The 54688-nt window shown below is 44.2% G+C and overlaps 1 protein-coding gene and 1 long non-coding RNA gene across 3 annotated transcripts; one reads left to right on the plus strand and one right to left on the minus strand.

The window, feature by feature from the left end:
- Positions 1 to 443: 443 nt before the first annotated feature.
- Positions 444 to 32702, plus strand: LOC308576551 (craniofacial development protein 2-like; the record flags this gene model as incomplete). Its single annotated transcript, XM_081175957.1, has 3 exons — positions 444 to 556; positions 23058 to 24206; positions 32676 to 32702. The coding sequence occupies exons 2-3, from the start codon at positions 23238 to 23240 to the stop codon at positions 32700 to 32702; spliced, it is 996 nt and encodes a 331-aa protein (XP_081032083.1). The 5' UTR covers positions 444 to 556; positions 23058 to 23237.
- Positions 18715 to 35681, minus strand: LOC308577088. Of its 2 annotated transcripts, none has more exons than XR_014003426.1 (4): positions 35483 to 35681; positions 34846 to 34885; positions 34473 to 34563; positions 18715 to 19175 (listed from the first exon to the last, which is right to left on the minus strand). It is a non-coding gene; the product is annotated as an uncharacterized lncRNA (long non-coding RNA). The 2 variants fall into 2 exon arrangements; XR_014003427.1 differs by having other exon boundaries at positions 34459 to 34563.
- Between the last annotated feature and the right edge of the window lie 19007 nt (positions 35682 to 54688).

The raw sequence follows: 54688 nt of genomic DNA on the forward strand, positions 1-54688 counted from the left end.
AGAGTGGTTCAATAATTCATTTGTATGAGAAGCTGCTGTCCTGAAATATATCAGGGTAACTCAGTTGGATTAAACTGGGTTTGTTGTTGTTGTTTGGTCGTTTAGTCGTGTCCGCGTCTTCGTGACCCCCTGGACCAGAGCACGCCAGGCACTTCTGTCTTCCACCGCCTCCCGCAGTTTAGTCAAACTCATGCTGGTAGCTTCGAGAACACTGTCCCACCATCTCGTCCTCTGTCATCCCCTTCTCCTTGTGCCCTCCATCTTTCCCAACATCAGGGTCTTTTCCAGGGAGTCTTCTCTTCTTATGAGGTGGCCAAAGTCTTGGAGTCTCAGCTTCAGGATCTGTCCTTCCAATGAGCACTCAGGGCTGATTTCCTTCAAAATGGAGAGGTTGGATCTTCTTGCAGTCCATGGGACTCTCAAGAGTCTCCTCCAGCACCAGAATTCAAAAGCATCAATTCTTTGGCGATCAGCCTTCTTGATGGTCCAGCTCTTACTTCCATACATCACTACTGGGAAGACCATGGCTTTAACTATACGGACCTTTGTTGGCAAGGTGATGTCTCTGCTTTTTAAGATGCTGTCTAGGTTTGTCATTGCTTTTCTCCCAAGGAGCAGGCATCTGTTAATTTTGTGACTGCTGTCACCATCTGCAGTGATCATGGAGCCCAAGAAAGTAAAATCTCTCACTGGGTTACACTGATATATTTCAGGATGGCAGCTTCACATACAGTGGTACCTCTAGTTAAGAACTTAATTCATTCTGAAGGGCCATTCTTAACCTGAAACTGTTCTTAACCTGAGGTACCGCTTTAGCTAATGTGGCCTCCCGCTGCTGCCGCATGATTTCTGTTCTCGGCTTGAAGCAAAGTTCTTAACCTGAGGTACTATTTCTGGGTTAGCAGAGCCTGTAACCTGATGCGTCTGTAACCCGAGGTACCACTGTACAAGGAGGCATCTGCTGCAGGTCAAGGTACCGCAGGAATTCTCAATTCTTCCTTATTTACAAGTATTTACATGTAACTTCCTTAGTTACAAGTTGTTGCTTAATAGAATCTTTGTGAAGATAAGCGAAAGAGTCGCCGTTGACTCTGCCCAGGCTGCGCAGTATTCTTTTCATACAGCTGTTGCTTTGCTAGCTTGCTATGCAGTGTCAAAGCCACAGCAGCACAGCCTACCACATTATTGGCACCATGGCAACATTTCTGAACCACCTGCTGCTCAGTTGCTTCCCCATTCAGACTGCCAATGGACACCCAGTGGGGAATAATCTGCTGACTGGTTCTGCTCTGGAAATACAGTAATTATGAAGTTGCTAGTTATTAAGAGATCATGAGAAATGAATGCCAATTCTACATTAAAACATCACACACACACACACACACACACACACACACACACACACACACACATATATATATATATATATATATATATATATATATATATATCACAACTAACATGCTTGTTTATTCTTAAATGATTTAGGCTACAACCCTAGAAATACATACCTGGGAGTAAGTCCAAGGTGAGAACTGGGCTCTGAAATTTATGCTACGTATGTATTGTTGTATTTATTATGTATTAATACATATGTTGTATGTATTAAAAAGCAGAGACATCACCTTGCCAACAAAGGTCCATATAGTAAAAGCTCTGGTTTTCCCAGTAGTGATGTATGGAAGTGAGAGCTGGACCATCAAGAAGGCTGATCGCCAAAGAATTGATGCTTTTGAATTCTGGTGCTGGAGGAGACTCTTGAGAGTCCCATGGACTGCAAGAAGATCCAACCTCTCCATTCTGAAGGAAATCAGCCCTGAGTGCTCACTGGAAGGACAGATCCTGAAGCTGAGACTCAAGACTTTGGCCGCTTCATGAGAAGAGAAGACTCCCTGGAAAATACCCTGATGTTGGGAAAGATGGAGGGCACAAGGAGAAGGGGATGACAGAGGACGAGATGGTGGGACAGTGTTCTCATAGCTACCAGCATGAGTTTGACCCAACTGCGGGAGGCAGTGGAAGACAGGAGTGCCTGGCGTGCTCTGCTCCATGGGGTCACAAAGAGTTGGACACGATTAAATGACTAAACAACAACAAATGTATTGTTGTTGTCACCTGTCTATCTCGGGAGACAAGGGAGGAGTGCGTCTTTGAGGTTGGAATCAAATTGTTGGGAAGTTACAGTGCCTGCTGTGGCTGTAGAGACAGATAGAGGAGAGACAGCTGGGGCAGATGAAGGCATTTGTGCTGCTGCAGCTGCACCATGGCATTTCTTCTCTCTGCACTCTTCCCGGCGGTCATTCCTCTTCTTGGTCACTGCTAGGGATGCACAACCTGACTATCTGTCTCCAGGCACCGCGGTCATCTGCAAGGAATTCCTACACTGCAGGGTTGATGTTATCAACTTTCATGTTATGTTTGTAGGCATCTTTGTAACGCAGAGTTGGTCTGCTAAAGGAATCTGGTGCCTGAAGCCAGTTCTTTGCAGAGCACATCCCAAGGGGATCCAGCCATCTTCCATTCTGTGGACATGGATCAAGCCAGTGTAAACATTGCTCAGACAGGAGTGCAAACATGTTGGAATGTAGGCTTGAGAGATGCCCCAAAAGTCCGATTTGGCAAATCTCCCCTGGAAAGGCTAATGTTTGATGCAACCGGTCTGGGAAAATTAATGAGCAAATGCCTAGATTTGATTTCATCAGAACTGAGAGAAGATGGCGTCTGCCAGCAGCGAAATGACTTTTGGATTGACTCGGCATAAACACCAGTGTGTGAGGATATACTGCAACAATAGGCTTACAAGCTGTAACAATAGGAGAGTCAAGCATACAAAATTCACACAGAAGGACATCATTGCTTACTTCAACTCGCCTGTGGAAACAGCTCAGAGGCCATGAAAGAAGGAAGGTTAACAACAGGAAGATTTAAAGGAATTATTGGAAACTCAAGACAGTAGAGATATAAGATGATCAGAGCCCTACCCCCCCGAACTTGAAGTATGGGAAGTCCCAATAAAAATTTATAATTTGGCAGTATATTTGGACTATATGATATGTATTTGTATAATTTGGAATATTTAATGTGATTTGATTGGATTGTTAAAATGAAAAATTTAATAAAAATTAATATTTTTTTTTAAAAAGAGAGATGCCCAAAATTGTCCTGATACTCATGATTGCCATGCATATGTGGATATGAAGTATATAAACAGAACTGGAGGTGGTACTGAAAGGTACTTAGATAACTGGCAACATAAATACCATATTTTTCACTCCATAAGACACACCTGTCCATAAGACGCACCTAGTTTTTAAAGGAGGAAAACACGGAAAAAAATTATTCTGAATCAAATGCTGTACTAAACTATTTAAAGCAGCAAAGCAGGCGACTCCTGTCCGCTTTGCTGCTTTAAAGTGAGCCGCGGAGGAGGGACGGACGGGAGCCATGTCTCCCCTTCCTTCCCTCCTCTGTGGCTCACTTTAAAGCAGCAAAGTGGACAGGAGCCATTCACACGCCCCTCCTCCGTGCAGCATTCGCTTCATAAGACGCACAGACATTTCCCCTTACTTTTCAGGAGGAAAAAAGTGTGTCTTATGGAGTGAAAAATACGGTACTTCTACCAAAAGAGCAGCATGTTTTTTTGTGGGAGGGGAATTAATCTGAAGGCGTGAGGGATTCAGGAAAAGGCAAATGATAAAACAGTCTCTTGAGAACTGTCAGTCTGGGCATGGGAAATAGTTTGAGACCTTGTGGTCCCCATTGTTGGTTTTAGTCACATCGTCATAAGTTGTCCCATTAATGTCTTGTTTAACTTGGCCCTCAAATGGATGTTTCTTTTCTAATATGACTGTGTTACTCACACCTTTCTTCACCATGGTGACTGTTGCCGATGTCATATTTTTGTGTTTTGAAAAAGCAACACCGAAAGGAGGCAAAATTTCCTTTATTGCGAAGATCAGCAGGAAACATTGGGTTATAGAAAACTAAGCCATACTCAAAGCAGGGGAGTCCTAGCGAGGCCCCTCCAGATTGGGAGGGGGTGGGGCTCAGCCCCATCCCTGCATATATTTGGTGCGGGGGCTGGGAGAGTCCTGAGCTGTCCTCAGCCCCATAGAGTTGGCATCTACGCTCAGGAGTCTTGCTGAGGATCTTTCTCAAATGCTTTTTGAAAGTTCAAGTACAGTGGTACTTCGGGTTAAGTACTTAATTCGTTCCGGAGGTCTGTTCTTAACCTGAAACTGTTCTTAACCTGAAGCACCACTTTAGCTAATGGGGCCTCCCGCTGCTGCCGTGCCGCCGGAGCACGATTTCTGTTCTCATCCTGAAGCAAAATTCTTAACCCAAGGTACTATTTCTGGGTTAGCGGAGTCTGTAACCTGAAGCTATGTAACCTGAAGCGTATATAACCTGAGGTACCACTGTACTAACAAGTTTCTACTGGATCACCGTTATCCACATGCTTAATGATATTCTCAAAGAACTTTAAAAGGTTAATGAGAACCTTTCGAGAGTGCAAAATATATATATATATATAATTGTGCTAATAAATTTTGGATAGATCTTGGGCAAGCTGCAATTAACAAAAAGGAAAAATGTTTTGGGGACCTTGTAGGGCAGTAACCTTGGCAAATGAAACCGCTTATGGAGGGTCAAATTCCAATGATGAAATGTGTTTCACATTTTGAAAATATGTGCTGTTGTGATACATGAAGTAGTAAATAGGGCATTTGAGATGTTTCCAGATTGGCCACTTGTTAATGAGGCAGAAGTAAAATGCCTTCCTAAGAGACTTATCTCACAAAACCCCAGGGACAACCAGTGTGGTGTACTGGCCAGAAAGCTAGACTAGAACCTAGGAGACCAGGGTTCAAATCTCTACTTAGCCATGAAACTCAGCTGGTGACCTTGGGCCAGTCACCGTTCTCAGACCAAGGGCTTTTCCAGGCATGATCTGTACTTTAAACCTCATGTCTCTACAAAAAAACCGCTCTTTAAAACTGATTTGGAGCAAATGGCCATTTGAGTTTTCCACAAAAATTTGACTTATCCCCTTTAAAGGGGCAATTTGAGTTTTCTCCTTTAAAGAGTGGGTTTTCATGGAGAAAGCTCCAGAGTGCAAAAAAAAAAAAAAAAAAAAGGCACCAAGACATTGAGGGTTTTTTTTTGGGGGGGGAATACATTTTATTAGGGTTTATAGAGAAAAATGTAAAACTTAATATCAAATTTCTTTTTTTGCCATTTTCTATAAACAAGGATTATCTTCACTCCTCAAATCCAAATGTCACTATTTCTTTTTCCTGCAAAAAGTCCATGAAAGACTTCCAATGACTTTTCTCTGATTAAACATGTCAGCTTCGCCATCTCAGCTAAGTCCATTAGTTGTAACAGCCATTCTTCCATTGTTGGCAGTAATGGCTCCTTCCATCTTTGTGCATATAAAAGTCTTGCTGCCACAATCACATATCACAACAAAGTTCCATAGACCCGAGACACTGAGTTTTAAAGTGGAGACCATACCTGAATAGAGAGGAGGAAAGTTCAGTGTGGATGAGCCCTTTATTAGACTTCCTAGCTCAACAGGTACCCTAGAATCAGAAAACGTGTTGCTATAAATCAGTTGCCAACAAAGGTCCGTATAGTAAAAGCTATGGTTTCCCCAGTAGTGATGTATGGAAGTGAGAGCTGGACCATCAAGAAGGCTGATCGCCGAATAATTGATGCTTTTGAATTACGGTGCTGGAGGAGACTCTTGAGAGTCCCATGGACTGCAAGAAGATCAAACCTCTCCATTCTGAAGGAAATCAGCCCTGAGTGCTCACTGGAAGAACAGATCTTGAAGCTGAGGCTCCAAGACTTTGGCCACCTCATGAGAAGAGAAGACTCCCTGGAAAAGACCCTGATGTTGGGAAAGATGGAGGGCACAAGGAGAAGGGGACGACAGAGGATGAGACGGTGGGACAGTGTTCTCGAAGCTACCAGCATGAGTTTGACCAAACTGCGGGAGGCAGTGGAAGACAGGAGTGTCTGGCGTGCTCTGGTCCAGGGGGTCATGAAGAGTCGGACACAACTAAACGACTAAACAACAACAACAAACAGGAATGATGGGGCTATCAAAATACACAAGTGAAAATCTGGAGGAGAAATTGAGGGGGATGTGAAACTAGCTTCCTCTCTATTTCAAAACCAGCTGGTGGTAATATTTAGCTAAATATATACCATTTCCAAATATCCAAAGCACTCCACATGCATTTATTGAATGACTAAGTGCCTCACAGGGTTGTTGTCTGCCAGGTCTGCATCAGGACCCTCATGTTGTAGGAGGAGGGACTGAATCTGAGAGAGGGAGTTGTTTGCTTCAGAGAAGCTAAGTGAGTTCAGAGCCAAGGCAAGATTCAAAGCTCCAGCAATGTGCTGATTTATAGCCTCCACTGCACCAGTTGACGCTTCTTACAGTGGGCAGTTCAATAGGCCGTGTGTTGAGTTAGATGGAAGAGTGAACAGTCTGCCTGGGGATGGCTTTCTGCCATGAAATGGCTATCTGTATTTTACCTGAGGGTTCCCTCTGGCCATTATTAGGGATATATAAAGAGAAGCTGAGCATCTGGTTCTGACACTGACAGATTCACACGCTGTTTCAAGCTAAAATGCCCAAATGTTACAAAGATAAACCATATGGAAATCTCCAACGTTCGGGGCCATTAATGGGTTTTTTTAAGGCAACTGTGATTGATGGAGCAGCTCTCACAAGTCCAACATCAATGAAAATGCAACTTGATCTTTTGAACTTAAGAGATTTTTCTTGTTTTTTGCTTCTTTCTTTTTTTAAAGTCACATAAAAACGATTTTTGTTCAGACAAAAGCTGTCTGGAATGCACGGCCTTGTCATACACATTTTAGTCGAAATCTTTCCTTCCCTGCTTTCTTCCTAGGCAGACAATCAAGCTTCTTTTAAAGTTTTTGGATCTTTAATTCTCACCGGAACCCAAGTACCTGTGGTTTCTTATGGTATAGCGACATCCTACAGTCTGAATTGGGAATATATGTACTGCAGCTTCTGTGCCCTGGTTCACAAGGGATACAATTCTGGCTTTCTGTCTGGGGAAAATGGAGCACAGTTGCAGCTCAGTTCCACACCGGTTGACCCTCACAGAGGGAATCTTTGCCATGAGTATTCTGTTTAAAAAGAAGTTGCAGAAGAACCAGAAATAGTTGCATGCGAATGGGGTGCACTAGTAAAGTGCAGAGCATTTCAGACCCTTCAAGTACCCTATTTTCCAGTGAGAGTTCCAGATTTACAGAAGCCATCCGGGTTTCTGTAAATGACACCTGTCCATTTATTCCTAAATTTCCTGCAACAACCAATTCCTGATCCAGGAGAGGGCCTCTCCAGACCCTCCAACATTCTCTGATGGAAATAGGGATTTCCTATTCTAATTATTCTAATTATTCTGATTCTTATTCTTCTTATTATTTTTACCCCACCCATCTAACTAGGTTGCCATTATATAAAAACATACTAAAACACTAAACATTAAAAAAAACTTCTCTATACAGGGCTGCCTTCAGATGTCTTCTAAAGCTTGTAGTGTAACTTATCTCCTTGACTGGGGGGGGGGTCACATAACTCCATACCCTCCAACATTTCTCTTATGAAAATAGGTTTGTCCTAAGGAAAAGCACCAGTAGTGATGTATGGAAGTGAAAGCTGGACCATAAAGAAGGCTGATCGCCGAAGAATTGATGCTTTTGAATTGTGGTGCTGGAGGAGACTCTTGAGAGTTCCATGGACTGCAAGAAGATCCAACCTCTCCATTCTGAAGGAAATCAGCCCTGAGTGCTCACTGGAAGGACAGATCCTGAAGCTGAGGCTCCAAGACTTTGGCCGCCTCATGAGAAGAGAAGACTCCCTGGAAAAGACCCTGATGTTGGGGAAGATGGAGGGCACAAGGAGAAGGGGACGACAGAGGACGAGATGGTGGGACAGTGTTTTCGAAGCTACCAGCATGAGTTTGACCAAACTGCGGGAGGCAGTGGAAGACAGGAGTGCCTGGTGTGCTCTGGTCCATGGGGTCAGAAAGAGTCGGACACGACTAAATGGCTAAACAACAACAACAAGGAAAAGCAGGACATTCTGGGATCAAATCAGAAACCTGTAAATCCAGGACTGTCCCTGGAAAATAGGGACGCTTGGAGGGTCTGCCTCTCTTCTTATTCCTTGACTGGTAAACTTTCTGGGGAGCCTTTGGTACTTTGAAAGCCTTTTGAAAGTTCAAGCGCAGCATGTCAACCAGGTCACCTCTATCTATATGCTTGCTGACACTCTCAAAGAACTTGAATATGTTTGTGAGACACGACTTGCCCTTGCAGGAATGACTATGGCAAGGCGGCGGGGGGTGGAGGGCAGGGAATATGACAGAGAACTTCGACAGACTTGAGATGGATGCTGGCAGTTTCCTCTCTGGGAGCTGCCGTTCTGCTGCCCGCTCCAAGAGCTGCTCTTGCAAATGCACACATGGGTGAGTTGGCGAGGCCACCAGCCCTCTCTCGCCAGCTGCTTTCCCTAGCTGAGAAGTATGCATTCAATTAGAGGACTTTAATTAAAATTCTTTTTCTGGAGCATCCTGTTTCCAGTCCCTGCTGTAAATTCAAGATGACATTCTCGGGTCTAACAGGTGGATGAGATTATTCTGAAAGCCACCAGATGAGGGGAAATGGAAGCAGATCCGGAGGTACAGCTACAGGAACGTAGAGACAGGGTAATGGGCAGAAGGGATGGGTATGTGTGTGTGTGAGGAAGGGACGTTGTTCGTGCTTTCTAAATAGTCCCCAACAGCTATATAGCGTGCATTTTCCACAATTCTCCTTTCAGAGCAAAGAGAGTTTTGAGAATACCCCCCCCCCATGATTTTCTAGAACATAAGAAGATCTCTATTGGATTGGGCCGGGGATCCATCAGTTCAGCAGGGAGTGGCCAGAGACTCCTACTGAGATGGCAAACAGGGAATGAAGAAAGCAGTACAGTCATACTTTGGCTCCCAAACAACTTGGTACTCGGGACATTTTGGCTCCCAAACGCCACAAACCCAAAGTGAGTGTTCCGGTTTGTGAATGTTCTTTGGAACCCAAATGTCCGAAGGGGCTTCCGTGGCTTCCGATTGGCTGCAGGAGCTTCCTGCAGCCAATCAGAAGCCGTGCTTCGGTTTCCGAAACATTTTGGTAGTCAACTGTTATTTGTGGGGCATAGGAATTTGTTCGTTCCTCCCCCCTTCAAAGTATAGTCCGACCCCCACATGGTCTGAGGGACAGTGGACCGGCCCACGGCTGAAAAAGGTTGCTGACCCCTGGGTTGGAGGGAGGGGGGGGAGAAAAAGGGGGGGGAGTAATGATCTTTCATTCTTTGGCATAGTGTAGGATAGGTTCTTTATTTGTCTATTTTAGGGGTCAGCAAACTTTTTCAGCAGTCCATTGTCCCTCAGATGTTGTGGGGGGCCGGACTATATTTTGGGAAAAAGAAAGAAGAAAGAACAAATTCCTATGCCCCACAAATAACCCTGAGATGCATTTTAAATAAAAGCACACATTCTACTCATGTAAAAAGACGCTGATTCCTGGACTGTCCATGGGCCGGATTTAGATGGCGATTGGGCTGGATCCGGCCCCCGGGCCTTAGTTTGCCTACCCATGGACTCTATTTGCTCATTTTTGTTGGCAGTGTGGGAGGTTGAGAGCCCAGAGCATGGCTGGTTGCATTCAGTTCTCTGCATCGAGTTTTGTGGGAGAGGGTGGGGTGAGGGTTGTCGAATTAGCTATGCCGATTTGTATGCTGTCGGGGGGTTATGTTGTATGATTTAAGGCTTGTAGTTGTTTAGTCGTTTAGTTGTGTCCGACTCTTTGTGACCCCCTGGACCAGAGCACGCCAGGCACTCCTGTCTTCCACTGACTCCCGCAGTTTGGTCAGACTCATGTTTGTAGCTTTGAGAACACTGTCCCACCACCTCGTCCTCTGTCGTCCCCTTCTCCTTGTGCCCTCCATCTTTCCCAACATCAGGGTCTTTTCCAGGGAGTCTTCTCTTCTCATGAGGTGGCCAAAGTCTTGGAGCCTTAGCTTCACGGTGTGCTGAGGGCCGCAACAGCCCCATATCCTTTAAAAAGACCCTAATCCTTTAAAAAGCCACAGCGCCAGGGAACATCATCACCATACTGTGCGGCAGAAAATTACCCGTTCATTATGCCTTGGGTGAACAAGCAGTTCCTTTTGTCTGTTTTCATCTCACACGTATTTCATACATCTAAGGCACACCTGTGCGTAATCAGGCGCTCCAGCCAACCTTTGCTACCTAATGTGAGTGCCATAGGTAGTGGCAGAGTGAGCCCTGTGGTTACTTAAAGGAAGAGATTTTCCTGTATTATCCTCAGCCAGTGTAAACACAGTTTCCCAAGGGCTCACTCCTGGCTTTTGGAAGAAGAAGCACCCACTTCCCAGCACCCATTTCTGGCTCACATCACCCTTTCTTTCGTGGAAGACTTTGATCGTGGGGAGCACCCTCTAAACGCCCTTTAAACGCCCTCTCTGCTGCTCTCTCTCCAGCCGAGATAATAAATACTGTACCAAAACTATCCACAATTGGAATGGATGCTCTGTGGCCGGCTGGAGGATGCACCGGAAATTGGCTGCTCCTGCTAGGCTACCCCACACATCAGATGTAGTGATCAGGTGGGATTGCTATGAGGAATTATAACAAATATAGAGTAAGCCATCTGTGTCAGCAATGAAAGCATTGCGTTGACTGGGTTTAAACTATTTTGATATGATTCTTGATCAATCTATACATCTGCATCCCTGTTCCATTTCTCTTTCTTGACCAGTCACGTACACTGCCAGTTGCTTCGCCAGGCAGGCATCCTGGGTCATCAAAGACAGTGGGCATTTTCTTTGATGTAGCTTTTCTGATATGTTAATCTTAGGATGTTAATCTTAGGGCCAGGAAACAGGTCTCACATAAAGGTGATAATGATCGCTGTCCTCCTGGCCATCCTCCTTATCATGTGTATTGATTGTTTATGACCTCCGGGGTTGCTGAATGCACCCTTTTGTAGTTTTCAATCATTTACCCCAAAAGTATGGATGCTTAACTAGTGTTTGTAGTTTAACTTTCTCCCCACGTGGGTTTGTTGAAATGCTCAGAAGAAATCTGATTGGTTCTTACGAACACTCTGTAAAAAGCTCTTTTGTGAATAAAACGACCTGGGCCAGGGGCTGGAGGCAGAGATTATTATACGCACCCTTCCCAGAGTCTTGCTGGTTCAAGCCTCTGTGTGTATTCTTATTAATCAGAGTTCAATCCTTCCTTTACTTTGGGAACGCCTCAATCAGCTTTTAGGCAGGGAGACTGAACAGACTAAACAAAGCCCTGCTGCACCTCCAATCTCTTCTCCGCCCTCGCTGACGTCCTCTTCAGGCTCCAGGGAGGGGCTCCTCATGAGATCTCCCCAGCTCTCTTCTTCCATTTCCTGGTATGCATTAAATAATTTAATTATTTGCCAGTGATGCATGTATACATCATTGCTCACAAGTCGATTGTGCACAAGTGGGCGGGGGGAATGCCTGTCCTTTAAAAAAAAAAAAAAAATGAATATCATTAAGGTTTATAGAGAAAAATACAAAATTGAATATCTCTCCCAGTTTTTTAAACCAAAGCAAAACTTATCTAGATACAATAGAAACGCAAAAGGGGATGGAGGGAGAGAAAGAAGAAATAGAGAAATAAAAAGAACTATAAAAAGAGTTTAAAAAAAGAGGTTAAAAGAGAAAGATAGAAAAATACGATTCAGAAAGTAAAGAACTTCTGATTCTTCATCTGTCTGCTGTATAAAAACAATACTCACTTCATCAAACTTGACAAAGCCACTTTCTAAAAGCAAACATAATCTTCAGTCCTCAAATCCAAATATCATTATTTCTTTTTCTTTCTTTTTTACGCAAAATGTTTATGAGAGGCTTCCAACCTGTTATGTACTGAGTTGAATAGGATCCAAAATGCAGCAGTCTGATTGGTCCTAGAACAATGCAGCAGTATGATTGGTCCGCAGGAGCCACCCAATCCAGCTCCAGGTGGAAGTGAGTCCGCAACCTGATTGGCCTACAGGAGAATCCCGGAATTAGCCAATCACGTGCAGCCCATTGTGTAAATAATGTATATAAAGCAGATATTGTGGGGGAACTTCCATTCCTCCTCACCACTATGAGCTTAATATAAAAAGCATGAAATCCACTCTCGACTCCGAGTATATTTCACATCATGACTTTTCTCCGATTAAACATGTCAGTTTCACCTGTACAGTGGTGCCTCGCAAGACGAAATTAATTCATTCCGCGAGTTTTTTCGTCTAGCGAATTTTTCGTCTTGCGAAGCACGGTGTCGGAAACGTTTTGGAAAAGCTTCAAAAATCACCAAAAACCTCAAAAAAGGCTACCACACCGCGTTCTATGAGTTGCTCCTCGAAGTCATGTCGCAACTGTATTAACGGTGTTAAGAAAAAGGAAACAAACTTGCAAAAAACGCAAGACCTTTTCGTCTTGCGAAGCAGCTCAAAAACCGCAAAACCCTTTCGTCTAGCGAGTTTTTTGTCTTGCAAGGCATTCATCTTGCGGGGCACCACTGTACTTTTATAGATGTGAATTCATTGTCGATACCGCCGTGGTATTTTTCTTAATATTGGTGGCATGGAAATTTTAGCAAATAAAGATTTTGACTGAAGCGTGTAAGAAACTGAAAACTAAGGAGTCTGGTGGAATCTGAAATTTGGACGGATCCCCATGGGGATCTGCACCTCTGTTTCAGAGGACAGTGTGACTATAAATCCTCTGAAGGGGGTGCAAAGCCATTGACACTATTTATTTCCTGTCTCTGCGACAGATCATCAGTAGCCAGGGTGGCCGACTGCAGGAGAGCAAGCATGACAGTCTGGCTGGTCAGACGCGCCTCATGTCAGCAGCCCCGTTAAAAGATGAGAGGATAAGATGCTCAACTTTCATTCCAAGTCGAGCGGCCTATTTGCAAATATAATGGTGGAAGTCAAGTTAAGAGCCATTCCTTTTAAGGCTTAATCTTCTGAAATGGAAGAGCCTGAATTCCTCAGCTTGCAAAAAACAAAACACTGTTTTCATTGGGCTAGAGGTCATAAAAGACAGAGAGGCTACCTGAAATGACCGTTGCTTCAAGCACCCCCCCTTCCCCTGTAATCATTAATATTTCTGCTAAGACCTTTTCCATGACAATTTTCTCCTTGAGAAACTGCAAAGCCCTGCATCTCGTTTGTAGCGGTCTGGCAGGCAGCCTTGGCTAAAACCTGCAGAGGAAAACAACGACAGCTGTTGCCATGGTGAAACCGATAAGGATTCCAGACATGATAATACATTGCGTGCCGTTGGCAGAGCAATCCTACGGTCGAATTTCCATGGGTGGAAACTGTCGGGGGGAGGGGGGAAGGCAAGAGAATATGCTGTAGTTATGTCTGTGGAACACCTGCTGCATTCAAACCATGAAGGTGAGGGAACATGGAAAAAGCGTGGCAGGACAGAGAGGCAGCAATCTTAATTTTATCCTGTTTTGTCCCAGGAATGTTACTCCCACTAGGTTCTGTCCTAGTACAGTTCCTCTTCACATCTGTGGGCATGCTGGAGGTGAAGAAGAAGAAGAGGAGGAAGAAGAAGAAGAAGAGGAGGAGTAGTAGTAGTTTGGATTTGATATCCCGCTTTTTCACTACCCGAAAGTCTCAAAGCGGCTCACATTCTCCTTTCCCTTCCTCCCCCACAACAAACACTCTGTGAGGTGAGTGGGGCTGAGAGACTTCAGAGAAGTGTGACTGGCCCAAGGTCACCCAGCAGCTGCAGGTGGAGGAGCGGAGACGCAAACCCGGTTCCCCAGATTACAAGTCCACTGCTCTTAACCACTACACCACACTGGCTCTCTTAAGATTTGGCCTTGATCTACACTGAACTCTCTAACATTATTTCCCCCTATTAGAAGGATATTAGATCTGTCGTTCTAAAACGACAGTGCACACTTGTTAATTAAAACCTTTTTTATCTTGGTTTTTTTCGTCAAATGTAAGTAACACCCGGCCACACCGTTTTCTGAAACGCTGTTTGTTACGCTACTCCTGGTCACTGGTTGCTCTGCTCCACCCTTGGGTGCCACATTTTAATTTTCCCTCCCTCCCATCATGTCCTTTATTATCTGCCCCTTGAATATCATGGGTGTGTGTGTGTGTGTGAGAGAGAGAGAGAGAGAGAGAGAGAGAAAGAGTCTGAATGCAGTAAAAAAAGCCAAAACACTACATAGGGACATATGAGCAGTGTTTCACCAATATAGCAGCAGATAATGATTGGCCCTGTGGGTTAAACCACAGAGCCTAGAACTTGCCAATCAGAAGGTTGGTGGTTCGAATCCCCGCGATGGGGTGAGCTCCCGTTGCTCGGTCCCTGCTCCTGCCAACCTAGCAGTTCGAAAGCATGTCAAAGTGCAAGTAGATAAATAGGTACCACTCTGGCGGGAAGGAAAATGCCATTTCCGTGTGCTGCTCTGGTTCGCCAGAAGCGGCTTAGTCATGCTGGCCGCATGACCCGGAAGCTGTTCGCCGGCTCCCTTGGCCAGTAAAGCGAGATGAGCGCCGCAACCCCAGAGTCGGCCACAACTGGACCTAATGGTCAGGAGTCCCTTTACCCTTTAAGGATTAAAAATTAAGCGATAAAAAGACAAGGTAATAACACATTATGAATGTAAAAAGAAGGAAGTCGTGTGTCCATCGACTCTATCAAAACCATTCCTTAAGCCTTCGTTAATGTTAAAAACCATGAGTGTAGATCTGCCCCTGGAGTAGATTCTGTACCCACATCTCTACGCTGTTTGGGGGATCGAGTGGATTAGCTGGCAAGGGCTTTCCAATGTGCCCAGATGCTTTTCTGTGGGAGTCTTTGGCAAAAGTAAGAGTACCGCAGTTCTGACGGCATCAGGAGTTTTGTGCCTCATGCTGACGCCCTTCGGCAGACTAACCAGTGAGTACCAGATTGTACTTCAACGATATAAAAGAATTTGAAAATAGACAAGGCCATATACCCATTTAAACACGGAGGCATTTTGATTGCTTGTTTGTTTCATAAGATTTATACACTGCTTGATTCGTTGGCTTACGAAGAGATAAAAGATCGAGGAAAATCCACAGCCGTACTTTTTAAAACACACAAAAGTTAAAACACTAAAACAGATTAAAATTACCTCAACTTTCTAAGCATCCAGGTAGTCATGTCTAAGCAAGAATGTTTTTTGCAGGTGCTGAAAAGAGTACAGGGAAGGCGTCTGCTTGGTCTCAATAGGCAGGGAGTTCCAAGTTCAGGTGCTGCCACAGTAAAGCCTCAAATTCCTAAAAATGTGAAATGCGTATTATGCGGCCCCTGTAGTAGTGCCAATTCTGCCAATCAAAGTGGTTGAGTGGGTACATTTCCTCTAGAAATTGTGTTTCGCTCATACAGGGAGATCTCCTTGCTTCTTTTCTGTTTTCCAAATAAAGCCATGTATGAGAAATCCCTCCTTGCACAGGAATTACCGTATTTTTTGCTCTATAAGACTCACTTTTCCCCTCCTAAAAAGCAAGGGGAAATGTGTGTGCGTCTTATGGAGAGGATGCAGGCTGCGCAGCTATCCCAGAAGCCAGAACAGCAAGAGGGATTGCTGCTTTCACTGTGCAGCGATCCCTCTTGCTGTTCTGGCCTCTGAGATTCAGAATATTTTTTTTCTTGTTTTCCTCCTCGTCTTGTGGTCTGGTGCGTCTTATAGAGCGAAAAATACGGTATTCCTTTCTTCCTATTGAATCCTGCCAAAACAGTAACTTGAATTTGTGAGCTGAAATGGGCTGTGGTTGAAAACCCATTAACACATCTAAATATGAATGGAAGAAATGGCACGATCGATTTAATTGCAAATCGAGGTGCAATGTTTTACCTTCTTAGCTGCATCCAGGTGCTATAAAGGGATTAACTGGACTAAGGTTTCTTGAAACCAGTTCTGAAGCACCTGCCCTCTCCAGCTCTCAGCTCAGAACTCATCTCTTGATCCTGGTTCTTTTCAGAGCAAAAAAAAATAGGGGGGGGGGGAATAAAGTGATTTAGGAAGAGCAAAGACCCTGGAACAGATGCACCAGCGGGAGATGTGACAAAATGTCATGTGGAATGTGCCTGTAGGCTGGGAATTTGGCCCTGAACACGGTGGATCAGTCCCGAGGATGGCATGTTCCCCAAGGGCAGGGCATGCTTTGGTGACAGCTGTGATTTTTATGGTCCAGCTTCGATGACAGTTTGGGAGGGGCGGGGGTCAGTTCAGCTCTTTTCTGACAGGAATTAGGTTTGTCATCAGATGCTAAAACCCGTCTGATTTATGGCATCGGCCCGTTCTGTTTTATCACGTTAACTCCTAGGTATTCTCTCTCCCTGTTCCCCGTGGAAGGAAAGGTGTGAGGTTTAAGATGCTGACATGATAGACCACCAAGGCAAGGCAAGGGATAGGTCAGAGAGAACGTAACAACTGCGAATACAAAAACATCTACCAACCGCTTGCCCTCCATGTGGAGAGAAAATCTATCCCAGCAGCCATTCATCCTTGCTCATTCCTCGACAACTCTTTTGGAGGGAAGTCACAACGATAGAAATAAGGAAAATATATAGATACGTATAGGGGTGTGTGTGTGTGTGTGTGTGTGTGTGTGTGTGTTGAATTGTAAAGAATGATAAAATGTGTAACTGAATGTAATATTGCAAAATAAAACAATAAAATGTGAAAAAGGAAGAAAAACAACAACTCTTCTTTCTTTCTTTCTTTCTTTCTTTCTTTCTTTCTTTCTTTCTTTCTTTCTTTCTTTCTTGTTTTAGTTAGTTTTTATTAAAGATTTTGTGTGTGTGATACAAACCAAATAAATAAGCAAGGAAAAGGTACATATAGCATCTCCACTTCCAATTCAAGGATTCTTTTTCACAGTTCATTTACATTCGGTATGAGGAACTATTGAAATAATAATCCCCCCATAGCTAATTTACCCAGTGCTATTTTTCTAGGGGGGAAAGGTGCCGGAACTCACCATGAATGCCTCCCTTCAGGAGTGCCAACTTGAAAAAAATAATTGGAGTGGAGTTCAGGTAAGCCCAGCCCCACATAATCAGCCAGTGTGGTGTAGTGGTTAAGAGCGATAGTCACGTAATCTGGGAAACCGGGTTCGTGTCTCCGCTCCTCCACATGCAGCTGCTGGGTGACCTTGGGCCAGTCACACTTCTCTGAAGTCTCTCAGCCCCACTCACCTCACAGAGTGTTTGTTGTGGGGGAGGAAGGGAAAGGAGAATGTTAGCCGCTTTGAGACTCCTGAAGGGGAGTGAAAGGCGGGCTATCAAATCCAAACTCTTCTTCTTCTTCTTCTTCTTCTTCAATCACATGATGCAGTGACACCATTTGAATTGGAATGTCCATCAACTTTGTGGGGGGCCTGCCCCCTCAAATATTTTATTGTGGGGGCCGAAGCCCTGAAAACCCCTAGGAGTTGGTTCCTAGGTCTCCCTTGTTCTCTTATAAGGGTGATGGTACTCACCTGAGAGATGCCAGAACTGAGTTCCAGTGAGTTCCAGCTGAAAAAGCCCTAAATTTACATATTCCAAACTCTCCCAATCTGGATTCCCCCAACTCCACTCCATAAGTGGCAGAAAACATGACATTCATTTATTTTCTCACACAACAAGGCACGGATAAACTCCAAATTCTTGCCTCTCCCCTACTCAGAAGATGGGTAATTCGTAACATAGAACTACACTACATCGCCAACCAAGTGCACCATGTAATCCCATATATCCTAGAAGATGAAATGAAACAATGGGTGCACATGGAGATCGATAAAATCCCCACTACAGCCTAGCCATTCCTCCAAAACAAACTAAGGAAAATTCCCACAACCCTAAACAGGTTCACACAATGGAAGGAAAAATTAGGAAAACTGGCCCCAACCCCATCCTCCCTGATTCCCCTGTAACACTATGCATCCGAAACAACTCCTTTCGCACCTGAGCTTTTAGCATACAAGAAAGCAACTCAGGAACAACAGCCCAAGTGGAATAGTATGTTGACAAAGCCACAACATAGGAGTTGAATCCTTTTCTGTGAAGTAGGGTCAAATACTTTTTTAGTTCTGTGCCCCGTGGCCTTTGAGCTCTCCAAACAAGCTGCCATGAAAACAGGCCCAAACTTAAAAAATAAAATTAAATCCATGAGAGATCCGAAGAGTTAAACAGAAGCATTTTTACGCTCTTTTCTACTCCCTTTGAATCCTGCTGTAAACAGTAGAGAGGTGACAAAATAACAGTAATGCTGTTATGTTACATAGAAACCATTTATATTTAGAATTTCTGGAAAACTTAAAGCAAATAAGCAAGAGTTTGGTAGAGAATGGATAATGCTTAAGAAATATGTAAAACTTTATTGTACATATAACTCCATATTAGCAGAAATTGAGTGATATTTGTAAAGAAAAAGATGAATATATACAAAGCAGAAAGAAATGATATTATATATATATAAACCTGTGTAAAAAAGAATGTTATATCAAACAGTATAATGAGAAGGATGGGAAGGATTGCGCCAATGAGTACTTTTACTATGTAAATAACTTTGTTTTTTATTTCTTTGTTTCTTATCTTTTTTACTTCTTTATTTTTTATTTCTTAATAAATTTTCAATTTTATATAATTTTCTTTTTTTACATGTTAAGAGATAGTACAGAATGTTTGTATAGACATGCAAATTTTTTAATCAGTAAAGGATATTAAAAACAAACAAACCAAGAGTTTGGTATGCTGTGATCTATGGAAGAAGAGAGACCATCTCAAGCAATGAAAACTGGAAGGGGGGGGGGAAATGTAATTTTCTATTTAGTGGCTCCCTATAATGCAAGGCAGCAGTTAAGAAAAACCTGCTTTTTGCACACACAGACACACATTTGCAATAAGGATAAAATGAGCCAGAAGCGGCATTGAGCAGCTTCCAAAGGTCAGTTAAAAGGTGACATCACCAGTACAGACTGTGCTTGGGGAAGATTGGAATAGAAGTCCCTGGCTGCTGGAGATAATTCTTCAGAGGTCTGCCCTGAAAAACAGAAATGGTCAAAGGTTACTCAAATATTAGAAATTGTTGGGTGTGCTGCCACTGAGCTGAGTCTGTAAGATAACCTGAGGGCTTGAGTCCCTATAGCTGGCAGTCTGGGTCTGCCCTCTGCAAATGACGGATGGCTGCATTGCTTTCTTTGCATCAGCAGGGGGCAGTCATCCTGGGTGGAAAAACTAACTGAGCTCCATCTAGAGGAAGGGAGGGGTAACTACAGCCTGCCTCAAGAGATGCCAAGTTTTTAATATTGCCATGTAAACAGTACCATTTCTATATTTGCATGCGCCACAATATCTGCTTATTTGTCGGCGGTGCTAAATAAGATGCAAAACCACAAACATGGGACTCAGGCAGTCATCTCGCCCTCCGACTTTCCTCAGATGAAAATAGGGACATTCTGTTCTACACTGGTATCACTGCTCAAGCATTTCCCACTGGTCAAGTACAAAAGCTGTTAGAGGAAGCACACACAAAGATGCAGTATTTTAAGCACGGAAATATTTGAATTTATGGGTTGCATTTAGGCAGTGCCTTTGGGGGGGGGCGCAGAGGTACCTATACCTCTAAACATTTTCTGAATCTTTGTACTGTACTTTTGTCCATTTACTGTATTTATTTTTCCCAATCCGAAGTATAAAATGGTGATTTACTTGAGTCAAAATGAGAATACCCCTAAACATTGCATTGCATTTAGGGAATCCTGAGAGGAAAAGAAAACCACAAATACATACATACATACATACATACATACATACATACAGTGGTGCCTCGCAAGACGAAAAGAATCCGTTCTGTGATTCTTTTCGTCTAGAGGTTTTTTCGTCTTGACGGATTAGCGGATTAGCGCTATTAGCGGCTTTTAGCGGCTTATCTGGTGATCGGATCAGCTGATAAGCAGCTTAGTGGCTTAGAAAAAGGGGGGGAAGGAAAAAAACCCAGCAGGAACTCGCAATACATTGTCATCTTGCGAAGCAAGCCCATAGGAAATTCGTTTTGCGAAGCACCTCCAAAACGGAAAACTCTTTCGTCTAGCGAGTTTTCCGTCTTGCGAGGCATTCATCTTGCGGGGCACCACTGTACATACATACATACATACATACATACAACGAACTAGCACTGATACTAAGGGGGGGTGTTTATTGGGTTATTGTTTTTGGTTTGATTTTGTATGTTGTGGTTTTGTTTGTGAACCGCACTGAGAACTCCAGGTATAGGGCGGTGTATAAATTGAATGAATGAATGAATGAATGAATGAATGAATGAATACCGATGTAGAATAGAATGTGTCTGTGTGTGGTGTAGCCAGTGTGGTGTAGTGGTTAAGAGCGGTAGTCACGTAATCTGGTGAACCGGGTTGGATTCCCCGCTCCTCCACCTGCAGCTGCTGGGTGACCTTGGGCCAGTCACACTTCTCTGAAGTCTCTCAGCCCCACTCACCTCACAGAGTGTTTGTTGTGGGGGAGGAAGGGAGAGGAGAATGTCAGCCGCTTTGAGACTCCTTCAGGTAGTGATAAAGTGGGATATCAAATCCAAACTCCTCCTCCTCCTCCTCTTCTTCTTCTTCTTCTTCTTCTTCTTCTTCTTCTTCTTCATCTGAGTCATCAAACCTTTCACTCTCACACAAATGGAAATGGCTCCTGGTCAAACTGCAGTGTGATATCAGACTATAATAATAATAATAATAATAATAATAATAATAATAATAATAATAATAATAATAATAATAATTTATTATTTATACCCCGCCCATCTGGCTGGGCTTCCCCAGCCACTCTGGGCGGCTTCCAAAAGAATGTTAAAATACTATAATACATCAAACATTAAAAGCTTCCCTAAACAGGGCTGCCTTCAGATGTCTTCTAAAAGCCTGGTAGTTGTTGTTCTATTTGACATCTGGTGGGAGGGCATTCCACAGGGCGGGTGCCACTACCAAGAAGGCCCTCTGCCTGGTTCCCTGTAACTTGGCAGTGAGGGAACAGCCAGAAGGCCCTCGGAGCTGGACCTCAGTATCCGGGTAGAACGGTGGGGGTAGAGATGCTCCTTCAGATATACTGGATCTTGCCAAGGCTCTTGGTGCTTTTACATTCTTAAAAGGCTGAAAAGTATCAGTGAAGGGGATGGACCCCTCAAAGTTTCATGGCAGCTTTGCACGCACATCATGGGACGTGCTTGCGTCACGCGCCCATCCGCACGGTGCATCAGTATGCCCTGTGGCATGATTAAAAAGAATTAAAAAAAAACAAGTTTTATTACTCATAGCAAACAAAGCCATTCTTAATATATGCTTATGCTTGTCCAAGCTGGAATCAGGAGGTTAACACCAAGGCTTCCTAAGATAGACTAATGAAAGTTACTTTATTTGGAGAAGGAGGAAGGAAGCAAAGCCTGAGAACCCAATCTACATATAAAGAAGTAGTCACTTAAGGAAGAATAAGCAGGGTTGTGGGAATAGGATACCCACCCACCAACTGGTTTAGGTAACATTGCAAACTTTGTTGCTGTACTCCAGAAGGCTGATACTCTGAAAGATAAAGTCAAGCCCTGAGACCTGGCAACCATGTTGCTCCCTTCTTTTTGCCCACCCCCAATATTATTTGATGTACTGATGAAGGCTGTTCACTTCATCGGCGTTTGACACAAAAACACTCAGTTCCCACAAAAGCTATAATTAGCAGAATGACTGGATTCGGCTTCTCAGTGATACTCCGTGTAAAGTCTGATTTGCCCGAGTTTCCATCCATCCAGGGCACTTCTATTTGTTAATTCTAAATTTCCATCCTTTTTAGCCACCCATGTAACGTCCCAATCTGGAAGGTTTTGCAAGACCCACGTAGCTGCCTCAAGATGCGGATAATGATCACACAATCCGGCAGAGAAAATTGATTGGGTCAAAGGGAATAAATGGTTGTTTGACAGATCAGACTTTATACAGTCAGATTTTATGCTCAGATGGCTTAAACCTGAAGGCAAGTGTTAGGTATAATTTAGTACTGGGAGCCTAAAATGCTCAGAGAGAGCCTAACCATGTCAAATTAACAACCCAATAGCGAGCTCTCCCTGCTAAATGTTCACTGTTTGGCAGGCTGCCACGCCGCAAAGCTCCCTATACAAGCTTCTCAAAAATGAAAACGTGTTATTCTAAGGCAGCTCTGTGAATACACATTCTGTCAGAACTGGAAGGAAATATTTGGGGTAGGCAGGCTGAGAAAACAGTAAGGTGTTGGGTGTCAAATTTGATTTAAACGGGCTGCAGCTTAGCACACTGGCACTAGAACACAGCTGCACAGGCCAGTAGGCCTCAGATCTCAAGTGAAAGCAGGCAGGCGAAAGGGTACCATACAGTCTTTCAAAATATATATATATTGGAAGCGTCACTTCAGAGAAGCATCTCACGACCAAAGTCTCTCAGGGACGCAAACAGCAACTGACAAAGGCTCAAAAAGCAGCAGAAAGCATCTAAAAGTAAGGCATTGCACAGTTTCCCCCCCTTTCTTGTACGTATACTATTTCTTGTAGCCTTGACTTTACCATCCATCTAATTTAAAACCGCAAGCCCTTCATCTCCTTCTTCAAGGCCATCTTGTGAATCTCATGCAAAAAGTATGCATTATTATTCTTACTGTTTCTTATATTTGTATACTGCCCTTCACCTGTGGATGTCAGGATGGTTTACAGCATAGAAATACAAGAAAAAAACTCAAAATATGCAAGTTCTCCTTGATATGACTATGTACATACCCTACAACATTTCTCTGATGAAAATGGGGATGCCTAGTCAATAATTATAATCATATAATTATAATTATACCCTGCCTATCAGACTGGGTTGCCCTAGCCACTTTGGGCGGCTTCCAACATATATAGTCCCCTTCATGGATCACTGCCTTGCCGTGGCGAAGGGGCTTGAAGAACTCAGAGAAGCTATGAACTATGCCGAGCAGGGCACCCAAGATAAACAGGTCATAGTGGAGAGTTTTGACCAAACGTGATCCACCTGGAGTAGGAACCGGCAAGCCACTCCAGTATCCCTGCCAAGAAAACTCCATGGACAAAGACAACAGACATATAAAAGTTATGACGCTGGAAGATGAGCCCCTCAGGTCGGAAGGTGTTCAACATGCTACTGGGGAAGAGCAGAGGACAAGTACAAGTAGATCCAGAGCTGATGAAGCGGCTGGGCCAAAGCCGAAAGGACGCTCAGTTGTGGATATGCATGGAAGCGAAAGGAAAGTCCAATGCTGTAAAGAAAAATATTGCATAGGAACCTGGAATGTAAGAACCATGAACCTGGGTAAGTTGGATGTGGTCAAAAATGAGATGGCAAGAATAAATATTGACATCCTGGGCATCAGTGAGCTAAAATGGACGGGAATGGGCGAATTCAGTTCGGATGACTACCACATCTACTACTGTGGGCAAGAAACCCGTAAAAGAAATGGAGTGGCCCTCATAGTCAACAAAAGAGTGGCGAAAGCTGTACTGGGATGCAGTCTCAAAAATGATAGAATGATCTCGATACGAATCCAAGGCAGACCTTTTAACATCACAGTAATCCAAGTTTATGCACCAACTACTGGTGCTGAAGAAACTGAAATTGACCAATTCTATGAAGACTTACAAGACCTTATAGAAGTGACACCAAAGAAGGATGTTCTGCTCATTATAGGGGATTGGAATGCTAAAGTAGGGAATCAAGAGATAAAAGGAACAACTGGCAAGTTTGGCCTTGGAGATCAAAACGAAGCAGGGCAAAGGCTAATAGAGTTCTGTCAAGAGAACAAGCTGGTCATCACAAACACGCTTTTCCAACAACACAAGAGACGACTCTACACATGGACATCCCCAGATGGGCAACATCGAAATCAGATTGATTATATTCTCTGCAGTCAAAGATGGAGAAGCTCTATACAGTCAGCAAAAACAAGACCTGGAGCTGACTGTGGCTCAGATCATCAGCTTCTTATAGCAAAATTCAAGCTTAAACTGAAGAAAGTGGGAAAGGCCACTGGACAGGTAAGATACAATCTAAACCAAATCCCTTATGAATACACAGTGGAAGTGAGGAACAGGTTTAAGGATTTAGATTTGCTGGACAGAGTGCCTGAAGAACTATGGGTGGAGGCTCGCAACATTATACAGGAGGCAGCAACTAAAACCATCCCAATGAAAAAGAAATGCAAGAAAGCAAAGTGGCTGTCCAACGAGGCCTTACAAATAGCGGGGGAGAGAAGGCAAGCAAAATGCGAGGGAGATAGTGAAAGATACAGGAAATTGAATGCAGATTTCCAAAGAATAGCAAGGAGAGACAAGAAGGCCTTCTTAAACGAGCAATGCAAAGAAATAGAGGAAAGCAACAGAATGGGAAGAACCAGAGATCTGTTCAAGAAAATTGGAAATATGAAAGGAACATTTCGTACAAAGATTACCATAATAAAGGACAAAAGTGGTAAAGACCTAACTGAAGCAGAAGACATCAAGAAGAGGTGGCAAGAATACACAGAGGAATTATACCAGAAAGATATGGATGTCTCGTACACCCCAGGTAGTGTGGTTGCTGACCTTGAGCCAGACATCCTGGAGAGTGAAGTCAAATGGGCCTTAGAAAGCACTGCTAATAACAAGGCCAGTGGAAGTGATGGTATTCCAGCTGAACTGTTTAAAATTTTAAAAGATGATGCTGTTAAAGTGCTACACTCAATATGCCAGCAAGTTTGGAAAACTCAGCAGTGGCCAGAGAATTGGAGAAGATCAGTCTACATCCCAATCCCAAAGAAAGGCAGTGCCAAAGAATGCTCCAACTACCGCACAATTTCACTCATTTCACATGCTAGCAAGGTTATGCTTAAAATTCTACAAGGAAGGCTCAAGCAGTATGTGGACCGAGAACTCCCAGAAGTGCAAGCTGGATTTAGAAGAGGCAGAGGAACCAGAGACCAAATTGCAAACATGCGCTGGATTATGGAGAAAGCTAGAGAGTTCCAGAAAGACATCTACTTCTGCTTCATTGACTATGCAAAAGCCTTTGACTGTGTTGACCACAGCAAACTATGGCAAGTTCTTAAAGAAATGGGAGTGCCTGATCACCTCATCTGTCTCCTGAGAATTCTCTATGTGGGACAAGAAGCTACAGTTAGAACTGGATATGGAACAACTGATTGGTTCCAAATTGGGAAAGGAGTACGGCAAGGCTGTATATTGTCTCCCTGCTTATTTAACTTATATGCAGAATTCATCATGCGAAAGGCTGGGCTGGATGAATCCCAAGCCGGAATTAAGATTGCCGGAAGAAATATCAACAACCTCAGATATGCAGATGACACAACCTTGATGGCAGAAAGTGAAGAGGAATTAAAGAACCTTTAAATGAGGGTGAAAGAGGAGAGCGCAAAATATGGTCTGAAGCTCAACATCAAAAAAATGAAGATCATGGCCACTGGGCCCATCACCTCCTGGCAAATAGAAGGGGAAGAAATGGAGGCAGTGAGAGATTTTACTTTCTTGGGCTCCATGATCAGTGCAGATGGTGACAGCAGTCACGAAATTAAAAAACGCCTGCTCCTTGGGAGAAAGGCGATGGCAAACGTAGACAACATCTTAAAAAGCAGAGACATCACCTTGCCAACAAAGGTCCGTATAGTAAAAGCCATGGTTTTCCCAGTAGTGATGTATGGAAGTGAGAGCTGGACCATAAAGAAGGCTGATCGCCGAAGAATTGATGCTTTTGAATTATGGTGCTGGAGGAGACTCTTGAGAGTCCCACGGACTGCAAGAAGATCAAACCTCTCCATTCTGAAGGAAATCAGCCCTGAGCGCTCACTGGAAGGACAGATCGTGAAGCTGAGGCTCCAAGACTTTGGCCACCTCATGAGAAGAGAAGACTCCCTGGAAAAGACCCTGATGTTGGGAAAGATGGAGGGCACAAGGAGAAGGGGACGACAGAGAATGAGATGGTTGGATGGTGTTCTTGAAGCTACCAGCATGAGTTTGATCAAACTGCGGGAGGCAGTGGAGGACAGAAGTGCCTGGCGTGCTCTGGTCCATGGGGTCACGAAGAGTCGGACACGACTAAACGACTGAACAACAACAACAACAACAACAACATATATAGTAAAGGTAAAGGTAAAGGGACCCCTGACCATTAGGTCCAGCCATGACCGACTCTGGGGTTGCGGCGCTCATCTCACTTTGTTGGCCGAGGGAGCCAGCATACAGCTTCCGGGTCATGTGGCCAGCATGACTAAGCCACTTCTGGCAAACCAGAGCAGCGCACAGAAATGCCGTTTACCTTCCCGCTGGAGTGGTACCTATTTATCTACGTGCACTTTGATGTGCTTTCGAACTGCTAGGTTGGCAGGAGCAGGGACCGAGCAAGGGGAGCTCACCCCGTTGTGGGGATTCGAACTGCCGACCTTCTGATCGGCAAGTCCTAGGCTCTGTGGTTTAACCCACAGGGCCACCTGCGTCCCTTATTCCAACATATATAAAAAAACAATAAAACATTAAACATTTAAAAACATCCCTATACAGGGCTGCCTTTGGATGTCTTCTAATGACTGTAGAGTTACTTAAGCAGAGGCTTGACAACCATATGTCAGGAGTGCTCTGATGGTGTTTCCTGCTTGGCAGGGGGTTGGACTTGATGGCCCTTGTGGTCTCTTCCAACTCTATGATTCTATGATTCTATACTTCTCTCCTTGCGTTGGTGGCTACGTAACTCCATACCCTCAAACATTTCTCCAGTGAATATAGGGATGACCTAAGGAAAAGCAGGACATTCTGGGATCAAATCAGAAACTGGGATGGCTTCTGTAAACCCAGGACTATCCCTGGAAAATAAGGACACTTGGACGGTCTGCATGCTCCCCGCCTCCCCAAGCAGTGAGAAGTTACAAGGGCAGTCCTGCCTGGGTCTGGCTTTGGAGGAGAAACCACTGAAGGCATGGCATTTTTGACTTGCTTTCTTTACATTAACAGGCAGGCAGAGCATAAGTGAAGGCAAGCAGTGTGTGAACACCAACCAGGGAGCAGATCAGGGCAGACAGATTTGGGTAACAAAATGGGAAGGGACATGATCCAGGTAGCTCAGCAGAACCACATCTGCTAATATGCCATGAAACTGCTCAAAACAGCACAGTGATGATATGGTACCTCAACTAAGCCAGTCTTTCTCAAAGTGGGCAATACTGTCCCCTGGGGATGCTGGAACCATCCAGGGGAATGGTATTGCCTCGGGTGCAATTGGGGGGCGTTGAATAAAAATAAGGGAGCAGAGTAATGATGCTTACCACCAGGGTTGGGACAGCAACAGTGCCTCCCAGGGGATCCAGTGGATGTGCTGAAGGCAAGGGGCTTTCCTGAGCCAATGGGAGGCAGGCTGCAGTGGCGCCCCCGCCCTGGGGCGGATTGGATTGAACCAGGGGGGCACGGAGTAATTTTTTTGTGTGAAAAGGTGGAGGTGGGTCACATAAGTTTGGGAACCTCTGAACTAAGCTATAACATACACCTCTCCATGGTGCTGGTGGGATTGTAGTAAAATGGGATTGTTCTTGCACATGTGGTGGACTTGTCCCCAGGTGAGCACTTTCTGGTCAGTTACATTTAAAATCAGTGACGCCTGATACTACACTGGCTCTTTCATCCACTTCTCCAGATATGTAGGGCAATCTCTGTCATAAACAGATACAGTGGTACCTTGGGTTACATACGCTTCAGGTTACAGACTCCACTAACCCAGAAATAGGTTAAGAACTTTGCTTCAGGATGACAACAGAAATCATGTGGTGTCGGCACGTTGGCAGTGGGAGGCCCCATTAGCTAAAGTGGTACCTCAGGTTATGAACAGACCTCCGGAACGAATTAAGTTCTTTACCCGAGGTACCACTGTACAGTCGTATCTTGGAAGCTGAACAGCCTAGTTCTCGAATGTTTTGGCTCCTGAACGATCGAAACCCGGAAGTGACTGTTTTCGAACCTTCTTTTGGAAGCCGAACGTCCGACGGGGCCTCCGCATCTTCCAATTGGCTGCAGGAATTTCCAATCAGAAGCCATGCTTTGGTTTTCGAACATTTTGGAAGTCAAACGGACTTCTGGAAGGGATTCCATTTGACTTCCAAGGTATGATTGTACTAGTAGAGTTGCTGCTGGCTGCAGCCTGTCCACAAACTGCCCATCAGTGTAGGTCTCACCCCACATCGCAGAGTTCTTCATGCAGTGGCTCAGACTGGACATTTTGTAAACACCTACTTCTCCTTTGTAGCACGTATGTGTTACATAACGTAGGAGACGGCTTGAGTTTTATACAGCTTTGGGGGAAATCATTTTCTGTGTTTATACCACGGCAACCATTAGTAGGGAGTAGAAAATTCTATAGTCCACATTCTTGCTCTGATTTACTTGAGTTGTTTGGAAATAATCCACATATATAATAATATTAATAATAATTTATTGAATTTATATAATGCCCCTTGTTCCAAAGTTTACTTGAGTTGTTTGGAAACAATCCACATATATAATAATATTAATAATAATTTATTGAATTTATATAATGTCCCTTGTCTGGTTATATCTTTGTATTTTTGATGATGATGATAACTGTACTAAAAAGGAAATAAATAAATTTTCTAACAATTTGTTCTTTTTTTAAAAAAAGACACTTATTGGCAATCCTGTCCCATTTATAAACACGAACTTTTAAAAAGCAAAACCATACTGAAGGGGGGGCTCAGTAATCAGACAGAGAGCTCCCAACAACATGCAGAAATATGGACCAGGAAAGTTCCCCCCAAAAGAATAAATTATGTGTGCAAAAATTCGTACTGCAGCCTCTCATAAAGAAAAGGCTGTATCGGGGAATTTTCAAAATGTTTTGCGACGCTGAGCTCCATTTTGAATGTTTATATAAGGCCCTTCTCTGGCAGTTCCTCAACCACTGGGTCAGCACTGGCATATTTAGTAGTGAAAAATTTTGTCTTGAATTTCACAGAGCACAGGAATATGCGATGCTGGCATACTGGCCAATTTTCAGCAGAGCTGACTGGGTTCTCATCTAACATTTCCTTGCCATTCCTAATTTCTATGCCATCTGCTCTGGTATGTGGTGTATAGCAAACAAGGCTCTCCATCATCACCCCAATTTTTACTTTATAGGATTCTGAAACGCATTTCTTTGCTTTCACACCATATTAACCTTTATATGCAGAAACCCAGAGCTGCAATAATGTAGAACCTGAGTTCTATGTCCAGCACTGGGATGTTAGCATAAGACACTAGTATACAAAAAATCATAATATTTTTTCCCTAATGAAGGTTCTGCAGATATTCTAAGATCAACACACCTTCTTTTCTGTTTTTGTCCTCTTCTGAAGTAGGAAAAGAGAAAAATCCATGACTGTTGCATATGGATTGTGAACCATCTGGCGGAGGAAGAGGGGTGTGGGGGGAGCACAACGTCCCTGGCAGCGCGATCCTGTGGGGTGCCATCGCGGCTGCCCCCCTGCCCACACTGGGCGCCACGCCCCCAGGATGCGTGCCACGCCCCCGGGATGCGAGCTAGCCCTGCCTGCCTGCTCTCCACCCCCCCAGTGCCGGAGCATGAAGCTCCGCCACTGTGTGAACCTGGGTGCAAAATCAGCATTAGGGGTCATGCCAATTGGCTCTCACTCTCCCAGCGATGAACCACCTTTACTACTGTTATGTACTGAGTTGAGTAGGATCCAGAATGCAGCAGTCTGATTGGTCCTAGAACAATAGGATTCAGAATGCAGCAGTCTGATTGGTCCACAGGAGCCACCCAATCCAGCTCCAGGTGGAAGTGAATCCGCAACCTGATTGGCCTGCACGAGAATCTCGGAATTAGCCAATCACGTGGGGCCCATTGTGTAAATAATGTATATAAAGCAGACATTCTGGGGGAACTTCCATTCCTCCTCACCACTATGAGCTGAATAAAGAGTATGAAATCCACTCTCCACTCCGAGTATATTTCAACTACTCCATGCAAGCTCCATTGAAATACATAAGTAAACATTTCAGCACCAAAAGTGCTTCTTTCTCCCTTCACCTCCTACCTCTGCACAGAACCACGATTTACACATTTCCTTGTTCATAACAGGGCATTTGTGCCTTCAGATTATTTGCTATGTCTATGGATGTGCCTGAAGAATCTCCTTGTCCTATTGTGATGTGGATATGTCAGTTGGTTCATGTGGTGGAAATAATTAGTTCTTTGAATGTCACGGGGAGTGAGGTGGGAATTGTTTGCATTGAGAGATTGAATTGTTTTTTGGGGGGGAAATGAACCCACATAAAATCAGGTTCAAGTATTCAATGATGCTTTAAAAACTTTGTTGTATTTATTGTTTGGGGTTTGGGCAATGGGTGTGTATATCTATTCCCTGTAGAAGCGCATGGAACCGAAAACCTGTCACCTCTTATAAGGCATAATTTCCATATGAGAGGCGCTGGAGCATAACTTTATCTAGAAATAATGCTCATTCTCTCGCACATGGAAGTTCTTCCCCCCGCCAACCATAAGTGGACCAAACAGTTTCTCAGTGGGGAGAACATGGCGTCTTCACAATGTGTAACATCCCTTCAGAATAAAGGACTGTAAAGAAGGACACATGATTTTCAAACACTGGAATTTCATAAGCAGGTTTAATAAGGCCCTAAACTACTGAAGTGAGGGACGCGGGTGGCGCTGTGGGTAAAAGCCTCAGCGCCTAGGGCTTGCCGATCGAAAGGTCGGCGGTTCGAATCCCTGTGGCGGGTTGCGCTCCCGTTGTTCGGTCCCAGCGCCTGCCAACCTAGCAGTTCGAAAGCACGTCAAAGTGCAAGTAGATAAATAGGTACCGTTTTATAGCAGGAAGGTAAACGGCGTTTCCGTGTGCGGCTCTGGCTCGCCAGAGCAGCTTCGTCACGCTGGCCACGTGACCCGGAAGTGTCTGCAGACAGCGTTGGCTCCCGGCCTCTTGAGTGAGATGGGCGCACAACCCTAGAGTCTGTCAAGACTGGCCCGTACGGGCAGGGTTACCTTTACCTTTAAGCTACTGAAGGTAATGGGGTCCTTTATATGTCCAGCTGTCCTTTGTCAACAACAAATTGTAGCTGTCTTGTTGTGTTGAATATATACTATATGGTAATTTAATAAACACAAAACACTGTTGCTATATGTAGGTTTTATTTTACAGTGGTACCTCGGGTTACATACGCTTCAGGTTACAGACTCTGCTAACCCAGAAATATTGCTTCAGGTTAAGAACTTTGCTTCAGGATGAGAACAGAAATCGTGCTCTGGTGGCGCAGCAGTGCCTCCCTGAAGCTAAAGTGGTGCTTCAGGTTAAGAACAGTTTCAGGTTAAGAATGGACCTCCAGAACAAGGTACCACTGTATTTGTTTTTCATCTTATATTTTGGAAATGTACATCCAGTTCCCCCCCTTTACATTTTGGGGGGCCCCCAACAGAGTGGGGTCCTAAGCTATCGCCTGTTTAGCTTATACATAAAACTGGCACTGTTCATAAGCTCTGGTCTCATTTTTAAAACAGGTAAAATAATGCCTAAACGCATTAGAGAAGCAGCCCTACAGGGTGGAGGTTGTGGGAGGTGGGGTGCTTATGGTATACAGATCTCAAACTTTGCAGTGACGACTGACTGAAATATGGTGCAGACAGAGGGTTTGTTTGCTTGCATATTCAGCCAAGTGCTTTATTAACATTTCTCTGCTGAGGAATTATTAGCACGCTCTGCATGAGTTTTCCTCTAGAGAAGGAGCCTGTGATAACTACCAAGGAGAGACTCGGGCCAAGCCATAATTTCTTTGCATCTTGCAATATTACAGCTCTTTGAGTGTGACAGCCACACCATCTGCAGCTGCAATCTTTTGCCACAAATAGCACAAAACATTTTCCCCTGCCTTGGTGCCTGCTATGTCATTCATCCTACCTATGTCCCGCTGTGGTCCTAGCAACCCCCTCCCTCCGTCATATTCTGCCTCCTCCTTCACCGCCGCCTATCTCTATTCCTGCGAGGCTTATTTTGAGTTCATTTCTGTGAGCTATTAATCACCGGCAGGGACAGCCATTTAAAAATAAAACAAATTACGAGCCTGCGGACGTGACAAGTCATTTCCAGAAACCGAACCGCAGGGCCAAATATTTTCACTATGGCTGAAAAGATTTCTTGTACATGGGGAGAGAGTTCTGTGTCAGTCTTTGCATAGAGTTTCCACGTAAACTGTGTCATTGGCTAAACGGGGAGAGGGATGCATGGAAGGTTGACAGGGACACAGCCAGCTCTTGAGCGGTTGCTAAAAGATGACACTTCGTGAGCTATGTTGATAACCCTCTTTGGGAGGAACTGCAAAAACGCAATTAGTGGTGCTAAAATCTATATCAAGAGAAGTGTATTTTTATCGCTCAGAAGGAACCTCTAAGAAGACCAGTCTCACATTTCTCTACAGGGGAACAATATCTTTGTTCCACAGGGAGTAAAAAGGCCCACCTGCAATTAGAGGTATCCTTACAACATATGATGGGGCGCGGGTGGTGCTGTGGTCTAAACCACTGAGCCTAGGACTTGCCAATCAGAAGGTCGGCGGTTCGAATCCCTGCGACAGGGTGAGCTCCTGTTGTTCGGTCCCAATCCTGCCAACCTAGCAGTTCGAAAGCACTGCAAAGTGCAAGTAGATAAATAGGTACAGCTCCGGTGCGAAGGTAAATGGTGTTTCTGTGCGCTGCTCTGGTTTCACCAGAAGCGGCTCAGTCATGCTGGCCACATGACCCGGAAGCTGTCTGTGGACAAACGCCGGCTCCCTTGGTCTATAGAGTGAGATGAGCGCTGCAACCCCAGAGTCGCCCGCGACTGGACCTAACGGTCAGGGGTCCCTTTACCACTACAACATATGATGATTCAACCCAGACAGGGAAAAACACCAGTGCTGGCTCTCGGTTTTTGGAGGGCTGTGGGACAATGTGTCCTCGGTGGGGCACCTCTCTCCTCTTTCCAAGGTACTGCTTCCCACTCATATGCCTGCCTCTCTCTCTATGCCAACCTCCTGGAGTGACGGGCACAAGGGAACTGGTGGAAGATGCAGCTGCTGCCCAGGCTTGGGATGGACACCTCAGCAGGTCCTCAGTGGTGTTAGCCCCTAACATTGTCAAATTTAAAAAGGTAAAAGGGAAAGGACCCCTGGAAGGTTAAGTCCAGTCAAAACCGACTAATGTGTTGCGGCTCTCATCTCGCTTTCAGGCCGAGGGAGCTGGTGTTTGTCCACAGACAGCTTTCTGGGTCATGTGGCCAGCATGACTGAACTGCTTCTGGCGCAACGGGACACCGTGACAGAAACCATAGTGCATGGAAACACAATTTACCTTCCCGCTGCAGTGGTACCTATTTATCTACTTGCACTGGTGTGCTTTCGAACTCTTAGGTTGGCAAGAGCTGGGACCAGAGCAACGGGAGCTCACTCCGTCGTGGGGATTTGAACCGCTGACGTTCTGATCGGCAAGCCCAAGAGGCTTAGTGGCTTAGACCACAGTGCCAAAGAAAAGATAGGTGATTGTCCAGTGCACTGAGCCTGCAGGGGGTGCTAGGCTAAGGGCAGACATTTGTCATGAGCCAACTGAACTGTTGACTCAACAGCTGAAACAAAAAGTACACACTGTTCATCTTTTACTTGTAAAATTTACAGGACTGACCTATGTAGTTGTCAGCACTGCATTCACGTTCGGTTTTTATTCACGGCGAGTTTGCCCATTCAACAAATGGTGTGTGTGTGTATGTTAGCGATTATGTGTGACCGTGGTCAGACCCCTGGAAATGCATCCTCTGATATGTAACAGGGATAAAATAAGCATTCAGTTTGTGCATGCAAACTAAAGTTGGGAAACGGTTGACAAATGCAATTTTTTTAAAAAAACCAATTAAGGTACAGTGGTATCTCGGGTTAAGTACTTAATTCATTCCGGAGGTCTGTTCTTAACCTGAAACTGTTCTTAACCTGAAGCATCACTTTAGCTAATAGGGCCTCCTGCTGCCGCTGTGCCGCCGGAGCATGATTTCTGTTCTCATCCTGAAGCAAAGTTCTTAACCTGAAGCACTATTTCTGGGTTAGCGGAGTGTGTAACCTGAAGTGTATGTAACCTGAAGCGTATGTAACCCGAGGTACCACTGTATTCACATGTTGAACAGATCGAAGGGATGCTGAAGATGATTATTTCTGGAAAGCCAGTTTTGGAAAATTCAGTGTTCCAATATGACAGACTGACCTTGGGCATTTTACTTCATTGCTGCAGAATTGAAATACTGGAACTTCCTTGTTTCTACTGATTTTGGGGTGGTGGTGGTTCTTATAAGATGTTATTATAAGATACCTGGGGAGAAGATAAGAAAATATAAAAGGGGGAGAATGTCAGGGGTGGGTTTTTAGAAGAAACTGAATGGGATAACTGGAAAAGCAATCTTAATAAATTGCTTCAAGCATTCCTAGTATTGGCCCAAGACTGTTACACAGGAATTTAACAGGCATGTAGGATTTATTCAAGTTTTGCAAGGTGAAAGAAACCTGGACAGGCATATACATATAAATTTTGTAAATATCAGAGTGAGATGCTACTGTAAAAGGATTAACGACAGGGAAACTTTTAAAGACTTACGGACATGAAGATTGAAGCCCTTGCTGTACCCTCCGAAAACCTGAAGGAAAAATAAGTGATTTAATATATTCTTGTGTCTAAGGAAGAGAGATATTATTTCTTGATGGAATGGAAGAATAGGAATAAGAGATTGTACTGAGCAGGAAATCATGTTCAGAAACAAATGTTAAGTTTGGAGAATCTTTATAGCTGTAAAATACAGCTGGAATTACTAGATACATATAAAGCACTTATAAAAAGATACAAATTTCTGAAATAAACAAAAACTTCCAATGGGGAAATAAGCCAGGCAGATGACTTGCATATAAATATTTTTTCAAAACAAGAAACAAATCCCTCAATAAAAAGAAAGAAGAAGAAATATTTCACGAATATAGAAAAGTTAAAGCAGTTCCTGAAATGAAACTCTCATATTTAACCTCTGTAGATCAACAAGGATTAGATGATCTGGTTTTGAAATGTTAGAGGCTACTGAAATTGTTTAAAATAAAATAAAAACAAAGCAAAACTCCTAGAAATGAACTGATGGATGTTCCTCAGCTTATTATAAAACCTTTGCTGATAAATTGATAAAACTTTAAGGAAGACAATTAACAGCATACTGAAGAGTTTTATGGCTTGGCAAGAGTAGTAATACCTAAAGAAGGAAAGGATCCATCACATGTTACATTTTGAAAGACCTCTCTTCTTTCTTAGCACTGATTATATATATATTTAAAAATGGTAGTATTTTAGCAAGGAGACTGAATAAAATCATGCATAATCATATAGATCAGGCTCAAACTGGCTTCATTCCTTATAGTCACATGAGGGATAATATTTTAGGGTTGCAATATTCCCCAAAGTGAAAATCCAGACAAAATTGTTGAGCTTTTTTTGTGGAAGACGAAATGATAATCTTACTTTTAGATGCTGAATGTGTTTTTGATTATATTGCGTATCAGATTTTAAGGTTTTAATTTGGCCTAATCTTTAGGAAATTGATTCAGTCCTAAAAACAAAGCAAGGATTACTGTCAGTGGGATTATTTAGTTGCCCTTCAGTTTGACAAAAGGTACATGATAAAAGTGTCCTTTTATTTGTAGTTTTATTTGCTCTAGCTCTGGAGCTGTTAGCAGTAAAAGTTACAGAAAAACGACACTAAAATTTGTGCAAGACTCAATAAGAATCTGGAAAATCACAGAAGAAGTAGCTTTGAGAATTAAAACAACAACAACACAATCATTAGATCAGTTAAAGAAGCTGGCAGTTAGATTATTAAAAAGGTATAAATGAAATACAGGGAAAACAGTAAAACACTGGCATTAATATGGAGACAAACCAGCGTACAGTTTGGATATAATGGCGGAGGAACCAGTATGAAACTTCAGAACAAAAATAACAAAAATATTAAGGATTTCTCTATTAACAACTACAAAGTGTCGTACAGGCTGTTATCATTCTCAGTAGACTATGAGAAAAATAATATCTTTTTCAGATAGGATTGCTTATGTAAAAATTATGATAAAGCTGAAAGTTCTCCTTAATTTCTTACTAATTACAACTGTGATCCAACAGATCAAGCAATTCCTGCAACTCATTTCAAAATACATTGGGGGGGGGGAGAGACCTAGAATTGATGTCAAGTCAAAATACTTGGGGGGGGATATTGGTCCATAATGTAAAACTATATTACCATAAATAACAACTGCACAGACCAGATATTCGAGTATAATGCTCTATTACGTTCAATCTTGTGAAGTAACAACAGTTGCAGAGCTACGCACAAAGTACCGTATTTTTCGCTCTATAACACGCACCCGACCATAACACGCACGTAGTTTTTAGAGGAGGAAAATCCGTAGGCATGCCACCCGTAGGCATTTCCTCCATAACACGCACAGACATTTCCCCTTATTTTCTAGGAGGAAAAAAGTGAGTGTTATGGTGCAAAAAATACGGTAATTTTTAAATATAAAATTGATTGAAAATAAGGGACCAGCGCAGCAAAATCCTGAAGCCTGGTCAGTCACCACTGAAATCAGTTTGCAATGATCTAGAAATAAATACGGGGATTTTTTTAAAAAAATATGTAAAAAATCATTGCATTTATAATAAAAGGATTTAAAGTATCAGGACAGGATGAGAACCTGCTCTGAGATTTAAAAAGTTTAAACAGAATTAATCTTCCATGGCTTGAATTCTTTCAAATCAATTCTTTAATAAAACAAAATATAATAACTAATCAAGATATACAAGATGATGATGATGATTAGTGGTGGGGGAGCAATCTAACATAACCTCATATATTTCTACATCTATTTTATATGCAAATAAAAAGAGACAACAAATGGAGTAGTTAGAAGAATGTGGAAGTTCATTTGCCTTAATGGCTAAAATAGTGTCTTTCATAAGTTAATAGGCAATAATCTATTTCTATTAGCCAGAAGAACCTAAGTAATTTAAAGTTCTATTCATACTCTCAAAGACTTACGATGCGTATTATATATTAGTATTGTGTTTCTTCCCTGATAAGATGCATATTTGCTTGTGTTCATGATTATTTGTGTTTATTTTATTTAAAAAATTATCAAAAAGGTTGTTTCAGCTATACTTAACTATTATTTAAAAAATGAAGTTTTCAACTCTACCTTAGTGCATAAGCATTTCTCATTCCATTATATGTTTGTGACAATTAGCCCCTTAAAGCCAAAAGGCAGTTTTGATAACTACATAATCTTTATACATGTCCTTAGAGCCAGGAACCATTCTATATATCTATATCTATATCTATATCTATATCTATATCTATATCTATATCTATATCTATATCTATATCTATATCTATATCTATATCTATATCTATATCTATATCTATATCTATATCTATATCTATATCTATATCTATATCTATATCTATATCTATATCTATACAGTGGTGCCTCGCAAGATGAAAAGAATCCGTTCTGTGATTCTCTTCGTCTAGCGGTTTTTTCGTCTTGCGAAGCAAGCCCATTGACGGATTAGCGGATTAGCGCTATTAGCGGCTTTTAGCGGCTTTTAGCGGCTTATCTGCTGATCGGATCAGCTGATAAGCGGCTTAGCGGCTTAGAAAAAGGGGGGGAAAGGAAAAAAAACCAGCAGGAACTCGCAAGACATTTTCGTCTTGCGAAGCAAGCCCATAGGAAATTCGTTTTGCGAAGCACCTCCAAAACGGAAAACTCTTTTGTCTAGCGAGTTTTCCGTCTTGCGAGGCATTCGTCTTGCGGGGCACCACTGTATTGTATGGACAAATTTACCTCAAGCTTCCCATCAAAATGCCCCAGCACTTCACATCACTGAGGTCTTTCTTCACTAGTTAATTTATCTGCCACCATGGCCGTTTACCGCCTTCTCTTGTGGCCCGCCATGGCACCACCTCTTTACCCAGCCAAGCCCACCATCTTGGCTGTTCCCACATAATCCTTAGCCACCGTGCAAGCTCACAGGTTCCCACCAAACCTGCACATTCAAATGGGCCAATCCGTGGTATTGTATCTATATTTTCCATTTTGCCTTTATATGCAGATACGGTTCAAGCCTCAAAATAAAATTATTTGTCAGCATAACTTTTGTGAAAATTATATACTTACTTATTTATAAGACTTCAGGGTAAAATAAAGGGGGGGCACATTATCTACCTGGCCAGGGCCTCAGCCTGGCTCTGCAAGGCCCTGGGGGTCATCCACATAAACCTGCGTTTTGCGATGGATCCACCCCCCAACAGACTCTGTCATGCCTCAGTCCCCCAGTGGTGGGGCTGAGAGCGCTGCATAAAAAGGTAAAGGTAAAGGTAAAGGGACCCCTGACCATTAGGTCCAGTTGTGACCGACTCTGGGCTTGCGGTTTTCATCCTGCCGGAGCCGGAGTACAGCTTCCGGGTCATGGGTCCCGCAGGACTAAGCCGCTTCTGGCGAACCAGAGCAGCGCACGGAAACACTGTTTACCTTCCCGCCGGAGCGGTACCTATTTATCTGCTTGCACCGGTGTGCTTTTGAACTGCTAGGTTGGCAGGAGCAGGGACTGAGCTACGGGAGCTCACCCCGTCGCAGGGATTCGAACCGCTGACCTTCTGATCGGCAAGCCCAAGAGGCTTAGTGGCTTAGACCACAGCGCCACCCGCGTCCCTGCCGACTGCTCTGCATACCCAGTGCCTATGCCAAGGCTCCCCACATCTGAAATTAATAAAGTTGTGGCCATTTTAAATCCCAGGCAGTTGTCGTGTTTGTTCATTTGCCACTTTGCAGTTAAGCGCGGCAGGTGGGGGGGGCGACGACTGCGGCTGGGCACGCAACAACCTTTCCTTCACATCCCTGGGGTTTGTCCCAAGAATGCCGCAAGAAATTCAAAACTTCGAAAATAAAACAATTGATATATGAGTTTGCTAACTCGCTTTTGAAGGGGCTGAACTTTGAAAATTGACAGCAAGCAAATATATGCATGGCGCGCTGCAGAGGCAGGTCTCAGGTCCCAGGGGACTTTCTCGTTTCACAAAATCTTTACGGTGTAGCCAAAGATCCTCACCAATCGTACAATGGTGCAATAAAAAATGGTGTGTCGCTTGAAATGTGCTTTTAAAAAAAGCTAATAGCGCAACCCATTGCAATATCTGATACCTTTTTAAAATAATCAGAGTAATAAAGACGATCATACTCAATGCAAAAAAGGACCTTACTCATTTACAATTTAACTTGACACTGCAACAACAGTCCCTTACTATGTGACATTCTTCATCCACCTTCATTATTCCAAATCATGCTGGCAATCAATCATTTGAGATTTGGTCCATTCCTTTTTTAATAGGCACAACTGCAACTAGAAAGCTAGCTAAGCCAAATATGATCCTATGGGTGTCGTTTGCTGGCAAGTAGACCTACCTAATCCCCTCCAACCTAATCCTTTTGGTCCCTCAACCACTGTGCTATAAATTTCGGTCTAGCGCAATTATACAGACCACACTTATTCAGATTTTATTTATTTTTTATTTCGTACAGTTTATATACGGTACTTCATGATATTTAAAAACCCTTCCAAACTGCCCTAGCGTAACTGCCAAAGGGAAACAGTGGGACTGTCTCCCTCTGGCAGTGGCGTAGCGTGGGTTGTCAGCACCCGGGGCAAGGCAAGTAATTTGCGCCCCCTAACCCGTGGATTTGCGCCCCCTAACCCTAACCCCCAGATGTTGCGCCCGGTGTGGCCGGCCCCCCCTGCACCCCCCACGCTACGCGACTGCCCTCTGGAGGTTGTGGACTCTTCTTCCTTGGAGGTTTCCCCCCCTCCTTAAACAATATTTTCAACAATACAATAACATACACATTTACTTTCAGCTCTGCCAATTCTGTGGTTTCCCTCCCTCCCTTCAGGAGGTCTTCCACTTTCAAGTCCTATCTCCCACTTTAGCTCTTTAATCTATTGTTCACGTTGTAGGATTTATTTCAGTCCTGCTAGTGTCTTCAAATTTTTGCAATTATTATTCAAGTATGCAATAAATTTACTCCAGCCCCTTTGGAATTTTTTGATTGTCCTGGTCTTGAATCCTGCAGGTCAGTTTGGCCAATTCTGCAAAGTCCATCATCTTTGCCTGCCATTCCGCAATTGTTGGTAATTCCTCCTTCCTTGGAGATTTTAAAGCAGAGATTAGATGGCCATCTGTCATGGATGCTTTAGCTGAGATTCCTGCATTTCAGGGGGTTGGACTTGATAACTCTCGGGGTCCCTTCCAACTCTTAAGATTCTATGATTTTATACCAGGGGTCAGCAAACTTTTTCAGCAGGGGACCAGTCCCCTGTCCCTCAGACCTTGTGGGGGGCTGGACTATATTTTGAAAAGAAAAGAAAAAATGAACGGATTCCTATGCCCCACAAATAACCCAGAGATGCATTTTTATAAAAAGGACACATTCTAACCATGTAAAAACACCAGGCAGGCCCCACAAATAACCCAGAGATGCATTTTAAATAAAAGCACACATTCTACTCATGTAAAAACACGCTGATTCCTGGAACTGTCCAGGGGCCAGATTTAGAAGGTGATTAGGCCTGATCCAGTCCCTGGGCCTTAGTTTGCCTACCGATGTTCTATATGTCTACCTGCCTACTTGTCCCCAAGAGACAAATAACAGCGTCATGAGACAATTAAGTGCGAAAATTGCGCTGGGAAAAGAGTTACACCCCTTCCTCCTCCACAGTCCCTATTTGATTCCTAGTCCCTTCCCAGAACTGCTATTAAAAACAGTGGAGATCATGGTATGGGATCTCTTATGTTGTGTAGTTGTGCCCCAACTACTACAGTTGCAATCCTAAGGGCTGGGTTCTGCAGTACACTGCATTTGCCATTGAAAATGACCAGGGGATTCAGCTGGTGGAGAATTCCACTGCGCATTTCACAAAGCGTGTTCTCCTTCATGGAGAGCACGTGTTGCGGTGGGGGCTGCCAGGACACTCCAAAGTTGGGGGCGGGCTAATTGTTCGTTGGCCACTGATGCGATTGGGGCTTCCCTTGTTGTTGGGAAGAAGTTAATGTTGCCATTTGTTGATTGACAGCCAGAAATAGTAAAACTCCTTGCACGAGGCTGGGGCTTCCTCTTTTCGCCCGTGCATCAGATTGCCCGTCCCCCCCCCCTCCCTAGAATAGGGTTGTTCGCTTTGACCTTGCTATGCCTGTCATGGGGTCGTCTGCTTTGGAGCGGGGGCCTGGTAGGAATTTTGTCCATCTGGCTGATTGGCTGGGGCCCTTTGGTTTTTGCCTACTGCATAGCAAATCATCGCAACTTGTAAGGTTGCGGTTAGGCATTGGTTTATGGTTTGGTTGGTTGAGGGGCATGGATTGGCTGTGCCTGCCCCTCTAATGCTGCTGCTGCAAGGGATTCCGTTAAAGGAATCGGGGGCTAACTATTGCTTGTCCACTCTGTCAAAGGGGCTCGGGCCATAGCAATGAGCTCCTGGTTGCATTTGGGGTGAGGGCAGGTTCCCTGCTCCGCGTAACCCCCAAGTGTATTCCCCCATTCTGACTTTCGCATCGTGCGGAATGTCAGTCTGTCCCCCATGGTGGGGGCAGATAGTCGCAACCAATGCCTACGCAACCACTCACAAATTTGTATTTTAATAAAGTTGTGGCCAAAATTATGCCAAAAATCTTAAACAAAAACTTCTGTGTGATGTGTGAGTTAATGGGGTGGACCTGGGGACCTCGACACGCAACTATCAGTCATTCACCACAGTAGGGGCCTATCAAGGAGAACTTCCTCATGGATCATGCCAGCGAACTAAATATCTGCTGATATGCGGCATCTTTTAACAGATACACACCACACCACATGGATGCTGTGAGTGCCTGGATTATTCATGTTCATGTGAAAACGTGGACAGAAACATTGGACTGTATGCACACAACTCTGAAGATGAGAATGGGAAGGAGCTGGTTGGAGCGAGAAAGAAGAAAAGACAAGATAAGCATTTATGTCTCCCAGCTGGAAAGTTCAGCTGTTGAAAGGAGTCTGTGGCTTCAAGAAAACTCCTTGAATGAAAGCTGACAAGGCAATAAAATCCAAAATTATGATTTTTCGCTTTGTGCTCTACGTCTAACAGCTGCCCCCCATGTTATTCCCAATGTGGTTCTGATTTAGGGATCTGCTTCAATCTGCTTACATAAAGGTGACAATTTTATTGCACTAGATAGCACTGAGCTGTAGGCACACAGGCCTGTCTCTCACACAGTTTTGTCTCTCACCAGTTTTCAGTGGGAAACTTTAACACATGCTTAGCACTTAGCCCTGTGTTATTTGTCACTTCCTTTGTCCTTTGTTTTAGCTTTCCACCTTAAATTTATTTAGGATATGTTCACAAGTTGGCAATCCTCTCAGCAGTTAAGCACTTGTTTCAATAAATAATAATAATAATAATAATAATAATAATAATAATAATAATAATTATTATTATTTATTTATTTATTTATACCCTGCCCATCCTGGCTGGGTTTCCCCATTTAGCAGTACCTCCCAAGTAACAATAGTTTAACCTGCAAAATAAAAACCAGAAACAATTGGCAAGAGATGGGGGATGGAATGTAGTCAGAAATGTGTAAAACAGAAAGGTGGAGCTGGAAAAACTGACCAAGAAAACTAAGGAGACATCTAGGCTAAGCATTAAGCTTCATGCGCTGGGGGGCAGAGAGCAGGCGGGGGCAGGGCTGGTGCGTGTCCTGGGGGCATGGCGCATGTCCCAGCTCCCCCCGCACTCCTCTTCCTCCACCAGTGGGAACAGGAGCAGGTTGGAGCCTTAGTAAAAAGGCAACACAATTTGCGACTATTTCATGACATGTGCCCCTGCCTAATGATAGGGCTGTCCCTGCCCCCTACAGCTGCTTTGTAATGGAACCCAAAATTAATTACTGGCATCCCCCCCACTTATGTGCAATTGACTTGTGCATGACCACCTATACGCGTGAGGCCAGGATATGATTCAGTAACTCAATTCAAACCTAGAAATGGAGAGAGTTGGAGAGTCTTTGTGGGTCGTGAGGAGACCTTCCCTGGAGCCCAAAGAGTACGTCTGTAAGGGCAGAGGAAGCCCCGAAGAGACCGGAGGTGCAGTGGGGCTTTGTTTCTGCTGCTCAGCCTCCCCACCCACAAAAATGCAAACACAACCACTGTTAGTGAATATGTTATGATGTCATTCAAAACGTACGAATAAGCCACTTCACAATGATGTGAGAACTGATCCACTAGCATGATCCCCACTAGTATGAATATTTCATTGATAATTATTTGCTAGTGAAGACTTTATTCCGAAACAGTTGAACTATTCCGAATATACTGTCCTTTTGAGACTTCGGAGAGACGTTTTCCTTTGAGACTTTTGTGAGACGTCTTCCTTGGAGAGACAGCTTGGCGTTCCTCGCTATTCATCGTTTTGTTTGACTCTGATACATATAACAACTTGTAAAGGTAAAGGTAAAGGTAAAGGGACCCCTGACCATTAGGTCCAGTTGTGGCTGACTCTGGGGTTGCGGTGCTTATCTCGCTTTAAAGGCCGAGGGAGCCGGCATACAGCTTCCGGGTCATGTGGCCAGCATGAATAAGCCGCTTCTGGTGAACCAGAGCAGTGCACGGAAAAGCCGTTTACCTTCCCGCCGGAGCGGTACCTATTTATCTACTTGCACTTTGACGTGCTTTCGAACTGCTAGGTGGGCAGGAGCAGGGACCGAGCAACGGGAGCTCACCCCGTCGCGGGGATTCGAACCGCCGACCTTCTGATCGGGAAGTCCTAGGCTCTGTGGTTTAACCCACAGCGCCACCCGCGTCCCGACTTGTAGTTGCTTGTATATTTTGTGAGATGTGTTGTATGATATATACATCATTTTGACGTGGCTTATTCGTACATTCTGAATGACATCATAATCGACTATATATTCACCAACAGTTATTAGCCAGCGTGTTGCGTTTGCATTTTTGTAGATCGTTACATTTTGCAACACAGGGGTTTGTGTTTGTTCAGCCTTGTATATAAACTTTGTATACATGCTGAAAATTATATTATAATAAGCCTTGTGATGTAATATGATAATGTTTACCGATGTAACATAAGAACGTTAATAAATAAAACTCAAAAAAGGAAACGTGTGATTCTTCTATGACATCACAGCAGTTCCGCCAATTGGCTGGAAGGCAGGCTGGGAAGCATCCAGTACAATAATTACATTCCAGAATTTACAATACTCATAAAAGAAACTAAAGTCTCATATGGAGTTTAATTAGTTTAGCTGAATTAACTGTCCTTTCTGTAATTAAAATGATTTTACCAAAACAAAATGGTTGTCTAGGTTGGGCTTATGCCTTTCTTTAGAAACCTCAGCAAATGTCAGTTAATTATTTGTCACCCGAATCTAATACTTTCCACCCTGTGCCAAGAGGTTTTCATGCAATCCACATGGTGAATGTGGCTACGAAATGCCTTTGCCAGCCGTCACTGCTGAAAATCACTAGAGCTGGATCCATCTGCCTTTGTTTACCTAGCAACCAGAGTCGTGTTGCTAATGTGAAGGTCGCCCCATATGAACCTATCAATCATCAGGCATACCATTTCAGCCCCACATTCATATCACCATTTAATTCAAGAGAGGTGATTTAACTCTCTCCTGCATGCTAGTGGCTGTACATATCTATATTTCATAATGAAGAATTCTGAAGCTGAACTCAACAGAAGGGAGGGAAACCCCACAAAACGATCCAAAAAAGGGGGAGGCATGAAGAAAGCCAGATGTAATTCTGGGATATGGCTTCCCTGTTTTATTCCTTTTGAAACAATGTTTTTTTCTGCATATGCCATGCTGAACTGCAAGAGTGGTAGTGGGTGATGCTGTGGTCTGAACCACGGAGCCTCTTGGGCTTGCCAATCAGAAGGTTGCCAGTTCGAATCCGCACAATGGGGTGAGCTCCTGTTGCTCTGTCCCAACTCCTGCCTACTTAGCAGTTCGAAAGCACACCAGTGCAAGTAGATAAATAGGTACCACTCTGGTGGGAAGGTAAATGGCGTTTCCGTGCGCTCTGGCTTCCGTCACGCTGTCCCGTTGCGCCAGAAGCGTTTTTGTCATGCTGGCCACATGACCCGGAAAGCTGTCTGTGGACAAATTCCGGCTCTCTCGGCCCGAAAGCGAGATGAGCGCTGCATCCCACAGTCACCTTTGACTGGACTTAACCGTCCAGGGGTCCTTTACCTTTTTTACCTCACCCCCATCTCCCCAGGAATACCAAGGTCGCCTTCAGAAGGGCTTCACATTTTCAATGAATACTTGCAGGGGACGGATCAGCTGTGATGCCACCGCCCCACACCCCATGTGAAGACCCAACTGCACTTCTGAATGGGTCCACCAACCTGCAGCACAATCCACTGCAGGTTTATGCACATATAAGATGTTCAAGACTTATTCTCCACTAAGTGTGGACTGGAAGTTTTCTTCTGTGTGACAGACGTCAAAAACTCCTGGGTAATTTAGCATATCCAATATGCGTTAGATGGATATGCCAGATGGGCAGGGTATGCATAATAACTTATTATAATAATAATAATTATAGGAACTTTAGTTTTCTGCTATTAAGTTATGGTAATCACCAGATCTCCATTCTCAGCCATGGTATAACCAGTGCTGTTTTTCTAGAAAAAGAGTTGCCAGAACTCCTCCCTTGTTCTCTTAGAATGGCATTGGTGCCCACCTGAAAGCTGCCAGAACCGAGTTCTGGTGAGGTCCAGCTGGGAAAAAAAAGCCCTGGGTATAACTTTAACCTAGTGTTTACCAGCACAGTTTATTTTTGGATTTGCAGGCATGCCGCACTTTTATTTGCAGCTTATTGTCAGAACCTGGCTGCAGATTATGGCCACATCTAAGCCTTTCTGTGTAGAATTCTGAAGACTCCTCTAGAGGCAGGCAAAGAATGTTGGAGAGAATCATGGAACCCTTCTTTATCCATTATTGAGCTGTGCTTATTTAAATCTCTCCTTTAGCAGATAATTGTCCTTGCTCCCCTCCCTTGAACTTTCCCCTTTCCTTGATATCACCCTCAAATGACCACCACTCCAGTGCCTAGAGTGCTGATGTCTAGAGCAGAGTTTTTCAACCTTTTTTGTTCCAGGGCTCCCTTGACCAACTACAGTATTTCTGTGGCACCCCTGTGGGGCTCAGGAGCCCAGTTATGTCACCCCTTGCCTGCAGAGCTGGCAGCCTCTCACCCTTTTCTGTACAGGTGTTCCCTCAGCCTCCTCTCATCTTCCCTCTCCTTGGGAGTCAGTCCTCTGGGCAGGTGCTGCTGCTGCCTCCCCTGGTTTCTGAGCAGCCCCCCTGCCCCAAAGAAAGGTGCGTCCCAGAGGCACCATTCACCTGCGGGGCTCATAGCCAGGGCTGCTGCAATAAATAGCTGTGCAAGCCTTTGGGAGGCAGAGATGCAAGAGGGCATCAGAGGAAGGGAGGGAAGGAAAGGGGGACAGAGGCCAGTGCTGCCCGCAGCACCCTTGGGCATCATTCAAGGCACCCCAGGGTGCCATGGCACACTGGTTGAAAACCACCAGTCTAGAACACCAAGTAACTTGGCCACTCTGGCTGACTGCAACACCAAATGCTGCTTCTCCGAGCAGGAGAAAGGGGAGACAACACAATTGGGGCAGAGAGGATGTGGGGAATATGAAAATAACAGCATGGAGACATCCAGCTTGAGGGCGTTAATGCTGTGAGCCCATCCATCGTAGGCTCAGGTTGTTGTTGTTTAGTCATTTAGTTGTGTCTGACTCTTCGTGACCCCCTGGACCAGAGCAGGCCAGGCACTCCTGTCTTCCACTGCCTCCCGCAGTTTGGTCAAACTCATGCTGGTAGCTTCGAGGACACTATCCAACCATCTGGTCCTCTGTCGTCCCCTTCTCCTTGTGCCCTGCATCTTTCCCAACATCAGGGTCTTTTCCAGGGAGTCTTCTCTTCTCATGAGGTGGTCAGAATATTGGAGCCTCAGCTTCAGGATCTGTCCTTCCAGTGAGCACTCAGGGCTGATTTCCTTCAGAATGGAGAGGTTTGATCTTCTCGCAGTCCATGGGACTCTCAAGAGACTCCTCCAGCACCAGAATTCAAAAGCATCCATTCTTTGGCGATCAGCCTTCTTTATGGTCCAGCTTTCACTTCCATACATCACTACTGGGAATGTACATATGCGTAAATATATGATACAGCACCACAGTCTCCCCTGTTCCTCATTTTGAAGGAAACACAAACCCTGGGTAAGCTCCTGAAACCCCTGGAATCTTGCACCACTCAGAGATTGGGGTGGTATGAAACAATATTCTTAATGTTTTCAAATACTTTTATTTGCAGTATTTATTTTTAGTTACATAGCTGCTTTGATATTTGCCACCCTTGGGTTCCTTTGGGAGGAAGGGCAGGATAGAAGGTTTTTTTAAAAAATTATTATTATTATTATTATTATTATTATTATTATTATTATTATTCATATTATTTTTATTATATGATTCAAAAAATGAATGGTTCAGACACGTAAGCCTTCAATGCAAGAGGAGGTCTGATGCAGGCAAGGCTCAATCAAGTCGGTATTGCCAAATTCCACAAATAAATCCATTTACGACAGACCCCTCCTCCATCCTTCGTATTTGATTTTGGCTGACATCCTACCAGAGTTCAGAGAACTTCAGTCTTGCTTCTCCGGGGTATCCACCGGGGTAGTGTAGCATGTAAAATTAAAAGTGAATCCATTTCAGTTGACATCTCCCACAGCTGCAGAAGAGATCCTTTGGATTATGCAGCCAACCAACTGGGCGTGCAACTTTGAATAAGGGACTCTGTTCAAAGCTAGGGGGGAATCAAGTTAAGATATGTCCAACTGCAATCATTGAAATTCTCGTCACCAAATTTCCTCCCAATATTTCCCCATTCCCATTAAACGAATCTGCTTAGCAGTTGGAACTTCTTCCTATGGTCTTGCCTTGCTCCCATTCTACTGGGTTTTCTTTTTTGCACTGCCTCCCCCCCCCCAACCCACCTCCGTGGTGCCAACTTAACCCTCTCTCACTCTTTCCTGTCAGTTCTCTCCCTCCTCACCCACCCTACATTTGCTTGCTTCTCATACTTTTCGCCAGATCTCTGGATTCAGAATTCATTTTTATCCCTCCCCGGGGAAATTACTTAATGTTTTGGCTCTCACAAGCAGCTTGCGAGAACTTCAAGGCTTCAGTGTTGAATATATGTGAGCTGTGTGCACCAGTAACTCAGAACACAATCCCTCCTTTACTTTCCCCTCCTCTTGCCTTCTTGAAACTAATGTGGGTGGGGAAAGCGTTGAACGATTTCAATTTTGATTTTTGAACACTTTTCTCCGAGTTCGCTTTTCAGACTGAGAGTTGGTGTCTGGGCTGTGGGAGAATTCAGACCTGCGAGGCTTTGCATTAGGTTTCCCCGCAGTGGGAATGTTTTCCCACTCGTTTTATAACTGAATTAAGAAGTTTACGGATAGCATATGTTTGGCAACGTGCAGGCTGTGTGCATAAAGCACAATCTGATGAATGGCAATGAGCGGTTGGAGCAGGGGGATGCCTGCGTTGTGGCCCGGAGATGGAGACTCCATAATCAAAAAGCAGCTGTGGCAAACGCAGGAAATTGGCATTAGCTGGGGAGGAAATGGGAAGTTGGCAATGAAGGCAGCATTTAAGGGCTAGAAACAGCCACTCTAGGGGAAATCCTGCTGGAGTGTATCTGGTTCCCAGGAAACTGAGCAGGGGAGAAAAAGGAAATACAGTGGTACCTTGGTTTAAGAACGATTTGGCTTACAAACTCCGCGAAACTGGAAATAGTGTCTTGGTTTGAGAACTTTACCTCGGAATCCGAAAGGTGCAAGGGCACCGGCAGCGGGAGGCCTCATTAGGGAAAGCGCACCTTGGTTTAAGAACGGACTTCCAGAATGGATTAAGTTCGTAAACCGTGGTACCACTGTATGGGTTCTGTTTAACCCCCTTTACCCTCTGCTTAGAGGGACGCGGGTGGCACTGTGGGTTAAACCACAGAGCCTAGGACTTGCCAATGAGAAGGTTGGCGGTTCGAATCCTCACGACGGGGTGAGCTCCTGTTGCTCGATCCCAGCTCCTGCCAACCTAGCAGTTCGAAAGCACATCAAAGTGCAAGTAGATAAATAGGTACCGCTGTGGCGGAAAGGTAAATGGCATTTCTGTGTGCTCTGGTTTCCGTCACAGTGTTCCATTGCACCAGATGTGGTTTAGTCATGCTGGCCACATGACCCGGAAAGCTGTCTGTGGACAAACGTCGGCTCCCTCAGCCTGAAAGCAAGATGAGCGCCACAACCACATAGTTGCCTTTGACTGGACTTAACCATCCAGGGGTCCTTTACCGTTACCTTTACCTTATGTATCCTGCCAACCTAGCAGTTCGAAAGCACGACAAAGTGCAAGTAGATAAATAGGTACAGCTCCGGTGGGAAGGTAAACGGCGTTTCCGTGCGTTGCTCTGGTTCGCCAGAAGCGGCTTAGTCATTGCTGGCCACATGACCCGGAAGCTGTACACCAGCTCCCTTGGCCAATAAAGCGAGATGAGCGCCGCAACCCCAGAGTCGGTCACGACTGGACCTAACGGTCAGGGGTCCCTTTACCTCTAAGGTCAGAGAGAGCCCCAGACGAAGAACTCAGCAATCTCTAAGAAGTCCTACCTCAATCCCCTCCCTGCCTCGCCAGACGGACCTTACTTTATTGGAAACCCATCTTTGAGACTATTAATATGTGGACATGTCAGCTCTGACCAATTCCCTTCTGTGTTATTAACATAGTATTTAAAAGCCTTAAGGAGCACTCAGCTGATTTACTCTGTTCAAAGTAAACAGGCATTTTATGGAAATGTTAGAGGCAGCGAGGGACCCTTTTCCGAAGCAAATCTCCCCCACCTCCTTTTTGCTAAAGTAATCTTTCTCAGATTTAAATCTTTAGCTCTTATTTTTTTTAACTGTAGCTCTTTCACCATCCCCTTAAGGTCCCAATGCCAAGTAATTGAAGCACGGCATAATAATGACATTTCACATTTACATTGTTGTTTGAAGGTGTTGAAAGTGCTTCTTGCGCATTATCCTGCAATCCTTATGACAAGCATTTATGGTAGATCAAGAATTATTAACCCCATATAGCAGACTGGAGCAGGGTGCTGAGGCTGAGAGAGAAGGACGAGGCCAAGGCTGCTGACAGCGTTTGTGACAGAGGTGAAATTGAACCGCCTCTTCAAGCCCAATCCAGAGAAATGCAGGGGGTTAGCAAAGACACTCAAAAGCTGAAAGGAGCTGCTGAGAAATTATTTTATTTATATCTCACTTTTCTATTAAAATAATAATCAAAGTGGTTTACAATAGGAAATGTGCTGGTTGTGCTCACACATATACTAAACCAGGGGTAGGCAAACTAAGGCCCGGGGGCCGGATCCAGCCCATTCACCTTCTGAACCTTGCCCGAGGACGGTCTGGGAATCAGTGTGTTTTTACATGAGTAGAATGTGCCCTTTTATTTAAAATGCATCTCTGTGTTGTTTGTGGGGTATAGGAATTCGTTCATCTCCCCCCCCCCCATATAGTCCAGCCCACCACATGGTCTGAGGGACAGTGGCTGAAAAAGGTTGCTGACCCCTGTACTAAACTATGGTTTGTTTTAATCATGGTCTGTTTGTTTGTTTGTTTTATTCATTCATTCATTCATTCATTCATTCATTCATTCATCGTGATCTGTTGAGCCACCCACAAGAAGAAAAAAGACCCCACAGCTTGTTTCACTAAAGTTTGTTTTGTTCTTCTGACAACTATACAATAGTATTCCTGATATTCTGGAATACCTTCGTGATGATCCCGTAATGGCACGGCCTCACTGCATCACCAGCATCCATACCATTGGTTGGCTGCAAAAAAGAGAGCAGGGAATTCTCGTTGGAGAATGCAGCCTGCCCCCTTAGATAGCCCAGCTTCCCTGCTCCCCGCCCCCACCAGAGTTGCATCCAACTCTCTCTCACTGCCAGAAATTCTTAACCCATCAAAGTAAAAGGATTTTTCTCTGCAGGACTCTTACCTGTGCCTCCTGTTGTTGATATTCGCATGCATTTCCTGACTGAAAAGATGAATTTGTAGAGCTGAAAGGATTTGATTCCAGATCTCCTAAGGACACTCAGCACATCCCACCAAGTGTAGCAAGGGAAACTGTGCACAATCCACAGCCTTGTAAGCAATTCACACCGCTGGGCCTCCTTCAAAGCCTTGTGTGGGATATCTTTTTTCTAAGAAATAATCAAAGACCATCTGTGAAATATACTCGGAGTCAAGAGTGGATTTCATGCTCTTTATTCAGCTCATAGTGGGAGGAGGAATGAAAGTTCCTCCAAAATATCTGCTTTATATATATATTATTTACACAATGGGTCGCATGTGATTGGCTAATTCCGGAATTCCCCTGTAGGCCAATCAGGTTGCGGATTCACTTCCACCTGGAGCTGGATTGGGTGGCTCCTGCGGACCAATCATACTGCTGCATTGTTCTAGGACCAACCAGACTGCTGCATTTTGGATCCTATTGTTCTAGGACCAATCAGACTGCTGCATTTTGGATCCTATTCAACTCAGTACATAACAATCTGCAAGCAGAACACAGGACTTGATGGGCTGTTGGTCTGATCCCACAGATCTGTTCTTATGACCCCAGGACTGAGAAGATGGAAACGGCCTGCAAGGAGCTGCAGGGACCAGATGTGGCAGATATATAGGAAGCCTTGGACAATGCAAAGTTCCTCTTTGGCATGTGAGAGAAGGCAAAGCCTGTTAGGTGGTTAGCTCATATAGTTTGTTCTGCCATGGAGTTGCAGCCAGGTCTGGAAGCTGGGCCCGTTAAGGGTGACCTCATTTATGAATGCTGGAAAAAAGCAACACATTTCTTTCCTTTTACTTGTTCTCTCTTTTCTTAGGCCATATAAAAGAAAACCCAAAACCCCAAGAGGGAGAAGAAGGTATATTTTCCAGTCACAAGCAGATTATCGGAAGCCAACTGGCCCATTGAATGACCGGGGCTGTGGAGCTTTAATTAACTGTATTGCTTTTCCCTTGCAAAATATGTAACACAAAGAGAAAGAGAGAGAGAGAGAGAGAGTTCATGAGGATGAGGGGACTTGGCTTCCAAAGCAGGCTTACTTAATTAGTCTGGTTGGATCATGAACCGGACTGAATCACAAGTCCATATCTCAGTCCCAAGTCCTGCAGATCCTTATAAGAGGTAGTTCAGTGGCTGCAGCAGTGCTCCCTACCTTATCACAATATGGCCACTGGGCCCATCACCTCCTGGCAAATAGAAGGGGAAGAAATGGAGGCAGTGAGAGATTTTACTTTCTTGGGCTCCATGATCACTGCAGATGGTGACAGCAGTAATGAAATCAAAAGATGCCTGCTTCTTGGGAGAAAAGCAATGACAAACCTAGACAGCATCTTAAAAAGCAAAGACATCACCTTGCCAACAAAGGCCTGTATAGTTAAAGCTATGGTTTTCCCAGTAGTGATGTATGGAAGTGAGAGCTGAACCATAAAGAAGGCTGATCGCCGAAGAATGGATGCTTTCGAATTCTGGTGCAGGAGGAGACTCTTGAGAGTCCCATGGACTGCAAGAAGATCAAACCTATCCATCCTGAAGGAAATCAGCCCTGAGTGCTCACTGGAAGGACAGATCCTGAAGCTGAGACTCCAATACTTTGGCCACTTCATGTGAAGAGAAGACTCCCTGGAAAAGACCCTGATGTTGGGAAAGATGGAGGGCACAAGGAGAAGGGGACGGCAGAGGACGAGATGGTGGGACAGTGTTCTCGAAGCTACCAGCATGAGTTTGACCAAGCTGCGGGAGGGAGTGGAAGACAGGAGTGCCTGGCGTGCTCTGGTCCAGGCGGTCATGAAGAGTCGGACACGACTAAACGACTAAACAACAACAAATAAAATATTGCAACTCCCTGGGAAGGAGAGGACTTGAATGTGTGCTCTTGGGGACAACGTTTGTCTTGGCACCTCTCTGTCTCGAGAGACAATGGAGTGCACCTCTGGGGTGAAGACAAACTGCTGTGGCTGCAGAGACCAGGAATTGCATTCCAGGAAGGAATCAGAAGCTGGGATGGCTTTTGTAATTCTAGGACTGTCCCTGGAAAACTGGGACAATTGGAGGGTGTGCAACAGACCCGAACTTCATACTGCCCTCCCCGCCATTCCCATTTATTCACTGGTTCCTCTCGGCTTGTGCCCTTTGAAGTTCAAGCCACTTTCAATCCAGCCACATCAGAATTTCCCCTGGCAATGCACTCTGTGCTGAGCAAAACACAATGGTATTTAACTTTTAAAATAATACCCGTGCCAGTATTATCACTAAGTGCAAGCCAGAGACCATCCCAAAACCAGAGTTCAATTTGGTAGGAGCTCCTTTATCTGGCTATGTCTGATTTTTATTCCCAGAATATACCAAGGTCTAACCGTAATGAGACCACTCGCTCTAGTTTTCTTTCAATTGCACCCCTTGTGCTCTCCACCACCTACTTTTCTGCGGATTTAATTTCTGTTTAAAAAATTAGTTTCCATCTCAACCGCCAAGGTATACAAAATATGAGCTCAGCTCCCAACCAGGATCGAGCTGGAAAGGAGATCGTCTGTTTCGTTGTTCTTCGCAGGCACCCTTTAAAAAGAAAGAGGTGTTGCCGTGTAAGGGCCAGGAACACATTTGCCAGCCATCAGTAAATTTACCGACACTGGCAATAGTGCCTTTAAAAAATTGCTGTCCTTGAAACCAATAACTTAAATTACCGGTGGATTTTTTTTAAGGGGGGGGGAAACACCCACAGTGTATGAAATTTGCAAATATGATATTAGAAAAATGTCATAATTTTAGGAAATGTCTTCAAAATTGTAATAGGAGGAAGATAATAATGTTGTAGAGAGACTTTCAGAATTGGGATGGAGTGTCTTGAGGCCAGAACAAATATTATATTCCTTCTGATCCCCGTCCCAGCTGTAAAGTGCGGAATTACTTACCGCATAGGTCACCACAAACCCCCTATTTATTTATTTTTCATAATTATAGCCCACCTTTCTTTTTCTTGAAAGAAAAACTCAGCTCAAGAAGTATAAGATGAAATTGGCACCATTAGCACAATGAAAAGGGATTCAATGTCTTCCCTGCACAAAACTTCACTGCACTAAGGTAGCAATCCACACAATCATGGTACATGTTCTATCCAGGACACTATTTTAAGGAACACCCCCACTGTCATGGACTGGTCGGA

This window comes from Podarcis bocagei (assembly GCF_964188305.1).
Source record: "Podarcis bocagei genome assembly, chromosome: 17".
NCBI classification, from domain to species: Eukaryota; Metazoa; Chordata; class Lepidosauria; order Squamata; family Lacertidae; genus Podarcis; species Podarcis bocagei.